The following is a 71,856-nucleotide window of genomic DNA, read 5'->3' on the forward strand; positions in this document are numbered from 1 at the left end:
TTTATTTTAAGTATATCTGTTAAAAATGTATGTTTGCCAGTTGGGGAAGGGGGCCTGTTTCTAAAAGTTATGAAATATATTCATAAAAGTATCAATCTAAAGAATGCCAATTGCTTACTTTCAGTCGTCACTAAAAATCAAAGTTTCTAAGAATTAAGAGTTTTAATTAAGTTGGAAAAAAAACTGTATGGTTTGGTAATAGAATAAAGTATGAAAACACTTGTTGAAGAAAAAAAGAAAACCATATGTTCTAAAGTTGGTTATTTCTGAATGAGTTAAGAAGAAGCAAACTAAAAGGGACTGTAAATTGCAGAAAGATTGTGTACCATCACACAAAGTCTTGTGCAAGTTGAACAAGGTTTATAAAGAGAATCTTAAGAGGAAATTATGTAGTTAAGCTGAATAATGAATTTAATTAGGTAAATGAATCTAAATATCAAAAGTGAGCTGTTACATAATTTGTTTGGTTTTTTTCAGTTTGTTAAAAGGGAAAACATTTTTCCTATACCTGCCTAGAAAGCAAAGATTCTATATTTTTAAAAAAGTTATGTTATATTGCATTGATCATGTACTTGATTACTTAAAACCCATATTCTTTATCATTAGAACTGAAGTTTTGCTAGCCTGTATTTATGTTTGATATCTTTATTGTCACTTTGGGTAAATAAGAAATTTAATATCGTTTCATAATGACACATGATCTTTTGGTCAGTTATGTTTGACAACCTTCCCAGAGCTTAAATTTTAACCCTTTGAGTGCCATGCTTAATTGCTAAAATTCGTGTGAGAAATGCCAGGCTATTTTGCTGAGAAATGCAGAGTTTATGAAAAATGTCTATAAAAACATTATTATTCATAATAATTTGCTGAAAATTTCATGACATATAGTAAATACACTCTTCTTTTGTAAGTGAAATGTCTTTTGACTCAATTTAGCGAAAAAATTATTACACTAAAATTATAATTATTGTAGAAAAAATAAATTCTTCAGTATGGCTTTTGAAGTATAATATATGGTATAATATAAAACCTATGATTATAATTTGAAAAACACATAGCAACATGGATAACAGGCAAGAAGTATGCCAAATATTGCATACATTTTTGAAAAAAAAGAAAACTTCATAACGTACAAAAAAATGAACACAAACGGCATTCACACTAGAGACATATATCAGTAGATATCAACAGTGAAAAACAGTTCATAAATGAAAATGAAATGCAAAAACAATACAATGATAGTAAAATGTTTATGTTAACATTTGTGGCTATTGATGCATCTTAGGTGCAGCCCTTTGTCACATCTCACACATACTGTTCTTGACCTGATTTTTCTTTCCAGTGTTGAGCATTCCTTACACAACCTTAGCTTTCTTTCTGGAAGCATCTTTAGCCATATACATGAGAGGGACCTGGTGGATTTTCTTCATTGCTGGATTTGTTAACAGTGTCTCTAACCTCATGCCATTCTCTGGCAAGCTGTTCTATTATGGAGGTGTTGAAGTTCCATCGAGACATTGGTTTGTTCCCACCTAAAAAACTTGTCTTATAAAGAATGTATCCATTCAGCAGCATTCTTGATAATACATTGAACACAACCTTCTTCCAATACTTTAGTGTTCTTCTTTCATCCAAATGCACATAAAGCATCATATCATACGTGTCTGTGCCTCCCATGTATCGGTAGTATTCCAGTATGATATCTGACTTGGAAATTGGTGTCATATTTCTTTTTGATGCTATGTTCGACACTGTCGGACCTGAATAAGAGCTAAGGAACAATACTTGCTTTCTTTGAGATTTATTTTCCCTAAGCCCACACAGTAACAGGAAGGCATTTCTAAAAAATCTTACCTCTCCCACATTGAACTTTTGTAGAATCTGGTGAGGGAGGAATTTTCGATTCCTACAAAGTGTTCCTGTAATGTATGTCCCTACTGAGTAGAGGTACCTAGCCAGGGGAATCAAACTAAAAAAAATTGTTGCAAAATATGTGGTAACCTTTATTCATATAATTTCCTATGGTAAGCAGTTCGGTTACTACAGTATAGGCCAAACCGTGTTTTTTCACATCATCTTTGTCTGATTACTTTTTGCTCCAGGGAAAGTATAGAATACAAGACAGTAATTTGAGACTGCATCACACATCATCCAAAATTTTACTCCCCAACGATGATGGTGTTTATTTGGCAAGTACTGCAAATATCTGCTATGACTTTTGGTACCAACCAAACTCTCATCAATGCTCAATTGCTGGTGGGGAGTATAGTAATGCTGAAAGATACAATTGGTGTGATCAACTATTGGCTGAAATTTAGCACATGGGTCATAAGATGGATCGTCAGGAGTGGGGATTTTGGAATTGTCTACAAGATGAAAAAACCTCAGCAATAACGGAAATCGGTTACGAGAGAACATGTGCTGGAACCAAGGAGTTGACAAAGATTTCTTTTTCGACCAGTAGCTGTACATGCTTGGTTTAGTAATTATGCCCATGTTCAGTATACAAGCTATAAAAGCTTTTATCTCTGCAACTGTCGTTGGTTTCCAAGAACTCACTCTAGAATTAGGGGATACATTTTTGTGTGACTGAAGGTACTGTTGTGCATATCTGTTGGTTTCGGTGACCATCAGCTTCAGCAAGCACTTCAGTGAAGAAGAGATGAAAATAAGCACTTGGCTTAGAATCTGTCCATGGGGCATGCTTCAAACCTAGAAGCTCTGCAAACTGATGTTGAAGTTGCGTTGTGTCCTGCCCATCTGCATCTCTCTCAACCCAACAGCTTCCACGGGCATCACTTTCAGAGGAAGATGGTTCAGTTTCGTCTTCACTTTCTTCGTCTTCAGATGCACTGCTTTCAAGATCACTTATCACAAAATCGCCGTCACTCGATTCATCGCTGATCAATTTAGAAATTTCTTATTCATGCAGTTTCCTTTCTCTTCGTTAGGGTACTCATCTTCAGTTTTTCTATAAATGTTTTTCCAATATAAGAAAGCACGGGCACAAAATGAATGAATACTGGCCGTAAGAATCGTTTAAGATCACTCCCTGGCTAAAGTTCCACTGAATCCTTTTCTTCATCTACAACTCTCGAAAGTAGTCTTGCTCTTGCAGCGCAAAAAAAATGATTCACTCTAGTATGGTAAGAATATCGCTTCACCCAGAGGATACCAACTTTTGATACTTTTTATTCAAAGCAGAAGAAAGCGTGTGTTTACCACAAACACAGTCGCACAGCGGTGACATCCGAATCTGCTCTGGTGCAGAGAGAGACTAACCTTCGTTGTGTTTACAGCCTACTAGAGGGATACCCTGAGAACCAATGCAGCACTTCACATTTCCGCAGTAAACAACATTCCTCTCATTCCGAAAGGCTGACTCATTGTCAGAGGATATCAGGTACTTATCTCTCCAGAAGAGGGGGGTCAAATGTTTCATGGATGCTCCGTGATTCCATCACTGGTGAAATGGATCTGAAATGCAGCACTTCGCATTTCCTCAGTAAACAGTGTCCCCTCATCAGAAGACTGACTCATTGTAAGATGGTATAAGGTACCCCACTCTATATCATACCCATATTCAGGTTCCTATCTCTCCATATGAAGTGGTCAAATGTCTCAAGGACTCTCTCTGTTTCCGTCGCAAGAGCAATAAACCTACTCTGCTGAGACACCTGAAAAAATGCTAATGCTGTAACAGGAAGCAATAAAAATGTCCATTAGCAAAAGCTTCCTTATCGTGCACACTGCATAGAATTTTGACGATTATTGCAAAGATAAGTGAAATTAAAAGGATCATTTAAAATGTAAGTAAAAATTATAACTATGTCAGTATTTGAACAAGCATAAAAATTGGAAATTTGTATCAACATGAGAAAAAGTTATATCAATATATAACCTGAGGTACAAAAAAAGAGAACATAAAATACGAATTATTCCATTGTTATTTACATTTATAGCCATCGAAAAAAGTCGCTGGGAGCGACGCTGGCACTTTTGGGAAAATTTGTCAGCGTCGCTCACAGTGATATTGGCACTCAAAGGATTAAGCGACTTTTTCTTGACCTAGAATTGGTTTTTGGTCATTCCAGTGAATTCCTGGAATGCCTCATGGATTTGTTCTTTCTCCTTATGAAGAAGAAATTTTGTACTAATTAAGCCTATTTGATATGCTTCAAGTACATGGGAAGCTTTGTCAAATAAGGAATAATAACTGTTCTATTTGTATACACTTATTTTTATTATTAAAGTGGATGTCCTAGAGATTGTATAAGTTTCCAAGAGTCTGTAATGAGGGGACAACCCTCCCCACCCCAGGAATGGGTGAGAGGTTTGAGCTGCATATGTGTGACTGGAGACTTGGCAGCCTGAAGAGGGGCAAAGGCAAATATGGCCAACACTGGCCCTCACTGGTTGGAAGGCTGGACTCTCCCACTGGTGTGCATGGGATTCTGGGAGAGGACTTTTGAAACTGAGCAGCTGGGAAGCAAAAACTCATTTGGTGCTTTCCCCTTCCCTGGGGGGCAGGGGTGTGTCAAGTGTTGCTAGCAGGCTTACCAGTGGTGGCCAGTGCAGGCCTGTGAGCAGACCCCTCGGGGCACAGAGTCTGAAAGATGCCTGAGGCTGGACAGTGACTGGAGACCAGCTCAGCCACCTGTGATACTTTGGGATGGGAAAAGAGGTTCCTGGTACAACCTTGAACTGAGCTGGCAGAGGGTGACAGGATGATTTTTCTTTGGGTGGCTTAGAGGGAACAGGTTTTGAGCAGAAGCTTGCCATTATTTTCAAAGACCTTGGTGATAATAGTCAGCCCTGTGAACAGATTTTTGTTCTTGTGTTATTTTCAGTTCTTGAACCTATGTAGTAGTTGTGATGAGACTATTTTTGATGTCATACTCTTGACTTTCTTTCCCCTTACTTTTGTTACCCAGATATTTTAGGCAGAAACTTGCCATTAAATAAAAGATTCCTTTCTTTTCCACCAAACTCTGTTCTTGGAAATTTGCCTGGTAGGCGGCGAGTGGTAGGACCTCCGCCCCACACTGGTTGCGTTCAGTACAAGTCTACAAAGTTCTGATATACTTTCATTTGTAATTCTAATTGTTGTCTTAAAATGCTGTTACAGGAAAGCAAATTCCTTTGTCAATTTCATTATAATCAGATCTATAACCACATCAATTTAAGGGTATTTTTGTCATTTAGAGACAGTCATTGTTTTACCCTGATGCATTTACAAATACATTACATCTTCAGAAAAATCCATGGAAAGGACTCTTATTTTAAATTACTAGAACTCTATGGAATAACTGGATTTATAGAAATACTGGCAAGTAATCAGCATAAACAAAAATTGATTATGAGACAGATGAAGTGAAAATGATTGTTGTGTTTGTAACTTTTTGTTGAAAATATTGCTAATTTTTAACCCTATTGTTTTTCAGACATAAGGAAACTTGTTTTTTTCTTAAGGCAGTTTTGTAAATTATACTTTCATAAGCAATATCGAGGCATTTATATTTTTCTCCCTATCTGATCCCTCTGGAATTTGGAAACTCTTAATGAGTAGTACTATTTTTATAGGAATATATTTGTTTGCATAAATTCAATAGGAATCTGATTTCTCCATAACAGGACACATAAAGCTAATTTCCAATTGTAGTTTTATTAAACAAGACTTTGACTGAAATATGTATAAGAGAGACATGCCTAGACTTTGGATGTCAGCAAAAGCTTTAAGGAATAAAGATTGACTTTGAAGCCATCTAAAGCCCCTTGGAGCAATGGCCTGGTCTCTTGCTTATTCATAAGGTTCATGGCAGTCTTTCCAGGTAAGGAGTTAAAGTTGCTTTCCTGGAATATTGCATGGAAGAACCTCAAGACATTATGGGGACCTCAAGACTTGAGGAACTCACCCAAAGTTATAGGGATGGCAGGCAAAACCTGATGGCAACTGGGTCGCTTGACTTCTCTGACCTCTGGGGCTAATTAAAGCTCAATCTGGAAATTCCATATAAGATTTCAGCAAAGCACATTTAAGAAAGCCTATATAATCATCTGCTATTCTTGTTGTGTTTATGCAAATAATCAGAATGAACTGAAACTGGACTTACTGCAGTAAATGAATTGGTCTTGATTTCGCTCTGATAAAAAATAAGGCTGGTTTTAGGAAGAGAAATTGTGTTTTAATAGACCGTAATACACAGTTATGGATATTAATCTCTAGTTCAGTTAATTGTCTTCAAAGTTTTATTTTTCACTTATGAACAGAACTGGACCCTGAATTTTTCTAGCTTTTGCCCCAATAATATTGAGAATTGTTATGTAATTTGTCTACCAGATTACAAGCCTTACTCCTACTCAGGGAATACCACCGCTAAGCACCATCGCCACCTTCTGTGCCCAGGCCTCATCACCCCCCTGACAGAGTGCAAGGATCTTTTGACTCTGAAGGAAAACGATGCCCCCTTTCAGCAGGAAGCAGTTACAGAAAAGATCCTGCACTCCTTTTTCCTGAAAGGATTCGGAGCCAAGATCCTTGAGAGAGAAATACAGTAGGCAGTTAGACAACATCAGAGCAACTATGATAGGCCAGGGACAGAAGGCTACCAAGGCAGAAAGCCTCAGGTGCCTAGCAACAGGCATAGGAAAACCAAAATGAATTTCTAAGACAACACATAGGCAGACGATGAAATAAAGTACTCAGATAATAAATGAGGCCCAGGGGCTCCTCTGGACACCTCCCAACCCATCATTATTTCCCCACAGGAGCCCCCAGTACTAACAACAGTGGGGAACAAGTTCATTAACTATTTAATGGACACCGAAGCCATGTACACTGTACTGACATCAAATTGACTAAAAACTCCACAACAGTCTTGGTCGCAGGGGTAACAGGACAAATAAAACAGCAAGACTTCCTCCAGCCTTTAGCTATTTTCATGGATACCACAGGGACTCAGGTCCATATTAGGAGGAATTTAATTTTAACTATTCTTTTTTTAATAATGCTTGCCTTGTTTTCAATCTCCTTATGACTTGTTTTTCCCATGCCAGAAAAATTGTATCTGCTCTAATATATATATATATATACTTTTAACTCACGAGATTTTGCTTTACAACAGGCTCAGGTTTTTCATTCCCCCAGAAGATTCAGAGAACATCAACAGCTACAAAGATATGGAGGAAGAATTGACAGTGGGGAATTGTAACGGGGAATAAAAACTTTATACTACTTTGACTTACCATGAAATAGAATTAGAATAAGATGTACTAACAAGCTGATAAAAGCACTCACATACTGATAGTTTCTTTGTAAGTATCTGGCAAGTGTCAGCAATTCCAGTTTCTACTTGTACAAGAAATGGCTTGACCGTGACTTTGGGTGACACAGGTTGCCCAACTGCAGGAAGTTGGCTGGCACTGACTAGGTCCAGGATGTTGACATTAAAGATTCATATTGGGACCACCAAGGACACGACAGCACTCAGCAGCCTCTTCCCCTGACCTCTTTGTTCTCCTTGTCCCACTCCCTCATTATAAAAACCCTTGCCTGCACTGAGTTGTTAAGGTGGGCTTTGAGATGAGAATCCCCCTTCTTCCAGGTTGCTGGCACCTGAATAAAACCTCTTTCCTTTTTTCATCAGCACCTGTCTCACGCGTTTGGCTTTTGCTGCAGCAGGCAGCCAGACCATGGTTGCAGTTACAGGAGGAGGTTACTGTAGCTTCCATGTAATCTGCTGCCATCTTGGATTGCCTAATATCATTTAAATCAAGGGACTTGGGTTCTTTTCCTGGGAGATACACTCTCCACAGACCCCAGCTGTGGGGCCCTGACATTAATAGTGAATTCAGCATGAAGTCTGTTTTTTGTTTTGTTTTCAAACATAAGGCAATGGTATCCGACAAAGGGCAGTGCCTGTGGGCATGGTTGGGCCCTACCTGCATGACCAACTCAGAGATTCTGGCTTGCAGAGAAAACTACTTAAAAAGGTAATTTCCTATATAATTTCTGAGTGGAGAGAAAGATAGAAAACTTGGAAAGCAGGAAGCATTAAAAAGTTTGGGCCCAGAGCATAATTATTTTTTCCTTGTAATTAAGGTGAAATTTTGATGGAAGATATGTCATTTTATCTACTTGTCTTAAACTTCTAAGTCCTTTTTATAAAAAACTGTAAATAATAGGATGTGATAGTGAATATAGTATTGAGCACCTACTCAGCAACAGAACTGTAAGATACAGCCCCTCAGCGAGCTGACAATGTAGTGGGGGAAAACTGACATGTCAGGGAGACACATTTGTTCAGAGAAACGATCAATGAGAGCTAGACTAGTGAGGGCCAAGCTTTGAGTCGGTGGTAGGACTGGAGCTGAACATGAGAGATGGACAGGACTGAGGTGAGGAGGTGATCCCAGGAGCCATGGACAACCTGAGTGATGGCCTGGGGGCTCATGTGGATCAGAGGGTTGGGAGGCTGAAGTGATTGGCAAAATAGGCACCGAGATGGGGTATGTAAGGTGGGCACTCATTATATGGGCACTTGAAAGCCAGGCAGAGAAATTGAGAAGAAGTCTCTTTATTTTTATTTCTTTACACACCATGTTAATGATCTGACTTAAATTGCCTTTCAGTAAAGCATGCATTAGGCAATAAATCCTACTTCAAAAACTGATAATTGTAAGCACCATTCCAAAATACCTTGAAGGTAAATTACTTTCCTGGAAGAAGGTGGCAAAGTTCTTGTACAGTTCGTACTAACATAGGAGGAAGTGCTTCTGTACAAGGGAGATTCTGCACAAGGGGGGCTGTGAAGCTGATGGCATGGTTCCCATCAGCGTCCATTACATGTAGGCGTTGTTTAATTTAGCAACCCTGCCTCTGAGGAGACTTGACTAAAACAGACCATAGAGCTATTAATTCTCCAGTTTGGGCTTCTTAAGGGGAAATAAACTTATGTGACAAGTTGTAAGGTAGGAGACATCTAATCTGTTCCCAACAGCCTAGAGTCCTTTTCAGAATCTGGACCCTCAGCTCCTTTATTCAAATGTCTATTCCCATGTCCAAGTGCTATGAAACCACTCTATGCCTTTACAAAAAATAATAGCTCTCAGCTGTAACTCACATGCCATAAAATTCACCTTTTTAGTGGCTTTATTGTATTCAAAATTATGTAACCATCACCACTAATTCCAGGACATTTTCATCACCCTGGAAAGAAACTCCATGATCCTGCAGAGATCTGACATGGTAAGAACATGTACCTATGCCAGCCGGTGTTGGGTGCTCCAAGATCTCATCAGCAGCCACTTGGGGAAGTACAGGGTTCCAGCCAGCGAGTCTGTCCTGCTCAGCACCAACTCAGGGAGGAAGAAAGTTTCCTCTGCCCTCAAGATTCAGCTGGTCTAATCAAGTAGACGTGGGATGGATTAGCAGGAGAGAATAACTAAATTTAATGTATGCATATGTATGGAAGCCCCTCATATATGGGAGAGTCAGAGGCTCCACATGCACAAGAGATTAGGAGAAGGAAAGGGAAAATGTATACAGAAGACACTGAGCTAGGGATGAGGTGAGTTACCATGCCTTTTAAACTGTAGTAGTTGAGCTCTTACACCAAAAATCAGTATGTCTGCTCTTCCAAGGCAGGAATACTCAAGTGTTCTTTTCATTTCTATTCCTCTGCTAATTTGATAACCTTTAAGCCTGGTTCCCAATTATGTACAAGACTGATGAACACACCAAGTCATCTTACCTCCATCACTCCCCTTATAACAGACCTTCAAAACATTTTTTAAGTATATTTTATTGATTATATTGTTACAATAGTTCCAATTTTTTCCCCTTTGCTCCCCTCCGCCCAGCACCCCCCTTCCCCAACAATCCCCTCCCCAAGTCCATGCCCATGGGTCGTACATACAAGCTCTCCTGCCTCACCCTTTCATATATTCTTCTTTTTAAAAAAATAATTAATTAGTTAAATATTTTAACAATAAAAAATAACAATCCCTCCCTCTCAAGTTCCTTATAGTTCTTCTGGAGTTCACTGTAGTTTTTCTGGAGTTCTTTGTAGTTTCCGCTGAGCTCATTGAGCTTCTCCATAATCCATGCTTTCAATTTCATATCTGATAGTTTGCTCCCCTCTTTTTCATTTAGCACTCTTTCTGGGGACTCTATCTTTCCTTTCAATGGGGGGTTGTTTCTCTGTCTCCCCATTTTTGTGACTCCTATTGTTTCTTGGTGCTTCTTAGAATGATCCTCAAAACATTTTTTAAAGACTCTATACAACAATGCAGTTGTCTTAGTTCCCTCCCTTTATCTTATAGAGCTAAGTTATCAGTTATTTGGCCTACTACACAGAAGCTCTCTAGTGCAATTATGTACTTAAGGAGCAAGTTTTACTGTAACGGGGTATATACAACCATTTGGATAGAATGAAAATGAAATCACAGCCACATCCTTGCAGGTGTGGAGAAACCAGTACTCTCAAATATTTTTAGTGAGACTATGAAAGAAAGGCAAGTAGCTATTTAATATGTATCAAAGTTTTTAAAATGTTCATAAACTTTGACTTAACAAGTTCACTTATTAGACATCATCCAGGAGGGAAAATGTCCAACAATAGGGAATGAGTTAAATAAATTATATCCATAGATGGGAATGTTGTATAACCACTTAAAATTGAATAGACCTGCCTTTATTGCCATAGGAAAACATTCATAATCTATTTTTAGTGAATAAAACAGACTACAAAATACTGCATATACTCTGTGGTCCTATTTTTGTAAAATAAAAATGTTTACACATGTGCATTTAGTCAAAAGGTCTGGAGGGCTAACATGTCAAAATTGGGGCTTTTAAAAATAATAAATTTCTGAATTTTATAATCAAAATACAGCTATATTTTGAAGAAAATATTTGCTCTCCAGGAAGAACCTCCCTGTTTATTGTTATATAAGAATGTTCCTTATTTATAAGTACAGTAACTTCCCTTTTCTACTGATGTATGTGTTTAATATTATGGACTGTTTAAAAAAATGTTTTTTGAATTACAGTTTATACTCAATATTATGTTGTATTAGCTTCAGGTGTACAGCAGTGGTTAGACAATCATAAACTTTACAAAGTGCCCTCCTGATATTTCTAGTACCCACCTGCTACCATACATAGTTATTACAATATTATTGACTATATTTCCAGTGCTATTCTTTAAATCCCATGACTATTTTGTAACTACCAATCTGTACTTCTCAATCCTTTCACCTTCTTCACTCAATCTCCCAAACACCCTCCCTTACGGCAACCATCAGTCTCTTCTCTGTATTTATGAGTCTATTTCTATTTTGTTTGTTCATTTATATTGCTCTTTAGATTTCACATGTAAGTGAAATCATATGGTACTTATTTTTCTCTGACTTATTTACTTAGCATAATACCCTCTAGGTCCACCCATCCTATCACAAATGGTAAGATTTTGTTCTTTTTTATGGCTGAGTATGTTCCACTGTATATACATGTATGTATCAACGCTTGTTCATCCACTTGTCTATTGATGGGCACTTGGATTGCTTCTATAGCTTGGCTGTGGTAAATAACACTGCAATGAACATTGGCGTACAGATGTTCTTTCAAAACAGTGTTTCAGGTTTCTTCAGACAATATACCCAGAAGTGGAATTGTTGGGTCATATGGCAGTTCTACTTTTAATTTTTTGAGGAGCCTCCATACAATTTTCCATGGTTCTTGCACCAGTCTACATTCTCACCAACAGTGCACAAGGGTTCCCTTTTCTCCACATCCTCACCAACAGACATATATAGATCAATGGAAGAGAATAGAGAGCCCAGAAATAAACTCATGCCTATATGGATAACATTTATCAAAGGCAGCAAAAACATACAATGGGGTAATAAATGGTGTTGGGGAAATCAGACAGATACATGCAGAAAATAAAAATAAACCACCTTCTTACACCATACACAAGAATAAACTCAAAATGGATTAAAGACTTGAAGTGATAAAACTAGAAGAAAACATGGGCAGTAAAATCTTGGACATTTCTCTTTGTAATTTTTTGTGATATATCTCATCAGGCAAAGGAAATTAATTAAATTCACTGATTTTTCAAATATAAAGTGTCTATGATGTGCCAAGAATATACTTTCATGTTCTCAGTAGCTTAAATTCTAGTACGGAAAGCAGACAAGCAATCACTATAACGTAACCCATTAAGAACAGACCAGGACTTTCTGAGTATAGAAAGCTCCTGACCATAAAATGGCTTTAGTTATACTCACAGTTGCCTAATTTCTTCTAAATTCATTTTGAGAATCTTAAAAGAAAAGCTGAGGGTACTGGATGCAACACCTGGAGGGCAGTTTTGTTTCTTTTGTATCCGTTACCCTACTTCAAATCCAAAATGCTCAAAACATAACAGGTGTTTGCTGCTCTCATCCTTCACCCAAAAGAACGGCTCCTCTCATCTGTTTCCTAGCTCAGTGTACTGCAGCACGCCCTGATTTGCAGGCACCCCTCCTCTCTTCTCACTCTCCTGCTTTCAAGTAGTAAGTGCTATCAGCTCTCCCTCCTTTATGCTCCTCATGCCTCCTGCTGGAGCCTCTCCCCCTCGCCATCCCTCGCCCCCCCCCGCCCCCCCGTCAGGCATCATTTCTTATTTGAGCCTTTGTAAGAAGCTAACATCCAATTTCGCAGCTTTTACCCCTTGTTCCTGATTTATTTTACGCTGATTTATTGTATACAAATCCCATCATGCCATTTCAAGTACTTTAAAAGTCATGCTCCTCTGTCTTTGAAGATGATAAAATTCAAAACCGTTAGCATGACTCAGAAATCTTTTTGGGCCCTGGATGGGTAACTCGGTTGGTTGGAGCATCATCCGATAAGGCAAGAAGAAATCGATGGTTCGATCCCTGGTCCAGGGCACACACAGAATGAGTGGAGCAAGTCGATGTTTCTCCCTCTCTCCCTTCCTCCATCCTTTTCTCTTTCTCTCCTTAAAATCAATCAATCAATAAAAAAATTTTAACAGAAGAAAATTTTTTTTTAATTTTTGCAAGGCGGCAAACACCTCTCCTGTCTCACATGCAACCTCTTCTCATTGGGTCTGTCTCACACCCCTGCACATTCCATTCCTTCTTCCTCCTATGATCCTGCCCTCTCTTCTAGGTTAATTGCTTACTTGTCGTCCCTCAGAGCACAATTTGAATGTCTACTCTCTTTTTAAAAACTTGCCTGAATCCCTAAGCCCCCTTCCTCTAGAAGTAATCACATTGTAAATCATTTGCTCACAGACCTGCCTCTCCCAGAAGGATGTGAACTCATTGGGGAGGGGACAGTGTCTTCCTCCACACCTACGGAATGCCTGACACGGAAAGTGGCCAATAGTTTAGTGAATGAGAGATTGAATAAATAGGCTCAGCGATGTTCTTAGGGGCAACTACAGAAGAGGCAGGAGGAGGCCTTCCCTGTCACCGAACACCATTCAGGTGCTGCGCCTATTCTCCCCCTCCCCTGCGCCCAGCACCATGTGCTTGTGTAGGAACGTGCCTTTTGAGCAAATACACAGCAAATAGGAGAGAGGGAGAGAGTCTCAGCTCTAATTTTGAGGGTGGATCCTCATTCACCTTTGGAATAGTTCCCATTGTCTGGCGTTAAATAAAACTATTTTAAGTACAGTATTCTCACTAATGGCTTGCTGAATGAAATTTGGGCTGGGGCCCTTGGGAAAGCCTCCAGACGGTTAGGGGGCAAATCATTTTATCGCAGTGCCAAATTTTTCACATTTAAACAGCAGAAGTTTGCCGGGCTGTGGGATCTAAGTATGTGTACATTGATTCAACTTATTCTCAAGGTATGAGACGCACTGATAAACACATGTAATGGGTTCTACCTACAGCTAGGGGATCCAGGCAACTTTACAGCCTCCCTGGAAGGCCCCATAGAGCGGCTCTTGAACACCCTCCTTGGCCCCTTCTCCTGGGACGTGGACGTTCACCAGTTGAACGCAAGCCCCGCCTCCCGGTGTCTGCCTGGGCTTCGGTGGGCGGGGCCCACCACGTGGAGCGAGGACCGGATTCTCAGACGGCGCCTACGCCGTTGCCGCGGGGCAGCTCCGGGTCAGTCCCTGAGCCCCACGTCAACAGCGCAGGCCCCGCGGCCTGGCTTTACTCCTACGCCGCTGACGTAACGTCATCTTGCGAGACGTGGACGGAAGACAAGGAGAGAGTAAGCCGGCGCCAGAATCGGCCCCGCGTGGACTGCGGGCTGGGCGGTGAGGCCAGGCGCGGCAGCGGTGAGTCAGGTACGCGATAGGCGCAGGGATGGCGAGACACCTGCGCCCCTACGAGGGTTGATGCGGAGCCGGGCCAAGGCGGGGGAAGGTGTGCGCGCCGGGCCGCGGGCGACCACAGTCGTGGCGAGAGCGCCGCACAAGCAGGAACCGGGTGGCCCCGGGCCACGAGTGGGCGTGGGAGCGCGCTGAGGGATAGTGGCGGGCTGTGCCGACCTGGGTGCGCAGCACGGCCCCGGCGCGTTCCTGATGGTCCTTATGGTGGAAGCTGTAGGGTTTGCGGGGGACCTAGGGGCACCCAAATAGAAGAACTAGTACAGATGGACGTATGGAGACGCGGCGGGCCCCTTCCCGGTCCAGTACACCTGCCTCGGTGTCGGTATTTTACCCTGGTTTGTAACTGGCCACAGACACTGACTCTGAGGGGCCTTTGTGTGCAGTTCCCCGCGGCCCGTCTGGCTCTCGAGATTCTCTCCTCAAAACCAGCACCCCACCCCGCCACCCCCCGCCTGTAGCCGGGGAATCCGCTCACGACCGCATTTTGCAGTATGACCTGCGGTCAGTGAATAGTTCTGGCACGTCAGCGAGCACTTGCCGACCCCATTATGCCTGGCTCTCTAAGGCTGTGAGATTTATCGTCGGGTCTTTGTCTTTAAGTGAACCGTATGCCGACCCTGTATTTCTGGATGATGTTTGTTAGAACTAAAGTTCAATTCTCCGTCCAAATCAGTAAGATAAGGACTTCCTGTTTAGAACTTACAGAGGTACTTGAGAAATGTCCTGAGTCAAAACATAGAAACTCTTTTCAGCTGATGACGTTGGGTCTAGACACACACAGACATACATACCATACCCTTTGCCCCCTGGAATCAGCTATCTGCTTTTTGAGGGCATAATAAAGTCTCGCAGGACGTACCATTCATTACAATGAGGAAGGGGTCGGTCAGCGGCAATGAGGTATAAGGGAGAGGCCAGGAGGCGTGGTTTCTAGGTCAGTCTTCATCCTAATAACTTAGTGATCTTAAACATTCAGAGCTTTCAATTACTTTTAGATAAGAGAGGGGTAAACAGTCGATAAGTATAATTTGTGAGTATATATCCATCAGAGAATATTTATTGAATTCTTTGTGACTGTTGCAGCTCCTTAAGGAAATAAAGAAATGGTTGCAAGATACCATTAGTGCCTCAAAGACAGAAGGAGGAAAACTGACATTTATTGACCATCTGTTGTACACAGGCATTCCATGCATTATCTCATTTAATTCTCATATTGGTTCTATGAGATCCTTACTGTTATTGTCCCTGATTTACAAATGAAGAAACCAAGGCTTAGGAAGATTAAGTAACCCTCCAAAAGGCACACAGCTAGCAAGTACAAAGCTTGAACCCAAATCTATCCCAACTTCAAAGCCCACGTTCCCAAACTGTTTACTATGCTGTCAGTAGGAAGTTTATAATCTAGTTGGGAAAAGCATGAACCAAGTAAACGGTAACCTGTAGGATTCTGCCCAACTTTGAATGCTAGAGTTGCTGGGGAAGGTTCATGAAGGAGATGAAATTTTGGTGTCACTGCTTGATTATTTTACTGTTTTGGCTCTCCTATGAGTACTTTGGAGAATTCATATGGAACTGTTTAGCAACAATAACTGAAGGAATTTACACAAGAAGCAAACAGACCATGGGCTCATATCATGCTTCAGTATTCTGAAAATAATTTTCTTTGGGATCTTCCAGACTGTCACAAACACAGAAGTCAACAAAGACAGCACTTAGCACTTTCTGTTGCCTATTAGATGTCATATCTTTTCCAACAGACGTATCCTGCCAATCTCTTCTCTCCCCTTTCTGTGCCTTTGCGCAGTATAAATTGGAGAGCAGTGCATGCCACTCCTTGTTTCTTTTCACTGTGGGGCTAAATGCTAGTCTTTGAGACACCTTTAAGAGGATTGGAATATCTCCACCAATCCATACAGCAAAAGTTAAAAGGAGGCCCTGGCAAGCAAAGAAATGCAGTATTTTTCTTATCTTGTGAAGGCAGCAATGTCCCAGATACAATAGTAAATGGCATCTTCTCTGTGTATCTATAGGAAGGAGCCCCCCACCTTTTTGTGAAATACATTATTTTTTGTCTAAAGCCTCAAGTTTGACCTAGGGTGGGAAAATACCCACACCCACCATGTTCCTAACTCTGAGGTTTCTAGCCATGGGCTCATCCTCCTTGGGATATGCCCAGTCATTAAAAATACCAGCCATCTGCAGACATTGCCACTCCTTCCCAGAGCTGTAAGAGTGTGCTTTAGATTCCTGTGGATGGCAAGAAGAAAGACAGGGCAGCAGCCACTGGCCTTTCCTCCCTCTTCTTGTGTCAGCAAGGGTCAAGCTGACATTTCAAATATGTGGGTTTCAGGGTTCTGTTGGGGGATAATAGCAGGAAGGTGGAGCTGGCTCTTGGATCTGCTTTTGGATCTTTTGGAGACTGATTCCCCAATGGTATGGGAATTGTAGTGAAGATTTAGTATCAATACATAAACGCTACACCTTAAAGATTTGTTTGTCACTCAAAATATTAATAATCCTTAATTGCCACTTGCTTACATAAAAACTAAGGCTGTCTAGGGAAGGAAGGGTTGACTTGGAGAGTGGGAAGGAACCATTTGCTTTTTCTCTTTTCTGCACTATACAGAGGAGGTAGGAGTTTCCCTAATACAGAGGAGTTTGGAGCAAGTGCGTCAAATTTTTACTCTGAGTGTGGGGAAGTAGAGGAAAAGGGAATGAGTTGTCTAGTATTTTCATTATTCAATTAAAAAAAATATATCCTGCAGGTACTTTGATCAGTGACCACATCACAACATGTTGAGTCAAGTCTACCGCTCCGGGTTCCAGCATTTCAACCAGCGTCTCCTGCCTTGGGTGCAATCCACAGCTTTATCCAGATCTCGTATGTACCATAGAAAACTTAGAAGTATGTGGGAAATTTGATCAGAGTATGTTTCAAACAAAGTTTTAAAAGAGGGGAAAAAATATAAAATGGCAGAATTGGACAAAGACAGTAAGCAAGGAAGCAGCTTACTGAAATGTTCTGTGTTTTTTATCAATAAAGTGAAACTTTTGGACATAATACATTGGTTTATGGCATAGAATCTGGTGCTAGTTTCACAGGTATAGTACGTACTTACCTTCAAACTCAACAAGTTATATACATTAATTTTTACAACTTTTTGTTTGTCAAATAAATAACTCAAAATTAAAACAACAATTTAAATAAAGTGTTACCTATATTCATTCCCCAAAATTTTTATAGGCTATTTTTGTTCATTACTTTTTTGTAGCTAAGTATTTTTAATTTTGAGATACTTACAGATTAACTTGCAGTTATAAGAATTAATACAGAGACATTCCTTATACCCTTTGCCCAATTCTCTCAATATCTCAGCCAGGATATTGACATTGATAGCGTCAAGATAAGAACATTTCCGTCACTACAGGATCCTTCAAGTTTCTCCTTCCTGGCCATCCCCCTCCTCCCTGTCTCTAACCATGGCCACCTCTATTCTGTTCTCCATTTTTATAATTTTGTCCTTTCAAAAATGTTATATAAACAGAATCATACAGTAAGTGACAGTGGGGATGGCGTTTTTTTTGTTTTGTTTTGTTTTAACTCAGCGTGATTCTCTGGGGACTCACCCAACTTGTTTGTATAAATTGGTTCCCTTTTCTTACTGAATAGTATTTAATGGTATGGCGGACCACAGTTCGTGTAGCCATTCACTCATGGAAGGGCATCTGGTTTCCATTGTTCGACTATTATAAGTAAGGCTGCTATGAACATTCATACACAGGATTTTGCATAAACATAGTTTTCATTTGTTTGGAATAAATGCCCAAAAGTTCAACTGCTGGGTCATATGGTAGATAGTTTTATAAGAAACTGTCAAATTTTTTTTTAGAGTGGCTGTACCTTTTTATATTCACACCAACAACATATGAGTGATCCACTTCTCTGCATCCTCACCAAAATGTGATGTTGTCAGTCCTTTTTGTTTTATACATTCTGATAGGTATGTAGTGACATTTCACTGTGGTTTTAACTTGCTTTTTTCTCTAATAGCTATTGACGTTAAACATCAATATCTGCTTATTTGCCATTTGTATATTCTCTTCAGTGAAATGTCATTTGCTCATTTTTAATTGGATTGTTTGGTTTTTTACTCTTAAGTTTTGAGAGTTCTTTGTTATTAGATACTAGTCCTTGATCAGATATGTGTTTTGAAAGTATTTTCTCCCAGTTTGTAGCTTGTCATTTTATTCTCTTAATAGGATCTTTCCTGAAGTTTTTTTGTTTGTTTGTTTTTATGAGATCCAGTTTATCAGATTTCCCTTTTATGGATTATACTTTTGGGGTCAAGTCCAAGATCTCTTTGTTTAGCCCTAGGTCCTGAGATTTTCTTTTTTTTTAAAGGTTTTGCAGTTTTACAGTTAAGTGTATGATCATTTTGAGTTAATTTTTGTATAAGATGTGAGGGTTAAATCAAGGTTTATTTTTTTGCCTGTGGATATCTAGTTGTTCCAGCACCATTTGTTGAGAGCCTATTTATTATATTTTGAGTTGGTGCTCTCCTTGATAACACCTAAATCTTCTCAACATTCCGTCTCCAAACCTTATTGCAAGAAGTCTTGCTTATCAACTAATTAAGCTTATTATCATAGGGAAAAATCTCTGTTTCCCATTCACGTAAAGAAGAGTGTAAAGGGTTCACTCATTCATGTAAAGAGGAGTTCAGGGACTGGAATCAGGCTCCCTGGGTTTGAAAACTAATTCTGCTCCTTACTCTGTAAGTAACTTAATGACAACAGCTGTGGATTTAGGTCATAATTTTATGGGTTGGCGTGTTGAACTGGGCTCAGCTGCACAGTAGTTCTGTGTCTGTATCAGTTTTCACATTGGCTTGGGGCTGGTTGTTGAGGGCGGGAGGCCTCATCTCTATTCCGCATGGTCTCTCATCCTCCAGCAGGCCATCCATGGCTTTTTTACATCATACTTGTAGTCAAAGCAAGTCATAGGGCCAGCACAGATTCAAGGGGTGGGAGAAGCTGGAAATATCATGGCCATTTTTGCATCTGGTAATGTTGATAAGTTACTGAAGTTCTCTGGGCCTCAGTTTCCTTATTTATGAAATGAGGGTAATAACTAACTCAAAATACCTAAGTCATGAGGATTAATTTATGAGAATTTAGTAAGATGACAATGATGATGATGATAATGATGACAATAGCTAACACTTTTTTATAATGCAGCTAATATTTGAGTGTTTACTTTTCACCAATTGCTGTTAGTGCATTAACTTTTTTATTCACTCACAACTTTATGAGATAGGTAAAGTTACAGCAAGTAAGTAGAAAGTTGGGATTCCAACCCAGGCAGCCTGCTCCAGAGTCTACACTTGACCTTTTGCAGTATATCTTCTGCCCTGTAATGGTGTATGAATGTTTGCACAGCTCTTAGTATATAGTAAGTATTCACTTCAATATTTTTATTCTTGATATCATCGTTTGTTCTCAGTAGCCTCATTCACAGAAGGAGGCACTTTTTGATCTTGTCCTTAGGTTAATTTTTCTATTTTGTATCCATATTTTTCCAGAGCCTGGGGCCCTGTGTTCACTGACCACAATAAGCAGAAGAGAAGAAAATAAATTTAAAAGGCAAAGTGAGAAAGCATAGAGATACAAACATGGGGGAAAGTGGAAAGCCAGGAAGGGAGAAAGAAGCCGTGTCAGAGCTCCTTCTTGTTCAGGCCTGAGGACTCCTGCCCTGGAGTATGATCCGTGACACTTTTGAGGAATATGGACAACCTTACTCCACCCCAGCCCCAACACATGTGCACACACATGCACCTCAGGAGCCCCTCAGATATACTAGGAGGAGATGGCTATTTGGGACTTAGAGTCTAAATGTTCCTTAGAAAATGGAAAGAGATTACCCATCCAGAAGCCTTGGATTTTTCCAAAGGAATCAAGGCCTCTCAGTCTTCGATATGGACCCTAAAAAGTATAATACACCACAGAACATTAAAAACTGCCCCCAGGAAAGGTAGGGTCACCTGGGAGAGTGAAAGCATTGTTGAACAGGAAGCCCAAAGAGCCCTGAGTCGCATAACTCTCCTTGGTGCTCTGGCCGACTGGACATGAAACCTGTTGTGGCCTCCTCTTGAACCTTGTCAGCTTTGGTCTGCTGTGACCTAGTTGCCAACAGCCAGAGTGACCTTGGCTGCCTGGCACTGAGCCGAGCCACCCTCTGCTGATAAAGACTGCGCATCAGATATCTCATTCATGCTAGCCTGACCTGATAGATTCTGATTGGTTTCTGTCATATGATCACCTGGACTGACATGCGTGCTACTACCTGTGTCCCTGAGGTGCCCTGGGGTATCAGCACACTTCCAGGACAGGACAAGCCCTTTAGTGGACAGGAGTGAAAAAGGGCCAGCAGTCCTCGTCCTGAGTGCTGTCAGTGGGAGGGTGGAGCTCTGAGCTCTGCAGCTACTGATGATGCCAAGTCCAAACCCTCGGGGAGTAAGTCTCTCCCTCTGCCACCTCTCTGTCAGGTCAGCAAGGCCAGAACTGTTATGTATACGTATAACTTTTAAGCTTAGACTTAGGTGTATATATTGCTTAGGATAATAACCTTGAAGACTAAGCCAGGGTGCCTATATTGATGAGCCTAATGAAGAAAGGGAGCTCTCCATGGAACTTAGCCCCAACAACAAACCAGTCCTTTAGTCTCTGCGACTCCCCCAGCAGGAAGAGACAATCCACCTGTGGGCCTAGCAAGGGGGCCAAGTGCCAGGTCTGTCCCAGATGATGGCCTTACGGGAGCAGCCTTCTGCCAGCAACTGGACTGCAAGCGTAGTCACTTTTAAAATGTTTCTTTAAGAGAGGGAAGTAAGGACTCTTTACTAATTCCCTAAAAATGTTCTGAGATTTATGTATGAAAGGAGGCAGAGGGAGGAGAACACAGTGATCTTCCAGTCCACAAGAATGAGATTCTGCCTGCTTTACCCACCATTGTTACAGTGTAGAGAAAGGGACAGGAGCTAGACTGTAGTTAGAGGAGTTAGTGGTTTGTAGTAAGGAGATAGTTGGTAGGTTTAGTGAAATTCTGAGAAATCTATCTGTAAATATAAATGGAGGTAATAGTGGGATTGATTCAAGTGGAGGAAGTTATTCTGTAATAGTAGTTATAGAAGAATGGTCCAAAAGGTAGCTTAGAATGATTACATTTAGTATCATGTATTAATGATATGTATTAATGATACATAGAGAACTCTTAGGGAGGGGGCAGGAATACCCCAAATTTAGTCCTGCTGAGAATCTGTGTTGCCCATGTTGTCTCACTTCTTACAGTTCAAGAGTCCCACCAGGCAAAGGTCCGTTTGCAGGGAGTGAGGCCATTTGTCAGCCGTTCCCATCACAGACAGCTTCTCTCCCCCTGTCTGGGCCCGGCCTACGCCTCTGCCTGTGCGCTGGTTCTCCTCTGTGTCAGTTCCAGTCAGGTCAGGGGCGCACATCAGAAAACCCGAGACAGAAATGGCTCACACAGACTAGAGATCTATTTCTCTGTCTTCCTCCTGGGAGAAGCCTGGGGTCCTAACAGAAGGGAGGCAGGCGAGGGCTTCCGGAGTAGTGTGTGAAATCATCTGGCTTCCACGCTCCGCTCCTCTGCTTCACAGTTTGTATTGAGTTGTCTGATCGTTGGAAGTGGATGTTTGCACTCCAGCCTTCATACCCATGTTCCAGCCAGCAGGATGGATGAAGGGAAGAAGGAAGCCCTTTTCCTCTTTTTTCTTTTACATTTTTTTGTTTACATTTAATGTAATTTTAGTCAAAAAGGCACCAATAAGTAACATAACATTGGGTATGAAAAAGAAGAGAGTCTAAGAGACAGAATGGTTCTATATATGGAGAGTAACTAGGGGGCTCTGAGCTGTTGAACCTTGGTTTATGTAGGAATAAATAATAGCCATGGACTGGCACAAATAGATGTAGCTAATGGCGGCTTGAAGCCAGGCAGCCGTGGGTTGAGGTCTCACCCTGGGAGCTCTTTTCTTTTTAAGGAAATTCCTAGAAGTCCCACATACATTTTCATGTGTTGCATTAACCAGAACTTAGGCACGTGGCCCTGCCTAGCTGAGCAGGAAGGTCTGGGCAGTGTAATCTTCTGACTGATGGCACTGTGCCCTGCCAGAACAGGAGTCTCGGACTGTGTGATGATAGAGGGAGTGGGCAATGAGTAAGTAGTGGGAAGAGTGGGACCCGTGAGCAGTGGTGAAGGGGTTCGGTGCCTGACCTTCAGTGCTTGGTGCTTTTGACTTCTGTAAGCATATTTTCAGCTTTTTAATGAGAAAATATATTGTTCTTTTCCTTCTTTCTTTCTTTCTCTCTTTTTTTTTTTTTTTTTTTGCATTTGACTTTTGGGGCTACAGATCATGTCCAGCCTTCAGCCATCAGAAATGTTCGTTCCTGGAGCAACATTCCCTTTATCACGGTGCCCCTCAGTCGCACACACGGCAAGTCTTTTGCCCACCGCAGTGAGCTGAAACATGCCAAGAGAATCGTGGTGAAACTCGGAAGTGCCGTGGTGACCCGAGGTGATGAGTGTGGCCTGGCACTGGGACGGCTGGCATCTATTGTTGAGCAGGTGATTGCCAAGCTGGAAACATCTACTGAACTAAATAAAATAGGGTTTTTAAGCTGCCCTTTCAGGTTTATCAACTTGTACAGATAATCTTGATTTGTGTGCAGTAGATTTAACCCAATTTGAAAACCCCCTTTCCCGCTGAAGGGGCCAGTGGGCGACAGCATCCTCGGGCAAGCAAAGGTGATGGCGAAGAGTAGAGCTGCTTCGTGTAGTTCATCCCTCAGGCTTCTTAGTAATAAGGAGCTGTATATGTCAGTGTTTCTTAATCCTGGCTGCACATTAAAATTGTCTCAGGACCTGAAGATGCCTGGGCTTTGTACTTAGTCATTTAATACGCATCTCTGGGGTGGGGCTCAAGCACCCATGTTTAAAGTTTCCCAGGTGACTCTAATGTATAGTTAGGGTTGAGAACTCAGATGGATGTGTGTAAGTGTTGAACTTCTCTTTTTTCTGTTTTGTTGAGCTTTTCTTTTTTAATTAGTCCAATAATCTTGAAATTAATATGAACCATCATTGCAAAGATTTTCCAAGTCCAGATATTTATAAGAACTCACCAGTCTCCATAGAGAAAACCCATGTAAGGCTTCCATTTAAAGGCAGAGGACATGCCCTGGCCTGTGTGGCTCGGTTGGTTGGAGTGTCATCCCATAACTGAAAGGTTGCAGGTTCAATTCCTGGTCAGGGTTTATACCTAGGTTGCGGGTTTGATCCCCAGTGTAGGCGCATATAATCTCTGGTCTAGACACGTATGGGAGGTAACCAATTGATGCTTCTCTCTTGCATCAATATTTCTCTCACTTCCTCTGTCCCTTCCTCTCTAAAAGCAATAAAAAAATGTCCTTGGGTGAGAATAAAATATATATATATATAAAGGATACAGGCAGCGAGAGAGAGAGTGCAGGCAAACATTGAGGGTTTGAGAGGCAGACAAACCACTATGCACAATCTTCCTAGGGTCCTTATGCAGAGACAGGGACCACACTTTTTTCCAGATTGAATCATAAAATATCTGTGTAAGGAATCTTGGCTTTGGAGGGGATCCAAGCAGAAGTTTCCAGTGGGGATTTAATGCTCTACTGGCCATGCAGTCAAGCCAGGCTGACTGCAGATTACCCGTAAAGAAACTGACCTTGCGGGTTGACAGCAAGAGTTTTGGACTTTAAACAGGTCACAAATCCCACTATCCTTACCTTTGCCAAGAGCAAGGATCAGCAAACTTTTTCTGGAAAGGTCAGATAGTAAGTGTTTTAGGTTTTGTAGGCCAAATAGTCAATATTTCAACTACTCAGTTCTGCCATTGTAGCACAAAAGCCACCTTAGATGATAAGTAAATGAATGAGTATGGCTGTGTTCCGATAAAAATTTGATTATAAAAACAGATGCAGGTCAGATGTGACCTGCAGGCCATGGTTTGCCAGCCAGCTCTTGACCAAGAGTCAAAAACCAGACATCCAGGCATCCTAGAGATAAAGGTAGAGTTTTTCCATTCTAGCTCTAACTCACCTCTGTCCTTTATAAACATGTTTTCAGTTTTTATAAAAACTTTACTGAGGAGTTGGAAACTGCTAGCCTAAAACTTGACGGCATTTTCTTGTATTTTGTACACTAAGCAATTATCAAATCTGCCTCCTAAACTGAGCCCATCAGATCAATGCAGTTTAACAAATATTTGTTTAAGGGCTACATTTTGAAGGACTTAACAGACCTCTGAAGATCCTATCTGCTGTTGGGTAGCTCTGACTGGGACTCCCAAAACAATCAGGTGATTGCTTAAGGCAGTAAGTATTCAAATGAGTGGGCGCAAATGGCAGTGACTGATGGGTCCAGGGATAGAAGAGGGCTTCTTAGGAGAGCTGGGACTCAGCCTGGGCCTTTACACCTGGTTGGGTTTGCACCAACAGAGGGGGACTGGTCCGTGCTGCTAGGTGCACAGTGTGAGTGGTGCCCCAGCCGCTGTGCAGGCCAGTGCTTCTGGGGAAGAAGAGGCTCCACAAGTGGATTCCAGACAGGGGACAAAAACAGGAATGAGGACGCCATGCTGCTGGGCCAGGGAAGAGGTGAGCCTGTAAGCAGTTAGTGATCTTCTCAGGGAGAGTGGGAAACAAAGCGGATCATTCTCTCAGGCAGGGCTTTGGCAAGGTAGAGCAACTGGGGTTCAGTATCAAAAGCAGTTTGGGGATTTTGAGCAAAGGAGAAAGTTGAGGAAAGCAGTGGGGAGAACCTGGTCATGATTTTAGGTCACCAGATTCCCTTCTAGAGACACCCATGGGCCTAATGGAAGGGCTTTCTAGATCAGGGTGGTGATAATATGTCTTGTCCAAGGCATCTGATCATGTTAGATGGACTCTGGAGGCAACTTAAAGTGGCGTCCACTGGCCAAAGATGGAAGATAATTACTGCAATGAGTTTAAACACATGAAATATATTTAAATCTACGAATTCATAATGACACTTGAAAATAACTCATTGGTCCTCTTTGGAGGATACTAGAGAACCTACTCATCATATTGAGAACTGGTAAATAAAGGGAAAGAGACACACATCTGTCCTGGCTTTCATAAACAAACTATACCTCAAGGTGATCAAATGGTTAATGAAGGAAAATGTCCTTTTATGGAAGTGTTTAGCCCTTGAATGAAGAAAGAATGAATGATTTCAAATATCAGCATTTTGCAGCCCTAATAATGAGTAGGTCTTTGTGATGGTCATAAACAGATGCTAACAGCACTAAAAGGAAGATAACCAGGCATTATGTATCCCCTTGATGGACACCACGACCTGTAAATTCTTGACAAAACAAGTCAAGCCTCAGTACCTAATAGCAGTTTACAGGCCTATAGAATACAGTGTTAAATTGCACCACAGGGACACAGGCAGGACAGTTGAGGCTGGGAAACCCTAAAGGACAAACAGCCTAGTTCCGTTAACAAAAATACCAAGGAAAAGATGCTGGAAGAGAAGCCTATGGATTAAAAAAGATGTAAGAGATGTTTCAGTTAATTGCAATGTATGAGTTTAATTTGCATCTCCATTGGAGCAACATGAAAAACTCTAGAAATGTAAATACTGACAGTATTTGATATTAAGGAATTATTTAAATGTTTTAAATGACATTTGTTTTATGGATACATGCATATGTATTTCCTGTCTTTTAGAAATTATTGCTGAAATATTTACAGATGAAATCATATGTCTTGGGCCTTGGAGCTTTATAAGAAATATTGGAAAATGAGAAAATGGCCATGAGAGATAGTTATTGAAGATGGGTGATGGGTATTATGGGAGTTCATAATACTGTTCTTCTGCTTTGGTTAAGTATGAGATTTTCTATGATAAAAAGTTATTTTTTAAGCCCTGGCCCTTGTGGCTTGCTTGGTTGGGTGTTGTCCCACAGACTGAAAGGTCACAGGTTTGATTCCCAGTCAGGGCACCTAGGTTGCGGGTTTGGTCCCCAGTTGGGGCGTGTACAAAGGCAACCAGTTGTTGTCTCTCTCGCACATCGATGTTTTTCTCCATCTTTTTCCCTCCCTTCCCCTCTCCCTAAAAAACTCTCCTTCCTCTCTCTCTAAAAGCAATGAAAAAATGTTCTTGGGTGAGGATTTTTTTTTTAAGTTATTTTTAAAAATAATGGTTGATCATGGCTATTTGTGGGTTCCTGGACCAGGTTATAGGGCTCAAGCATCAGAAGAGAGGACAGGTTAGGAATATTGACTCTATTTGCATCTTGAATCTTTGATTCTTTCCTGTGGATCTGTCCAAGTTAGGGAACAAAGTGCAGACAGAGCAGAACAGGGTGAGCTGTCCCTGGTCTAGACAAAGGTGACCTGTGGGTATCAGACATGCCCCAGAAACAGCCTTATCCCCCCAGTTCATGCCTTAGAATTTGAAAACCCAGCTGCTAAGTTTATGTTGCAATACCTAGCGTCTCACTTCTGCTCTGGTTTTGTTTTTTGTTTTTTGTTTTTCCTGTAACAACTAGACCTTCTGCAAATACCAAACTACAATAGATACCTTCAGGCCCTATAGATGCCAGACATGGCTGCATACTAGAATCCTCCATTGAAAACTTCTGATTCCTATCTGCCACCTGCTTACCAGATTTCAGTTAGCAAGTAGGAATCTACATTTTTACCAAGCAACCTGGGTGATTCTTCCCAGGGCCAGTCCACTACTGGCTCATAAACCAGCACTTGGGATCCACTCAGTTGTCCATCCCACCTGAGTTTCTTGGGAAGAGAGGAAAGAGATACACAACTGACTTGTGGTGCCTTTTTCTTCCTTAACGTCAGGTGTCAGTGCTACAGAATCAAGGCCGAGAGATGATGCTGGTAACCAGTGGAGCCGTGGCTTTTGGCAAGCAGCGTTTGCGCCATGAGATCCTTTTGTCTCAGAGCGTGCGGCAGGCCCTGCACTCAGGACAGAACCAGCTGAAAGAGATGGTGAGTGCTGCTTGTCCACGCTCTGTCCCAGGGATCCTCAGGCCTCCTTCCCTCCCTCCCACCCACGCCTTGTCTATTGGTGTGTTACAGGCAATTCCTGTCTTAGAAGCCCGAGCCTGTGCAGCCGCGGGACAGAGTGGACTGATGGCCCTGTATGAAGCCATGTTTACCCAGTACAGCATCTGTGCTGCCCAGGTGAGAGGCTGGCTTTTGCACAGGACTGCAGGTGATTCCCATGGAGCAAGAAGATTGTGAGCAGGGCTTTGGAGCCAGACCACCAGGAGACAGTCTCGGACTCACCGCTCGCTAGTTGGGAGATCTGGAAAAAGTCTTTAACCTTTTTGTGCCTGAGTCTCTTCATCTGAAAAATGAAGATAATATCAGCGCCTATGTCAGAAGGTTTTTCACAAGCTTAATGAGAAAATGTATGAAAAGCCCTTAAGACAGTGTCTGGTACACAGTACCCTCTCAATAAGCATTAGCTCTGATTGTTGTACAAATATTTCTTAGAGCTACTACAACTGTTAATACTCCTCCTAAAGATAGATATCTTTATTTCATTGGCATCTTTGACTTCAGGTGGCTTGCTTCACTTGGCATCTGGTTACCTTATATAATGTATATTGAGTAAGCATTGAGGTCGAAAGGAATGCTGCTGGTTGGTTGGTTTTTCATTCATTCAGCAAATATTTTTTGAGCACCTATGGAGTAACAAGAAACCTATTAAGCATTGGCGATATTGTGCTGAACAAATCAGTCATGGTTTCAGTCCTCATGGAACTCATAAATTTTTAGTGGTTACCACTGAATGTTCTAGAACCTTCTTTCGACATTATTTCTCTTTTACCTAACTTTCCAGAATTTTTTTCTATTGTATTTTTCACTAACCAAACAACTACACACTGAATAAATCTAGATATCACAAAACAACTGAACAGTCACTTCACAAAACGACTGAAAAAATCTTAACTCTCTACACTATTATTTTATTTTTTATTTTTTATCCCTCCACACTATTGTTTTTAAACTTCTTTGCTTCCTCTGATCCATTTGCCCAGGTGTTATTTTACACAGGTCATGTTAAATATGCATCCTTTCAGGTTTTGCTCTTCCACTTCCTATTGCTTTGTTTCCCTATCATTTTCACAGTTATTATTCAGTGGCGTTCGGGTGTTATACCAGAGTGTCCTTGAAAAAACTGAAACAGAAAGGTACGGACTTGTCCACCTGTTTCCTGTGGCTGGAGAGCCCACTCTCTGTCACCTTAGGGTTTTTTTGTTTGTTTTGTTTTTCTGTTAGCATAAATACAATGGAAATCTCAATATTTGTCTCCTTCCTGTCTCTTCTCTGTCACAATCCAATGACAATTTTAGTCTTTAATTTTTGAGAAGTGCATGGAACCAAGTGAGGAAACTTAGATTCAGGAACTATGTTTTTGTTTTGTTTTGCTTTTCCCCAGGTTTACTGTTTTCTTTTTGTTTGTTTGTTTGTTTTGAGATTTTATGGTTTGTTTGTTTGTTTTAATGAAAGTCACATTAAAAGCCAGTGCACATTAGCCATTGTTTCCATTACTATTGATGTGAATGAAAGAGCTCTGCCCTGTCCCCTTCCAGCAAGCATCCACCCAGGGGCCCCTTCTCCCCTACCTTGGCCTTCCCCAGCGATCTTATCTCCCAGGAATCTCTGCCCTTTGTACCTTATGCTGTAGTTTCTTGTTGTTTTTTTACTAATCCTGTTTTGAAGATCATTTTCATTGGCTTTTGGAAATCTCTAGTAAGTTGTTTGTCAGGTTAAAGACGTAAACAAGTACAGCAGCTTATTTTTTCTTCATAGAAATAAAATTATTTGCATGTTAATAGGTTGTCCTTCTCCGGGCACATAACTTTTCTCTCTTAGGGCTCTTGTCTCCTACCTCTTATTTGTTTAATTGCTGGAGCCCCAGGTATTTCCACAGGATCTTTATACCTCCTGCTGGCCTCTCCTGCACACACGTGTTTACTTTTATTGTTTGACCTTTTTACCACCAGGACTAGAATCTATATGTTATCCTTTGACCCAGTCCTATTTCCTACAGGACTAACCTCTTCTGAAAAGGAGTTTATGATCTAGCCTTACAAAAGTGTGCTCCATTCCATTTTCCCACAGCACCAACATTTTTATTCTCCATCCCAGCAGCTAGTACAGGGCCTGGCCTTTCAGATGTGCTCAATGTATTTTTAATCAAATGAGTGAGTGAATTATTTCCTGTAGACACGTTACCATTTTGTCTTCATCACCCACGTTTTATGTCATTCAGGCTGCTGCTGTCTTAGTCATCACAGCCAGACCCTAGTTCAGGGCGTAGCCTTTCCCACGATTTTAGTACCTTCCTTCCTGACCACCTGTTCCAGCCGCTCCTCCTTCAGCTGCCTTACACACGAGAACCCTCTTCCTTAAACACCAGAGGGTTTTTCGTGGAACATGGATTCATGAACTTCAGGGCTTGTTACCGTTTAGTTTCTTGCCCTCATCCCCATTTACCTTTCTCTCCTAAACCCTGCTGAGAACTTGGGTTCCAGCAGGGAAGCAGAGCTGACTGCCAGCCCCACACCCAGCTCTCCCGTCTCCCTCTGAGCCAAGTGCTGTGTAGTCTTCCGTTCAGTTTGTGCCTAAAGATTCACCTCCATAAACCTCTCAGGTTAATCCACGTGCTCAGACACAGCCTTTGTAACCGCAATGGTGGCCAGCTGCAGAGCGGGAACAGTGACAACACAACCCTGCTGCCTTTTATTTCGTACACTTCCCAGCGGGGGAAACCATTCATTCATTCACTCACCAGGTGTGCTGCAGCCAGACCCTGAGTCAGATGCTAAGATATAAAGATATTTTAGAAACTAATGGCAGTCACTGCTTTCCCCAGTATCCCTCTAAAGTAGGTATATTAATTTTCTTAATTTTGTAAGTGGATGAGATTTGTTAGCTCTCTGAGAATTAAAGTACTTTTGCAAGAAGTCCTGGACATCATCAGATCTCCCAGGTGATTCTGACTTTTCCCCATCTCTAGAAAAACTGGGTAAGCATCTGAAGATGTTTTCCGTTCCGATCTGCATTGGATCTCAGAAGCCTGGTTTAACTCCTCCAGGCTTAGCATCTTTTATATGCTATTCCTACTAGGAATTTCATCATTTGTCTCCCTCCTGTTTTCTTAATGTATTTAAAACTTTTAGATTTTGGTGACCAATTTGGATTTCCACGATGAACAGAAGCGCAGGAACCTCAATGGGACACTTCATGAGCTCCTCCGCATGAACATCGTCCCCATTGTCAATACAAATGACGCTGTTGTCCCCCCAGCTGAGCCCAATAGTGACCTCCAGGGGGTAAATGTGGGTAAAGTATTCCTCAGGGTCAAGCATGCTGGAGACACTAATGCTGCTGCGCTGTGCTGCATGTACTAACCCCGGAAGTTGGGCTCTAACAAGCTGGAGAAGCTGGGAGAGGAGTGGCATCGTGAGCAGTAGTGCATAAGCTCTTTTGGAGGCAGAGGGTTTCATTCAGCGGGATGAGCTATGAGAGCGATTTGAGACGGTGCTGTGAGTGTGGCTTGTGCATGTCAGACTAGAACAGTGCATGCTTGGAATGAGGGGCTGCCAATAAGCATGGTGTTTTGCAGACAGGGGCCCTACAAAAGCTGTCATCCATTTACTCACTCATTAATTTTGCCTGCCAGAGCCTGGCTGAGTACTTCTGTGAACTTCTTTTTGAACTGTATAGCTCATTCACTTACAACTTTTTACCTGCATTCCAGGTTATTAGTGTTAAAGATAATGATAGCCTGGCTGCCCGACTGGCGGTGGAAATGAAAACGGACCTCTTGATTGTTCTTTCAGATGTAGAAGGTATGGAACAATGCCTTTTCCTTTTATCCAGCCTTTGTTTTAAGTACTACATGTGGAGCACTTGAGTTTCCCTCTCTGTTTAAGTCCTTTTGATCTTTCTTTTACAACAAACTGTTATTTCCTGAGCTGTGCCAGCCGACAGAGGGTTTTTATGACTCAGAAGAAGGTGAAGAAGTCCAGGAGATACAGCTTAAATGCTGAAAGGTTGTCCTCTCCAGGCGCTTTAGATTCGTTTTTTATAACAGCTTTATGGAGGTATAACTCACATACCATGCCATACCATTCCCCTATTTAAAGTTTACGATCTTTAAAGTGCTTTTTAGTGTCTTCAGGAAGTTTTCCACCTTCATCACAATTTTAGGACACTATCACCACAGCAGGAGTCCTCATACCCGTTGGCAGCCCCCCTCACTTCCCCAGAAGCTCTCCTGCCCAGTGCAGCCTTCAGTGTGTGTTGTCTCTGTTGGTTTGCCTCTTCTGGACATTTTATATAAATGAAATCATACAGTAGTGCTGCTTTGACCTAGGAGCAGAATTACTGGATGAGATGGCATAACTCTGTGTTTAGCCTTTGAAAGAAATGCCAGACTGTTTTCCAAACCATGCCTGTCATTTGACCATGTAAACCACTTCCAAAATGGTATAAAATGCACCATTTTACAGTCCCACTCACATTTTACAGCCCCACTCACAGTGGATGAGGGCTCTTGCTTCTCCACATCTTTGCCGACACTTCCCTCTCGTTATCGGCCTTTTTGATTATAGCTGTCCTAGTAGGTATGAAGTCATACATCATCGTGTCAGTCACATTCAGTTTTTAATGCAATTCATGAGACAGATTATTTTAACTTGGAGCCACTGCAGAAAATCCAGGCTGGGTGGCCACCATGTCTTATGTGTTACTCTAGTTCTTCCTCCCTCCTCTTGGCTTCAATTTGACTCTCCATTCACTCTTCCCACTTTCCTAAGCTGTTCCCATTTATCATAAGGAATATGATAGCCGTGTCAAAAATAGGCCAAACCTGCAGGATCCCCAAAGTTCCTCATGACATCCCCAGGAGGCCAGAAAACCTGATTAGTTCCCAGCCCACACCCCAGGCAGGTTAACCTGGCTGGGGCTGTTCTCCAGTTTGCATTCCAGCTGTGTAAGGTCAGGGCAGACAGAGGTGGATCAGTCAGTTTCCTGCCCATGTGGGAGGTCAGAAATATCATACTTACATGTCAGCGTCTTTACCTGTAAGAAGTCTTGGTACCATGTTTACCCATTGTAAATTTGAAGTCTCAGGATAGGAACAGCTAATTTGGGGTAAGAGTAAGCCACCCTGGAGAATGCATTTTGGTTAAGAGTAAGCCACACTGGAGAAGAAGGCATTTTGGTTAATCAACAGATTTTTTAGAATTAAATTTCTACTGTGCTCAAATGCTGCACTAGTTACTTTATGAATGTCAGTTTATTCAATCCTTGTAACAACCTTGTAGAGTAGGTAGAGTAGCCCAATTATTCAGATGAAGAAATTAAAAATTAAGTTCATATCAGTTAAATGGTGTATCCAAAGTCACATAGCTGGTTCTTGGTAGAGGCCAGTTTCTAATCTTATTCTTTCCAATTAAAAAATCTTCCTTCTTCTCTCTGAAGGATGTGAATTTGAGAGATCAATGTATAAAATCCACTTTGAACTAGACTCTAGTGAACAATTTTAATGTAGCCCCATATACCAAAATTGGCCATACAGGTTTGTGCTCTTAACTATGATTGGTTGTCTACTGATTGTTGATTTTTAGAACAATATCAGAATTGTAAATATCCCCTTGATGGGTTTGAGCCAGCTGAGTATCAGAATACTAGGGACCTCTAGATGTCTCTGGAGGTTTGGCTTAAAATTATCCAACCTTGCTTATCCTATTTATTGTATGAAACCAAAACAGCCTCTTCCCAGCCTGTGACCTCAGTGCACAGTAGCTTCTGGGAAGAACTGACCCTAAATCCCAGGAGTTGTGATGTATTGGGCTGCGGTGGACAGAGGTTGTGAGAGGTGACTCTTCCTCTTGCTGCTGCAATGACTTGTTCCGTACGGACACCGATTTCCTCCGTCCTCTGACCCTGCTCCCTTAGAAGGGATGTGTGTAGCAGGGCTCTGGTAAAGATCTGGAATAGAGGAGCAGAGGGGTGTTTTTTAGCACAAAAATAAGCAATGAGTTAAAGCCAGAAGCATTTCTGCCCCAAATGGCCTTCAGCCAAGCCCCCACCAGGCACTGTTCCTCCCTGTCTGTGTCCTCCTTAGACCTAGATGTGACTCCATTTCCTCAGGCCCCTCTTTCCCCTTCCAAGGCTCCAACTTGCTCAGAGTGAGATTGTGAGGATCTTTAATCTTGGATTGTATGCATATTACATTTAATGTAATTCTTAAGTCACTCTGCTCAGTTATAAAAGGGACACAGGCATTGTGGTGATGAATCCAGACTGAATGCAGGAGTCATGCACTCTTCTGCTGACTCAGCCTAACCTTACCAACAGCTCACCCATGACGTGGGGTGTATGATTAGGGTGCTGTGAGAGTTAATGAGAACTGGTTTCACATTTCCTTCTGCTGGGAAATAGTCATGCTATACAGTATGTGGCTGCTGCACTGTTTCTGTGAAAGTCACTCATCTTTTTCAGTTCCACCCTTCGGTCCAGCATCGTAAGTAGCAATGGCAGAGATGAGGGCCGCTTCCTGGTAGATTGTGGGTGGAGCTAATAAATTTTGTGCCAAGGATGTGGCCATGCTCTGATGCTGGCAAGCATTCACTTATGAAGACTGGATAATAGAAGTATGTAAGGGGAGGCCTTTGGAGCTGTTTCTCAGTGTGGGTGGACACCACTGGTCCCTGGTTCTCTTTTCTGGGTGGTGATGTTGGAACAGCGGAGTCCGTCTGGATGAGTTAAGTACACAGTGGTTAGCAGTGCCTAGGAGGCCTTTCTTGGGGAACATTTGCTTCCATTAAAGTAGTGTTATTGACCTTTGTTTACTTTTTAGGCCTCTTTGACAGTCCCCCAGGGTCAGATGATGCAAAACTCATTGATATATTCTATCCTGGAGATCAACAGTCTGTGACGTTCGGAACCAAGTCGAGAGTGGGCATGGGTGGCATGGAAGCCAAGGTAAGGAGTGGTGCCTTCACTGCCCATAGCAGCTGTCAAACCAAAACACTACTTGATCCTTTTTACTTTGGAATTGTTTGCGGGCTAATGGTTCACATCCTAGACACATACACTCTTAACATACGCAGCTGTCCAGAAAGTATCCAACCGTGTAATGTGAAAAATAGGGACATTACTGAAGAGGATACAAGATAAAAGAGACATTGTACATAGAACAATGATGCCTCAGTCCCCTTCTATGTAGGCACCTTGGGACCTCACATAGTTCTTCCAACTGCCATCAGCTTCCCTGTTGTATTTTCCTGAATCTCATCGACAGTCTGAAATCTCTTCCCTTTCAAAAGTGATTTTAGTTTTGGGGAAAGTCAGAAGTCGCAGGGCACCAAATCTGGGCTATAGGGGGGTGATTTGATGTTTCGCCAAAAAACTCTGCTCGAGACATGATGCATGAGCAGGTGCGTTGTCATGATGAAGCTGCCAGTCACCAGTTGCTCACAGCTGCGGCCTTCTGAATCATTGAAATAACTTCTGTGGAGGAATGTTGGAAAGTTAACACAAAATTTGATGCAGATTCATTTTTCCACTCATTTGGTTATTTTGAATGCGACAGCCACACAGTACACATTCTCTCTCACTCAATGGCATGTACTGCCGCCACTGAGTAGTACAGTGAAGTCATCATTGTTCACGCATGCACATTCTAGTCCACTCTCCTTGGCTGCCAGGTTACATTGATGTTGTGCAAACCATTCTTGTTATATTAACAATGGTTAGACTTTTTCTGTGCAGACCTCATATCTCCTATATTTATTCATGTCTGTATATGTAGTCTTTTCATTAACATTATATAAAGAATGTGTTCATATTGTAAACTCCTTAAGGGCAAGGTCTGTGTATTTTTCATAATTCATACATCCTCTGATGTTATCAGCTCAAATATTTCTTGATGAAATCTTGCAAAAATTCTTCTCTTTCGTCAATTATTCTAAGAAGGTATACCCTTAAGATACAGCATCACATAGCAATGGCAGAGATGAGGTCACAAGCCCCTTTTACAAAGCTAAAAGTACTCAGCTTCAGACTCTGGTCAAACACCAGACTGGGCACTAAGTTGAGGCACAGCACGTCAGATGTGGAAGTCGTGAGTCCTCAGTACAATCTTGGAGAGAGAACATGCTGAGCGCGAAGGGTAGACTGCTTCATCTTTAGGCAGCACATGCCACAGCTGGGCTGGGAAGAGGGCATGGGCTAGGTGTGTTTACAGAGCCTCTGAAACATTCCTTTGTATACTTAAATTGCTCAGTATCACATTGTATTTTTTATCATTGTTCAAATTTAAAGTGTGGGTAACTAGACCCTGCAAAGGTGTGAATCTCATCTTCGGATATAACCTCTCCTATTAGGTGAAAGCGGCCCTCTGGGCTTTGCAAGGTGGCACTTCTGTGGTTATTGCCAATGGAACTCACCCAAAAGTGTCTGGGCATGTCATCACAGACATTGTAGAAGGAAAGAAAGTTGGCACCTTCTTTTCTGAAGTAAAGCCTGCTGGTAAGTAGTTCTTCATGGAGTGAATGATAGCTAATGATGCTACAGTTTAGATGGAACTGAAGACTGAACTCTCAGTCTATGAACAGAGATCACAAAATTGATGTGCTGATATGTTGAAATGTGGTGTTGTTTTGAACACTATTTGCAAGACTGGATTTTCTTTGCTTTTGTAAAATTTATCTCACCTGCCTAACTAGGCCTCCTACTTCTCTCTAAAATCACTACATTAAAGGATATAAACTGCCCTGACTGGTATGGCTCAGTTGGTTGGGTGTTGTCCCTCAAAGTGAAGGGTCACTGGTTCAATTTCCAGTCAGGACAAATGCCTGGGTTCCGGGTCAGACCCCGGCTGGGGCATGTGTGAGAGGCAACCAGTTGATGTTTCTCTCACACATTGATGTTTCTCCCTCTCTTCATCTCTCCTTTCCCCTCTCTCTAAGATTAAATAAATAACGTCTTTTCAAAAAAAGAAAAGAATATAAGCCACCGTTTTATCAGGAAACATCACGCTAGGTCCACACTGGATGCCATATACTAGTAAACACTAGAGATGCATAAGATAGGGCATGTGCTCTCAGGTATTCACAAAGATAGACTTGTATTATAATCTTCATTCAGAAATACAAACACCTTAGAAAAGGTAAGCCAAAGTGAAGGTGAAAAGAACTCCAGAAGACATGCATTATACTGCCTGCCCCAGAAACACAAACAAGTTTCCTGTGTTTATGCCTGAGTTAATGTGCAATACCCTTTCCCCATTTTATTGGTCAGAGTGATCTCTTATGTGCAACAAGCAGAACAAGGCACCAAGTGCACGATGTGTTCGTGTGATGAACCTGTGTACGTGCTGAGATAGTCACAGGGAACCAGGCTGACCATGATCTGATATTTGCAAATGTGCTTGCAGGCCCTACTGTGGAGCAGCAGGGAGAAATGGCTCGCTCAGGAGGAAGGATGTTGGCCACTTTGGAACCAGAGCAGGTGGTAACCCTAGCTGACAGTTTTGTGCGTTTTCAGAGTGAGTCATGCTGTGAGGTTTAGTACACAGTCAAGCCTGCTGTCTCCCCCTTTACTCCTCCTGTCCCCCAGAGTTATCTGAGTTTCCAGTCTGATTCAGATTTGCTCTGCCTTTTGTCTTTTTCTAAATTTTACTTTCCCTTTTGTCTTTTGTAAGCTGAGGCCTAAGGTAGCTTTTCATTACTCTGATGTTTTGATTTAAAAAAAAAAAACATGAAAATCATGAGACCAGGGAGGCTTCCTAATCCTGCCTACTTTAAATGTGGGAAGATTACTCATCCAGTCCATCCAAATCATCTAACTGACCTATAAGGCAGAAGCTCAAGAGCCTGCTCCATAATTACAGCCCTGCCTTGTCTGTAGTGAATCAGTCAGTTGAAGTAGGAGACATGATGAGGCTGGAAATGCGGGGAGGTCAGGTGGAAGCTGGGAGCTGGCTCCCCAAGTATAGTGTTGTTAAGGATGGATTTGAGAGTGATGTATATAGGTTTCTTCTGAGGAGTACTTTGACCTGAGAAAGGAAAAGAGAATTGAAAATAACTACAAATAGAGAAAGGAAAGCAAAGGAAGAGCCTAGCTTAGCTTAAACCACTTCTACTCCTTCGGTAATCGCCACACTGACTTCCCACATTTCCTAATCTGTGTGGGGAAGAGTGGGGTTTCCTCAAGCATCTGGGACTGGATTTTTCCCCCCTTTGACTGAATTCATTCAAGAAATAATTAAAAAAAAAAAAAACTAGATGCAAAAGCTTAACTGGGAAATGAACTATATAGCTAGTGATACTAAATGTGTGGAGATGTGTGTATCACGCTGGTACAGAGGGCTGGCCCTGTGTCATGGCTAAATTGTATAATTAATCATGCCCTCTCCCTTGGGCCAAGGAGTGGTAAAGAGGAAGAGGTATAAGAAGAAATAGGGGGAGATTAATAGTGAGAGAGAAAGGAAAAAAGGAGAGGAGCTCTGATGGGAAATGAGTGATAGGAAGTAGAAAGATTTCAGTCACTGGCCACCTTGGATTCAGGAGCAAGGCCTGGCATACTTAGAAGAGTAGATTTAAAGGAGCAGGTGTGTGTACTTCTTGGATTAACATGTTTGCTGATTTAATGTTTTACTTTTCTTCCTAGAGAGCAGAGATTATCCATCATCTGGCTGATCTTTTGACGGACCAGCGCGATGAGATCCTATTAGCCAACAAAAAAGACTTGGAGGAGGCAGAGGGTAAATATCAGGCAATGTGAAGTCAGTGTTAAGGAGGGTTTTGTTTAATTCTTATGTCATAGTCTACCTAAAGTCAAGATTGTTACAGAAGAAATTATATATTATGCATCCTATTTATTGAGGGTTGGTTAGTGTTCACTGGGCTCTTTCAAACAATGCAAGCTACTTCCACTCCCTTTCCCAGATATTCTAGTACAACCCCACTAAAGGGCTTTTTCTATTCCCCATATGATTGTTAGGACAATTTGCAGACAAAAAAGAAGACTGAGGACCTCATTGTTTTAGACATTCAGCTAACAGCAGCTAACATTTCTTGAGGTTTTTCTATATTGCCAGGCACAGCTACCTATGAGGTAGCTGCTATTTATCATCCTGATTTTACAGAGGAGAAAACCAAAGCACAGAGAAGTTGTCACATGCCTAAAACCATATGGCCAGTGACAGATCTGGGATTCAAACCTAGATGGACTGTGCCTGTAAAATAGTTGTGGAATAGTTTATGCAGCCTGTGAGGAAAGACAGCTTATCTCCTAGTGAACTAACCAGTGAACTGCCCAGAGTCAGCAGCAGGTGCCAGCCAGAAACGCCCTCGAGGAGTGTATGCTGTAGTGTGTGAGGTGGCTGAACTGTCTTTGCAGACAACTAAATATGTAGAGTCAGGCAGGTCCTCACTCTTCCTCTCCCTGTTCCTAATTCTGCCTTTGGCACTCTAAAATAATGGGGGTTGATTTTATGGGGTTTTTAATTTTCTTTTCTCCTGGATAAATGTGCCTTAAATATACACGTTAATATTGTTCCCTTCAAAGAAATCTTGCAAGGCTCATCAACATCATTTTCATCTCTTAAAACATGTTTGAGCCATTGCTTTAGCACTTCCTTTAGAGTTTACTTCTGGTCTTTGAAAATTTTTGCAGCATTGGAAAGTCATAAAACAAACTCTTGAAAATGGAAGAAATATTTGATGAGATCTTACCCAATTCTTTATCATTTAAAGTGAAAGAACTAAGACCCACAGAGGTTAAAGCTGCTTTTCAAGGCCACGCTACTAGTGGTTGGCAGAACTCTGACTTCTGGTCCCATTATCTCTGTCTGGAAATTCACGAGGACACAACGGCTTAGGAACAAAGTCCTGGGGCTCCATGAACATGCTAATCCCCTTTGACTCAGTAAGCCCGTTTCAGGAAATTTATCCTAAGAAAATATTTCAGGAGGAGAAAACAGCTCTACCTGTTTAGAGCAGGATTATTTATCACACTGAAAACTGGAAACAACTTGAGTGTCTCATAACATAAGTGTGGTTATGTGCATTAACCTGTATCAACTCAATGAAATATTTACTAGTAATTAAATAATTTTTGCCACATGGAAAATGTACATGCATTGTAAGGTGAAAAACTAGAGTGTAACATTTAACATGCATTATAATTAAAACTTAATTTTTAGCTCATGGGGAAATGTGAAGAAAATTAATTGATATAGTTAACTGATACCGATATTGTTTGGTAGAGTGAAGGCTTAATATTATTTCTTAATATAAGGTTGGTTCCTCCCCTCCAAAATAGAAATCTTTTTATTATCCAGGTGGGTGTGGCTATAAAACAGAAAGGAGAAATTTTCATAATCTCATCTCAACATTAGCCACAATCATGATTTGTAATGTGTGATTGCATATGGTTTTCTGATATATAAGTGTACATATATATATGTGCATATATTTGAATATATGTAAGTATAGAGAATCACTCCGTGCATATTGTTGTAATTAAATTAAATTAAATTTTATATATGAACTTATAATTCTATTTAAGTTTTTATTTGAAAAGAAAACATTTTTATTGCTTCTGATTATGAAAATCATTCATTATAAAAGGTTAAAATAATTCAGAAATATAGACAGTGATCATCACTTTTCTTGATGCCTTCCAGACACGGATACATAAAATGTTTGATAAATAGGATCCAGTTATACATGCTATTCTGTAGTTTTCCTTTTTCACAAACTATATTCTGAACAGCTTAGTAACTGCATTGTAGCTCATTGTCTGAATTTACAGGTAGAGTCCAGTTTCCCTCTATTATAAAAATGGTGTGATAAGTATCCTCATTACATGCAAATATAAGTTTCTGGAACTGAACTTGCTTGCATAAAGGGTATGGTTTACATACCTTTATATGATAATTTTACTGCCAAACTAGAAAAGCTGTCTGAAGGGCATGTCCCTGTCTTCCCGAGCCCCCTTCAGTTCCGTGCCTGCTCCTGACACAACGCTTGCAGCCTGCCCTCATCTCCTGCTTCATCCTGTGTTCCTCACACCTCCGCAGGGAGACTTGCAGCTCCTCTGCTGAAACGTTTGAGCCTCTCCACGTCTAAACTGAACAGCCTGGCCATTGGTCTGCGGCAGATTGCAGCCTCCTCACAGGACAGCGTGGGGCGTGTTTTGCGCCGGACCCGAATTGCCAAAGACTTGGAACTAGAACAAGTGACTGTCCCAATTGGAGTTCTGCTGGTCATCTTTGAGTCTCGCCCTGACTGTCTACCCCAGGTATGTGACTAATGCCAAGGTGACTCTCCCAAAGAGTCTTTTTTTTGTTTTAAGTGAGAAAGTTTTATCTTTTTTTTTTCCCCCCCAGAGATAATTTTTGAGGCTTTATTCTCAGGTTGTTCTTAAGGTAACTTATATTGCTGATTCTTCCAGTAATTCTAAAGTAGGTATTTATATGTCCATTTCACAGTCGGAGAAACGAAGTTTATAGAAGTTAATATTACTGTGGAACTTATAAATGTGGGTCTGGGCCTGAATGCTGACGAACCTCCCATACCATGGCATGGGAGCGCAGTACCCACTACCTTAGCTCAGTGGGCACTTTGTTCCCTGACCAGAGTCCCTGCTAGCCTCCTGCACGGGGGCTCATCTCAGCTGGTTTTGCCCATGGGAAAAAGGCCCCTTATTACCAGTGTCACAAAGGGCTTTCTGTGGGTACATGTCTTGGGAAAAGGACGTCTAGTAGTAATACACACTAGAATATAATCCTCGTTAAGGAACCTGGCATATCACAGGCTAATGTTGACAAACCACGTATTAAAGGGTTTGCCAAGCAGCCATGCTCTTGTGGCCCTAAACTTTCTCCCAGAAAGCTGGGACCATCCCCCCAGACTATCCAGTAGGGTGACACCAGCTCTTCTGTGCACTAGCCACAAAGTCTGAAAGAGAGTCTATTCGAAAAACAACCTGCACTCTTTACTCTAGGGCCTAAGTGACCATGGAAGTCCAGGGTACTCCGTGAAGGGTACTCCCCGACAACCTAAAACCAGCCTGTTGTCCACGGGGCCCCTGTACGCTCTGCCCTTCTGACCTGTCTCTCAGGGATGCCCCCGCGAGCACTGCAGAGCCCCCTCTGCTGGTAAAAATGGGTCCTAAGTCTCTGCAGGCCGAGTCCATGGAGTTTCTCTGCTACCTTTTGTCCATACTGGCTGGCACTGCACAAAGTAAAAGGTTTTCTTTCTAGCCGACTAAAGCTGAGGTTCCTCACCTGGGGTCTTAACCTCCGAGATCATCACAGAATCCTTGAATCCTAAAAGTTGTAGGCAGAAGTCAGTGTGCTTTTTCGTTTATCTGGAAAAGTTTACATAACTTTTATAAGGGGTTTACGAGCAGCAACAACAAAAAAGATTAAGAGCCACTAATCTGGAGATTAACATATTCAGGCAAGGTTTTTTAGTAAAGAAAGCCTCTTTCATCACTACTTAACCAAAACGGGAAGATTTTCATTTACCCCAAGAGCATTCAGAAAGTCTAGCTTTAGGCCTTGGATGATCAGGTCAGTGAGATGAGTTCATGCTCCAGTAAGGTGACTGGTCTTCCTCCTGGATGGCCTGCTTCTCTCCCACTGGCCTCTGCCCTAGCTGGCCCAGGCTGGCAGGAGCACTGGGCTCCTCTGGGTTCTCAGCACCAGGCGCTTAGAGCCCTCAGAACAATCACAGGGCCAGAGGGAGATGTGGCCAGAAATACCACCTCTGCTCAAGGCAGATAGAGCAAGCACTGAGTCACAGGCAGCTGAGCCCGATCTTCCACCAGGGCCACAGCAGGGAGGGGGCTTTGTGACCCTGGCCACCTGACTCAGGTTACGTTGCTGATGGACTTAGAGTTTAGTTCCTAAGGTCTGGGTGGTTTGGCCCCAGTCAGGGCTCCCAGCCCTGCCACTTAGAAGCTACGTGACCTTGCAAAGTCCCCAGCCTGTCTGGACTTCAGTGTCCTTATCTGCAAAGCAGGAGATAAGACAGGTATTTAATTCACTGGAATGTTGTGAAGATTAAACAGACTAAGCCTTATAAAGTGATGAACACAGTGCTTGGCACAGAACAAGAGCTCAGTCAGTGCTAACCATGCTGTTGCTATTATTGCTTTTCCCTTTGGTTCACTGCTCTCCCCTTCGGTCTCCAGGTGGCAGCCTTGGCTATTGCAAGTGGTAATGGCTTGTTGCTTAAAGGAGGGAAGGAGGCTGCGCACAGCAATCGGATTCTTCACCTGCTGACCCAGGAGGCCCTCTCGATCCATGGAGTCAAGGAGGCTGTACAGTTGGTAGGTCCCTGAAAATGACTCAAGTCAGACCCAGAGGGGCCAGGTCAAGTCCTGGGGTATTTGAAGCAAAGCTTAGGCCATGTAAGTAAGTCCAGGCCATGTCTATGGGCAGGCTTGATTGATGTGGCGGCAGGTCCTGTGTGTCTGCCGACATTGGACCATGCCAGGGCCTTCCTTGATCCAGGTGGGTCTTCAGTGGCTTAGGAAGGCCACTCTCATGCAGCTGTGTCCTGGCACTGTTGATTTATAAGAATGCCTATTAGCCCCTCATTCTTGAGGTCAGAGGGCAACAGGAGTACCAGACCAAGGGTGTGAGGCTTGGGTTCTGCTCACTGGCAGGTGATTTAGGCCAAGTCAGATGAGATAAATTTTATGAAAGTTTGTCATAAAACATCATGGATCATGTAAGTATTAGGTCATGCTGTATCATTATCATTATTTTTATTATTATAGTCAATTATTTTAACCATCGTCTTATACTCCTCAACTGCCAAGTGGGGTTTCTGAACCAGATAGTAAGAGTTACAATTTATTGAACATATACTATGGCAAGGCACTTTTCTTCCATATCTCACTTAACCCTCTCAACAGCCCTATGAGAAAATATCAGCAGTTCCCACCTAGTTTATAGATGGAACAAAGTAGGATCAGAGCTGAGTAACTCACCCCAAATCCCACAGTCTGTAGTAGTTTAGATACGAATTTAGGCTGCTCCAGATCCTCCTCTTCTTCCATTAAGGCCCACTTGCTCCACATTCCAGGATCCTTTTGGCTGCTGGGAGAAGGTCTACAAACATACTGCATTTCATGCTCGCTGATAAGAACCTGGGTTTTTCTTACAGCAGGATAGTGGGTGGAAAAGCACAGATTTTAGGGATTCAAATCCCAGCTCTACCACATCCTAGCTTAATTCAACATACTTCCACCATCCCCTTCTTCCTATTGATGTACAACATACATAGAGTAAGTACACAGGTCTTATGTGATTTTGTCCATCTGTATATACACATGTATGTAACCATCAGCCATAACAAGATACAGAACATTTCCAGCACCCCAGAGGCTCCCGTGTGCCCTCTCCAGTCAATGTGCCCCATCACCACCACCAGGTGGCCACTGTTTCACTTCTTTCACATTCAGTTAGTTTTGCCTGTTCTTGAACTTCACATAAATGGATTCATACAAAATGCACTTTTATGTTGTATTTCTTTTGTTCATTATTATGTCCATGAGATTCATCCATGTTGTTGCACCTACCAGTAGTTTGCTGTTCCACCGCCGCGTAGTATTTTATTTACATGCATATACTGCAGTTTATCCTTTCTTCTGTTGACGAGCATCTGGGTTGTTTCCAGTTTTGGACTATGCAGATTAAAGATGCTAGGAACGTTTTTGTACATGTGTATTTGTATTTCTATTGTAAGTAACATGGCCACACAGGGGAAAAATAAAAATCAAGAAGACAAAAAAATGCCCATAACTTCAGTGTCCTAACACAAGCACCTCAGTCCAGGCAGCATCCCAGGGTCGAGGTTTGTCAGTGGAAGCTGGGAGGAACCATGATTCCCTAGCAAGACACAACCTGTCATCAAGGCTGTGGCTGGAGAACCACCAGAGCAGCCACTTCCTCCTGTGATCCTCATCCCTTGCGTAATCTGTACGTCCTGTAACTTCCAGAGATAGCACTTTGTAATACCTCTCCTGGCATTTTAAAAATTATCTGCCTGGCGTATAGCTAGTTGTGTGCTAGCCCCATCTTTCCTACTTGATTCTGAGCTGCTGTAGGGCAGGAGCCGGATTCTGCATGTTTTGTATGCAAAGCACAGCACCCTAATGTGCAGTGTTTGGTAAGCACATGCTGGACAACATCAATTCCCGTGTGATCCAGGACTTAATCTTGTTTTGGAATAAGTTTTCACAGTATCTGATTTAGTTATCAGGAGGTGCAGACATTTGTCTGTAAAGGGGATGTTGCTACTTCTAGATCTCATGGGATTAGAAGATACCCTCTTTATCTTTTCATTCTCTGCTTCTTCAGGTGAATACCAGAGAAGAAGTGGAGGATCTTTGCCGCCTAGACAAAATCATAGATCTAATCATTCCACGTGGCTCTTCGCAGCTGGTCAGAGACATCCAGAAAGCTGCTAAGGGGATCCCAGTGATGGGGCACAGTGAAGGCATCTGCCACATGTATGTGGATTCAGAGGCCAGTGTCGATAAAGCCTCTAGACTAGGTGAGCTGTATGGGGTCCCCTGTTTACAGGCAAAATATTTGTCAAATCCATGGTGGCTCTGGATCATGTTCTTTGTCCTTCTTCTTTAGTCAGAGACTCTAAATGCGAATATCCAGCTGCCTGTAACGCTTTGGAGACTCTTTTAATCCACCGAGACCTGCTGAGAACACCCCTGTTTGACCAGATCATTGACATGCTGAGAGTGGAGCAGGTAAGACAAGTCCACGGGATTCATACATCACTTCCTGCCCTCTGTGCGGAGATTGAGAAGCCTGTGGAATTAGACCAGGAGCATCTGCCGTACCATGTAAGGCAATTCAAGAAGCAATATTTTTAAACATCTGCTGTGTACAAAGTTCTGTGCTAAGTACACAGAGATGAGTAAGACATGAAGACATGGCCTCTGCCTTCTGACAGTCCAGTAGATGGAGGAAACCCACACACAGACAGCTTTGTTATAAAGTGGAATGTGTTAAGTGCTAAGAGGGTTCAAAGACAGGACCGATCACATGGCAGCCTTTTATTCAGGCAGCATAGTTCAAATCATATCCAAACAGAAACACACATTCCTGTCTGGATTTGACCTCAAAAGATTGTGTCAAGTGTTCTCAAACCAAAAATTGATTATATCTACCCCTCCACAAATATCTTCAATTACCAATATTAAGGTACTTTATACAGTGAAATTTGGGAGTCAACAATTTCTATGATATCCTCTTTTTTGAGATTATTTTCTCACCATGTCATTAAGGTTCTAAACCAATGCCAGTAAGTTTCCAGCATAGATGTATGCTTCATCTTAAATTCCTAACTACAACAAAATAGATGCTTTCCAGACCAACAAGGGCAATTTTAAGTTTTGTGTCAGAATGTATTTTAAGCCTTAATATCTGATGTCCTGGCGCCCTTTCAGAATTCTGTGAGCCAGCCCAGCAGTAGAAAAAGTGACTGCTGGCCTTGGTCACTCTGTGTCTCTTCCCTTCCGTCCCTTTCCTAGAAAGGAAGGCTCCAGTCAGCTTATAAATGTGGCCTGGACCCAGTGAGGACCTGAAGGGATTGCTTTGAAAATGAAAAGGCACCCCACAAGTTCAAAGGGAGCTAGCATTCGTGCTCACCTGTGTTTGGGCCTTACTTGATGCTAGTGGCCTATTGGATCAGGTACCTGTGTGTGCCAGGCACCAGACTGGACTGGACTGGACTAGACAGGAGGAAAGCCCTCCTTAGCCAGGAGTAAAAGCCCCAGGTCTGGCTCAGACAGACCCGCAATACCCTCAGTCGTCGTTGGGACCGTCTTGAAATGCTTCAGATCACCATGAGTCGTGTGTGTACTTCATGCAGCACCTTCACTGCTGTGGCAAGTAAGCCGGCAGGGTCACTCTCACAGAGCTGGGGCTCAGGGGCGGTGTCTCAGTCCCTGAGGAACGTGGCTGGACTCCAGGCCCGGAGGAAGTGGGTCCCAGAGAGGAAACCGCATGGGGCCTCAGGAGCAATGAGGATGGGACAGACACTGCTGCTTATAACTTGAGCCAGGCAAGAGCTTGGTCCCAGAGAATCAAGGCATAAACACCACCGGGACGGTCTCTGTGGATGAGGCTTAAGCGGAATCGGACCTCTGAGTGGGGTCCTCGATAACCAGCCTCAGAACACTTTAATTCCTCCAGGCAAGAGCAGAAGTAGCCCTTGTGGCTGGAGCTGAGCTGAACCTGAAGGTGGGGCTGACTGACAAAGTTGGAACTCTGACAAGTAGCCACAGTCTGATGTGGTTGCCAACTGAGTCTCCTATTCCTCCGAAGTGCCCCTGGGACTTCTCCGGGTGCAGGGAACAGAAGTGTGCACATGGCATCTCCCCTTCCATGAGTCCAGTGTCCAGGTCCCATATGCAGGGAATGGGGTTTTTATAGTCAGGAGTTCGTGTTAATAAAATGCCAGCAGTCAGGGGCTTATGTGGATAACCATTAAATGCCTTGCACATTCTATCTTTCTTTTTTTAAATCTTCACCCAAGGATATATTTATTGATTCTAGAAAGTGAGGAAGGGAGAGAGAGAGAAACATTGATTGGTTGCCTCCCATACGTACCCTGATCAAGGGTGAACCCGCAACCCAGGCATGTGCCCTGACCAGGAATAAAACCCATGACCTTTCGGTTTAGGGGACGATGTTCCAGCCAACCAAGCCATACTGGCCAGGGCTCCGTTGCACATTCTTAATGTTCAGAGACTTCCTGCTTGGATCCCTGCTCCAGTTTTGCCAAAGGTCCATTGCTCGCCAGTGGTCAGTCAGCATTTTCAAAAGCAGGCTGCCTTTATTTATTTATTAAAATTTTTAAAAATTATTATTTATTTATTTGGGGGGGCGACCCCCACTCTGTAACAGTCCCCCCCCCCTCAGATTTAAGACCCTTTATAATCTTATACAGGACAATGGCAAAGGTCTCGTGCTCCTCTAGCTGCTTCAAGCTGGACATGGTCGTCGTCCTACCTACCCTTGGGTCCCAAAATCCCTAATAAGAGTGGGGGTGTGGAGGGGAGGGTGGCCTTCCCACATGGGGAAGGATTGTGCAGACTCCAGGTCAGCTGGCTGTCCCCAGGCAATGGCATGCTCGGTTTTACAAGCTGGCATCCTTATTGTATTCTGGGGGCAACAGATTTGGCAACAGGGTTAAAGGCATCATAAGAACCATAACCTCTAGATGACAAAAGGCAGGGATTAATTTTTCAATGTCCCACCTTAGGAAAAATAAAAGGCTTCTTTGGAGGAAGGTGTGCAAGGCATGTCACACCTGTCCAAAGCCCTTTTGCTCACTATAGTTAGTTTGGTCTGCGGGGAATATTTTAGATTTCTCCCCTCTCAGACCTCTGGGCCCTTTCTGTCCAAGCGATTAGGACAGAAAAGAGAAACCAGTTTTAAAGTGAAGCCCACAGACCACCCCATACTTCACCAACCCAAACACTTAGTTCAACCAAACCTCTGAGTTTCAGGTGGCGATGCAGACAGGATTAAGTGAGGCCTGGACATACAGACAATCACTCAGGTAATGAGATCATAGGCTTTGCCCTATGAAAACAGAACACACATGCTAATTTATGCAACACAACCCACAAACCAGTCTCTAAATCTGCGAGACTGTCTTATTGGGAAGACATACAGTTGCAAGGCATTTGACATTCTTCTTGCTTGTAAATTAAGCATCTTTGATGATGTCACAGACTTAGTTTAACTTTCAAATGAAAACAAACTTTAAATGAAAATAAACTTTAAAGACAGCGGCACTAGTTTATAGTCTATCCCTGAGCATTGTGATTTTCATTGAATCGCAATTTTTCTCCTTAAGATTACCCTCGTCATTAAAGGGGCTGCATTAAGTCTAGTTTTAATTTATCTTGTTCATTTGCATAAACACAACAAGAGCAGCAAATGATCCATATGATATTTAAGTCTGCTTTGCTGGAACTTACACAGGGAACCTTCAGGTTGATCTTCAGTCTGCGCTTCAGGGCACAGAAGCTGAGCCACATACCTGGCATTCAGCCTTGCCTGTAAACACCTATCTTTCCCAAGTCCGTCGGGTTTTCCATTGTGCCTTAAGGTCCCTTTCAGCCATCTTTCAGAAAAGCAACCTTCGTTTCTTCCCTGGAAAGATTGCCATGAACTGCACAACCAACCAAGGTACCAGGCCTTTTTTCTTGTGGGCTTTTATTACCTTTGAAAGTCAATCCCAGTTCCTCAGGACTTTTTGATAACAACCAAAGCCCAGGCATGCCTCCTTTAGGCATGACATTCCAGTCAAAGTCTTAGTTAACAAAACCTCTATTAACAGATGGTCTTATTAATTTTATGCAAAGAACCTTATGTCATTACTTACTTCTTCAGAATGCCAAACTCTGAAGGGGTCAGGTAGGGAGAAAAATATACAGTGTGAAGGAAAATCCTTGTCCTTCTAATATTCACTAAAATTGCATTTCCATGAAAAGCAGGCTGCCTTTAAAAGGAAAGCAGAGACCTAGCTGTACAGGCCACAGGAGCCTCAGGCTTATCATCTGCAGGCTCATCCCGCTGCATGATCCTCAAGGAAGAGGTGTGAGCTTGCTTTCTTGTGTTGTGTTTCTGTTGCTGCCCGTGAACTTCCTCTGTTCCAGGTGAAAATTCATGCAGGCCCCAAGTTCGCCTCCTACCTGACCTTCAGCCCCTCTGAAGTGAAGTCCCTCCGAACTGAGTATGGGGACCTAGAATTGTGCATTGAAGTGGTGGACAGCGTCCAGGATGCCATTGACCACATCCACAAGTACGGCAGCTCCCACACGGATGTCATCGTCACAGAGAATGGTCAGTGTGCAGATGCTTCAAGCATATGGCGTCTGCTGCTTCTGCCTCGACCTCGAGATGGTTCCGCTGCAGGAAAACATAATCCAAACAGGCTAATGATGACACCTGGTGGTGGTTGCATTTGCTGGCTTGCCAAATGCTTTCACATCTGTTACCTCATTATATTGTGACAGTGGTCCCATGGGGGAGGCAAGGCAGAGATGATTAGCTCCACTTTAACCATAACCCCTGCGTTACAGGTGTTACAGTCTTTCCAGGTTATTGGAATAAACCCATTTTACAGCTGAGGGAGCTAAGGTTCAGGAAGTAAAGGGCAGAACCAACTTCACAGTCATCCATTCCCTCTACAGATAACATCTGCATTGTAAGGCACACCTGGGTGTCAGGCACTGAGGCCCACTGAGACCGGAAGCCAGTATGGCCTCCTCAAGGCATTCACCATCAGTTTATCAGGGAATCACATCAGCACTGATAATAATAGCTAACACTCATGGAGCACTTTACTGTACTGAGTGTGCCATGGACGTCAGTCCACTTTATCCTCTCCACAGCCCCGTGAGCTAGGTCCTGTCTCTCCCCAACTTTACTGAGGCACAAAAGGTCCAGAAACCTGCCCATGGTCACCGAGCTAGTGGGTGTGAACTTGGAGTTCAAACTTAAGCATTCTGGCCCCAGAGCCTGTAAATGAACAGTGTAGACAGGTCACTGCAGCACCGAGGGGACATCCGCAGTGGGAGGTCTGGGTTCCAACCTGGGCAGCTGCTCTTTGCACAGCAGTGACTGATGGCGCTCATTCTCCTTCCTCTTTAGATTTTTCACAAACCTGGGTAGTTAGCATGTGGGGAAGCTCCACAGGGGCCTGGACCCTATGCCGCTCAGTCACTGGTGAGCAACTGGAAGCAGGGTGTTCTTTGTGGGTCACCCTAACTCTATTTCTTCTCTGTGCTGCAGAGAAAACGGCAGAGTTCTTCCTCCAGCACGTAGACAGTGCCTGTGTGTTCTGGAATGCCAGCACGCGCTTCTCTGATGGCTACCGCTTCGGACTGGGTAAGAGAGACTCTGGTGGTGGGAGAAAGCAGTCCCTGTGGTCCACGGAGCGTGGGGAGCAGGGAGGAGACACCTCTTCTTTATAGTCACCTGCTTGATCAAGGTGGTAGGGACAGACTTGTGGGAGGGTGGGTACAGGAGAGGAAATAAGAGCTGGTAGAAGTCCTGTGCTCTGAGCATTTCACATACTAAGAAGATAGGTACGTGTATTTTCTTTTCCATAGATGAGGAAGATGAGATTCAGACAAGTGAAATAGCTTATACCAAGTCACGCAGCCCAAAGCCTGGGTCCCTCCCACCACAGCCTGGCTCCATACACAGGCTGTGACAGTTACATGCCGGGGTCCTTTGAGAGCACTGTGACTGCAGACATATTTCTTTAAAAGGACACAGCCAGGTTGCATCAGAGCTAAGAATTCCCTATGCGGACAGGACAGGAGAGGGTGTTAGTGCCGCTGCTGGCCTAAGTGTCAGCATCAAACACAAACAGGTAAGCCCGGAGGTGCAAGTTCTAAAGCAGACTGAAATAAAAAGCTTTGGAAAGACAACCTTCTCCCCCTTCCATCCTGAATAATAAAATCTCTATCGCCAGTAGTACAGGGATTCTTCATACCCTCTCTGGTTTTAAGGGGCACCATCATACAAAGCTCCAATAAGGCATTTATGACATACCTGCGAAGTATTTCAACCACTGGAAACATTTTAATGCCTCTGAACTTCTGAGTAGATGATCTGCCTGGAGAAATAGTTCTCATTGCATTATTAAAGGTTATTAAAGGGAATTTTACTCAGTAATTTTTGGTCATTAGACACTTTATTTTTAGTTCCCTGTTCCCATTTTGTTGAGATTTTGATTTCCTTATTACATCACTTGCACTGATCTTGGTATTCCATGATCTTGCAGAAGAAATATCAGCATAAGGGCTGAGGTGTCCAGCTTTCAAGTGAAAGTCAAGATGGGGGAAAAACAAGAGACCAACTCACTCCACTGTCTTTCCATCCCCAGCTCCAAGCACAAACTCAAACTCTGGCTGAGTCAAATGCATGAATAACAGTGACATAAAATATTTATTGAGCATTTACTATATTCCCAGCATGTGCGTTAAGTGCATCATATGCAGTATCTGACTTATTTCTACAGAATGAATTCTATTACTTTTCTCATTTTTTTAAATGGAAAATACTGAAGCACAGAGTCATGTGGTCTCTGCGTTATTAAACCAGAGTTTGAATCTGGTGGTCACACACTTTACCAACCACTACTCCACGCTCATCCCCATTCCAGCCTCTGCATCCTTGCTCCTCTCTGCCTGAAGCTCCTTCCACCTGCCTCTCCCCTGGCTGGCTTCTTATTGTTCAGGTTTCAGTGGAAAGGCACCTCCTGAGGGAGGCACTCCCGGACCACCTTATCTGGTGTCACCCACCCTACCCATGCAGTCTGTCACAGCACTCTTCACTCCATCACTACAAGCATATAAGCTCCAGAAAAGCAGGACCTGTATCAATGATTCCCCACTTTATTCCCAGGGCCTCGTGCGTAGTGCATGCTCAGTACGGTTGTGATGAGCAGGAGAACCCTGCCTCCACCCTGTATGGTGCAGAACGCTGAGCCAGATCCAGGAAAACATCTAAGCCTGGAGGGCTGGGAAATGAGCAAAACCCTTCCGTGGATTCAGTAACTGCCTAATGAGTGCCCAAGTGCTAAGAATTCTGGGGGATACTGAGAAATGTCCCTTACTTTCTAGGCTTTGAAGAATGTTTAGGGAGATCAGAACCCCCTACTAAACATCATTATACACCTCAAAAAAATTCCCAAATGTCAAATTACGATACACAATCCAGACCCTAAACAGACAAAGAGACAGCAGTTCTGGTGAAGTACCGAAGAGAGGCCCACACGCTGTTTCATTAGAAGACCAGTGCCCCGGGGGCGGGGGGGGGGACGGGGGACTGCGGTCCTTGGGAGGCTGGGGGAGGGGTAGGCACAGGGAGAGAACGCCAGGTGAGGAGAGGGAGGGCTGGTGGGCAGACAGGAAGCAGAGACTGGGGAAGGCCACACCCTCACCCGTGCTTTCTTGCAGGAGCTGAGGTGGGAATCAGCACCTCACGGATCCACGCTCGCGGGCCTGTAGGACTCGAGGGGCTGCTGACCACCAAGTGGCTGCTGCGAGGACAGGACCACGTGGTCTCCGATTTCTCAGAGCATGGAAGTTTAAAATACCTTCACGAGAACCTCCCTGTTCCTCAGAGAAACACCAACTGAAAGCACACAGAGAAGAGCCGGAATGTTCCGAGAGACATCTTCTCAAACTTGTCTTAAGAATCTCAGGGGATGAGCCAGATCTTGTTTCCCACATCCTGGAAGGGTCTTCCTGTTGCAAAGTGCACCTGGGCCCCTGGATTCAGTTCAGCAACATCAGTCTTGATAATGACTTGCAGTCCAGCTCACTGTTTTCTTTTTTCCTTTTCATTTTTTAAGTTAGGAAGTAATTGTTATGTGTAGGGCCTTAGCTTAATTGCTCCAGATAGGGACTTTGCTTTGCACAGTCCAGTTTTCTGCAGTGATAGAAACAGAGGGGTATGGTTTCCCCATGTAAGAGGCAATGGAAAAATCATGGCCGCTTCTCACCTTTTTATCACCTCAATGAGGTGCCGTCTCCCTTGGCATTTGCTTGGCTCTAGAGCAGGCCGTACCTAAGAAGTCTTTCACATTTCATTTCTTCCACGCTCGTAGTCATCTTTGAAAAGGAAAGGTTTGGAACTTGGAAGAGCGGCAGCTCTTTTAGCATTCTCATTAAAAACAATCACCAAAATGGACCAAATCAGTTCCTCTGGGATGGCTAATCTTCTTTATTAGTGGAGAACTAAATATAAATAAGCATTTAGATGCTTGCAGCCTCTCCAAATCCAGGAAATTTCCCATGATGCATTGGAACCCAGAGCTGCAGACAGGAGGTTCTCATTCCAGGGTGAAGTATCTACAACAATTATGCTTGAAATTTTTATATGAATTATTATGTCATTCTATCCTTTCCCTCTAAAGTAAAATTAGAAGATTATTTTAATACTTCAGATTCTTCCTTCATTTTGAGAAATAAAGTTCTTATGAAAAGCCTGTGTGCCATTGGCCATTACCCTGTCCTCCTGTTCTCTCCCTGGCGACCCTCACAGCCCTGCCTTTACTCAACTTGTCTTCTAGAAGCCAGTTGCAGGACAGCCAGGTCCTCTGCCTCCGCCGTGCCAGCAGAAGCAGCCCAGGCAAGTGCCTGGGGGAGGGGTACGGGCTGGGAGTGAGGGGATGAGGCCCTGAGTTGAGTGCGGTTTGAAGTAAGGGGAGCACATGACTCGAGCATGTGACCATTGTGCCAGGTCCACAGTGTCTACTAGGACGGCCCCATTGCCTCAGGGTCACCTGTGTCACCGGCAGCTCTCACCCCTCTCTGTCCAGCGCCTGTTCCTGCAGTCCCGGTTGCCTGACAGTCTGCAGTTGGAAGATTTCCTGTCTCGGGGCCCTCCCAACAAAATAAGCGCTCGCTGACACGCTGCTGCTTACCCTCTCAGGATGTTTTATGAGTGCAAGAAATATGGTGTCATGTGGAGCATGTTCCCAGGCTGGTTCCAAACCCGACCTCTCGTCCAGACCCTTACATGGTCTGGCCCGTTACCCTGCCTGCCCTGTCCTCTGAAGGGGAATTCTGGCATAGCTTGCCTGAAAAGGCAATCAAGTCCCGCCTGAAACTTTATGGTAAATGACCACACTCAGCTCCCAAGCAGACAACAGATGGCCCTGGAGTCTAAAATAGAAAGTGCCCGGAGAAGGCTGGGGCCCATGGGGAAGACTCCACTGATGAGGCAGGCCTGGATCTGGGCCCTGAACGAGACACAGGAGTAAGGAAGGAGTGCACCGAGCACTCAGGCAGGGCACTGGTGCAAGCAAGCGTCCAGATGGGGGGGGGGGGGAACACGAGGCTGGGGGGCAGTGCATATACCAGTTTGGGGCTAAAGCTCCTGTGGGTAAATGGGAAGATATGACAGCCAAATAGCTGATGGGATAACCTCACCTGGAGGCACTCCTGGGACAAGAGATGGAGGTGGGGGTTTGGTCTGGAAAACAGGTGAAAGTTATTCATTAGGACTATTTCCCTTAGGCAGCAACCTCAGCTTCAGTCCTTTCTACAGACTGTGGGCCTCAGCATTCTCCTTGTTTTTCACCGAAAGTGAAGAGATCCTCCATAAAGGGCCAGAAGGCAGCCATAACTCACCAATACCCCGACTCAGGCAGTCTTCCACTACTTAGTGGCTTGGCTAGCTCTAGGAGGGGGCTTTTTCTTGTGAAATCTCCTGTGGTCCGGCCCTGCTTCCTTTCTCCTGGTCACTAACTCCTGACAATACAGGCCACTGAAACAACCAGTCCCCAAAGTTCCCGCCTCCCCCACCCAGGAGGAAAGGAAACCTCCAGGATAATACATAAGATAGCAAATGTTATTTATCAAGCCAGGCTTACCTGGATTTAGGTTTTCTGTTACTTAAAGTAAAATTGTCTCAATGATACAGTATCATACATGATAGGGGCATTTACAAAATTATTCTTATGGAATGGGCAACTAAGGGCTAGATTATAATAGGTGGTATTTGTCTGCTCTATATCCCTTATTTTATTGAAACTTCTTTCCATTTTGCAGTAATTCTGCTCGGTCTGTGTGATTCAGAGGAAGGATCCTGATATCTCAGTACCTCACTATTTTTAGTGGTAGTCTTGGGTCTTGGGTCTGATAAGTCTGTTCCCCTGCTTACAGTGATTGCTTCAGGGCTGGGCATGTGATTTAAACTTGTTCACACAGCATACCGGTGGAATTAAATTTTTACTGCAGTTATTAGAAAAAACTCTTTCTCTGGAGTTAACTCTAACTCTCAAGGACTAAGGCTGATAATATCCATCCTTCGACTAGCGAGATTGTGTAAGAAGTATCTAGTACAGAGGACAGACTTTGCCCACCTAGTTCCATCTGTGCCTGAAATCCACCCCTGGACTCAATTCAATAATTTCCCTTTTTTGCTTAAGCTAGTTTGAGTTGGATTTTTATCCCTTTCATCTTAGGAGAATTTGGATAATAGAGCTGGGTTCAAATGTCTGCTCTGCCACTTAAACAGTGACTTTGGATAAGTTACTTGACTTTGGTGAGTCTCAGTTTCCTTGTAGGAATATTGACACCTCTTACATCAGAGGTGGCAATCTAAATATTGGGCAGAGCATGGGCACATAGCAAGAACTCAATAAATGGGAGAAGGTCACTTGCTGTGGTTTTCAGGTGCCCAACGCTGTGCTTGACTCTTCACTTTACAAGAAACCAGAAGTTTCTTCTGTTCCTCACAAGGCAGTTTTCAGGAGCCAGATGGTCACATGCCAGCTTCATCTGGTCACCAAAGACCAGCCTGGGCCTCCACATGGGCAGGGAGGAACAGAGCGCCAAGTTTCAGTAAACATTTAAGCACCTAGAGTATGTGGGCAGCTGCTACTGAGAAGGACAGGAACAATAGAAACCCTATTTTGGGTCTGGGAAAGAGAAGGGGGAGCTTAGGTGAATGTCATCTGGTGAGGGCACCAGGTCTACAGGGGTAAGCAGTGAGTAACAACAAAGCGAAAGACTCTGGGTACCCAGATACTTGTCTGTGAGCCCTGCAGTACAGTATTAAATGCCTGCAGTGTGTGCTCTTCTGAATTAGAAATTCTTTTTTTTTAATATGCTTTATTGTTTATGCTATTACAGTTGTCCCAATTTCTTTTCCCGTTGTTCCCCTCCACCCAGTGACCCCCCTCCCTCCAGTTGTCCCCCCACTTAGTCCATGCCCATTGGTTGTGCATATAGTTCTTCTCAACATCTTCCTGTCTACTCCACTCCCTCCTACTACGCTTCTTAATTCCTGTGCCATCTCCCTCCCTTTCCCCCTTCCCCTTCCCAGCTGACCTCCCCCCATAATGTTCCCCATACCTATAATTCTTTTCCCACTCTCATTGCCTACTTAGTTTGCCTTTGTTTCAGTTCCCTAGCTTCTGTTGTTGGTTGTTGTGTTACAGTTTTCATTTTAATGTTCATAGTTTTGATCCTTCTCCTAAACAAGTTCCTTTAACATTTCATATAATAGGGGTTTGGATCTGATGAACTCCTTCAGTTTTACTTTGTCCTGGAAGCACTTTCTCTGCCCTTCTATTCTGAATGACAGCTTTGTTGGATAGAGGAATTGTGGTTGTAGGTTTTTACTTTTCATTACTTTGAATATTTCTTGCCAGTCCCTTCTTGCCTGCAGAGTTTCTTTTGAGAAATCAGCTGATAGTCTTATTGGGACCCTTTTGTACGTAATTCTCTTCTTCTCTCTTGCTGCTTTTAAGATTCTCTCTTTATCCTTAATTTTTGACATTTTGATTCTAATGTGTCTTGGTGTGGTTCTCCCTGGGTCCAGTTTTTTTTGAATTCTCTGTGCTTCCTGGGCCTATAAGTCTATTTCCTTCCCCAAGTTAGGAAAGTTCTGCTTCATTATTTTTTCACATAATTTTTCAACTTCTAGTTCTTCTTCACCTTCTGGCAGCCCTATGATTCGGATGTCGGCCCCTTTATAGCTGTCTGATAAGTTTCTGCACCTCTCCTCATTTTCCTCACTTTTCGTTTCCTCTTTCTGCACTGGTTGACTGTTCGTTCCTTCCTTATGTTCCAATTTGTTGATTTGATCCCTGGTTTCCTTTCCCTTACCACTAGTTTCATATGTGTTTTTATTCATTTCATCAGGACTAGCCTTCATTCCTTCCCCATCTTGTTTAAGATCTGCTGTTAGGTCTGTCAGCATTTATATAACCAAAACTCTGACTGAGCCTCAGAAAGATTTCCTTTCTGCTGCTTTGTTAGATTAGGTATTTGCTGTCTGGTCAGCTGTGTCACCGGGATCTCTATCATGGTCTGTGCCATCCTGACAGTTTTGTGTTTACCTTTGCTTCCTGGGTGGAGCTGTCACACCTCCTACGCTATAGGGGGCAGAGCCCTGAGCGTTCGTCACAACCGGGCAACCCATCTCACCAGCTGTGGTGTTTTCTGCGAGGCTGGGGGTCCAATATGGATTCCTGCAGTTTACTCTCCGCTGAGAGACTGAGAGCCTCCTCCTCCATCCCCACCCCCTCCGAGCCTCACAATCCAAGGCAATGGGGATCTGCCTTCCCCGGCTTTGGAATCGCAAGCTGACGAGTCTGGTCTGCAGCTGGAGGTACTCCCCAGGCGCTTCTTGCCTCCCCCTAAATACGGGTGTCTGTGCCTACTGCTGTCCTGCCTCCATCGCTGCTGCTGCCGCCACGGGCAGCACAGCTTGAACTCTCCATCCCGGCTTCGCCCCTGCTACCTGTCTGGACGAGCACCACTTCTTTATAATTTCATACATTGGACTTCCATTTATTTTCTGGAACTTCTGATTATTTCCGGTTTTGCAGTAGTTGTATTCCTTCTTAGTTGTGAAGGGAGACGGAGTGTGTCAGTCTAGGCCTCCATCTTGTTCAGAAGTCTCCTGTGTTTGTTTGCTTCCATGTCCCAGGTAGAGCTGTCGCTCCTGTTATGTTTAAGGGGTGAAGCCTTAGGTATTTGTCAGTAATGGGTGACCTATTTCACCACGTTGTGGCGCTGTATGTGGGGGAGAGGTCTGAGAAGGAACAATGCCACTTTCCCAGCACTCGCCCCTTTTCCAGGCACTTCTCCCACTTCCACACCAGACTGGCACCCTCTAGTTGCTGCCCTGGCTGTCATTCCCAGAGTGGGTGGGTCTGCGGATGTTCTAGGACCGTGGGGGCCCTTTAAACAAGCGGACTCTGCTGAGAGACTGGCAGTTTCTGCCTCCATCTCAACCCCCACTGGTCTGCACAGTCAAAAGCAATGAGCTTGATTTTTCCCGGTGCTGGGACAGTGAGCTGCTCTGGTGAGGAGCTGGGAACACTCCCCAGGTGTCCCTCCTGACTTTTTAAAATGTGTAACTGTGCTTTCCGCCCACCTGCTGCTGTTGCTGCTGCTGCCACCACCACACCATGTCCTCTCTGCCCCGGTTCCGCCCCTCCTACCTGTCTGGATGAGTATTTCTTCTTTATATCTTTGTTTGCTGTAGAAATTCATTTTTAAATCTCCAAGCAAACACAAATATCTTGAGTATTTAGACAAATCCTCTGGACATCTTGCAGGTTAAGACTTTAAATCTGCTGATCAAGTCTCTTTTCTGACACAAGGGTAGGTGGTGTTGACACCATTACTACGGATATCTGCTACTCCAATGTACGTGGAACAAAATGTTTTGGGGTAGCATTTTGTGCCCTGTATGGATAGTGTCCCTCCCTAAAGCAGCAAAAGTGAAAGTGTTTTCAGGTACAAGTAACAGAAACCCCAAACAGTTTTTAACAAAAAGAAAGTGTATTTATTTGCTTACATAACTGAGGAAGTCCAGAGGTATAGTCCAGGTATGATTTGATCAGAGCTCTGGTTCTCTCTGTAGATCTCTGTAAATCAGTGGTTTTCAAACTTTGGAATCTCAGAATCACCTGCAGCATGTATTGAAACAGATCACTGGCTTATTAGGTCTGGGATAGAGCCTGAACATTTGCATTTCTAATGAATTTCCAGCTATTGTTGCAGTTGCCACCATAAATCCAGGAACCACACTTGGAGAACCACAGATCTAGATAGCTGTCTGCCAGCAGCAACCTGTCCACACTGTGGGTTGTGTGCTGAAGTGGAATTAAAAAAATTTTATTATCCTCCAGTAAGCAGAAGTCCTACGCATAACTCTTATTAAATTGTCCTGAACCCATCACTGTAGTAAGTGTAGAAGCTGAGTTGCATGTCACAGAAAGTCTGAACAGTTAGGGTAGGAACATAATAGAAGTTCATTTTTGTCTCTTGTAAAAAGAGGTCTGGAGGTTGGTAACCCAGGTAGACTGAGAGGTTGGCTCCATGACTTCATCAGGCATTCGGGCTCCTCTTGGTTCCTGCTCTTCCATCCTAGGCTGAGGCCCTCCTCTGCGTGATAGTGGTATCCCAACCATTGGGACTGCAGTCTAGACAGCAGGAAGGAGAAAAGACCCTGGGAAGAAAAGTATGTGCCAGCTGCCCCTTCTAAGTGACTTTCTAGGAAAGCCCAACCAATGGCTTGGCCAGAATTGACTTGTGGCCTCTCCTGTTTATAAGGGACCCGGGCACATTGCAGCTCCAAGAAGTAGGAGTCAACTGGCAAGGAAGGAGGGAAATTGGGTAGAAAAAAAATTATCCTAATTGATTCATGGAACTGAAAGTGAGATCTATTAACCTAAACACGGCTGTTAGGGAAGGAACTGTTTGATGTGGCCGCTCTAGCTGCAAGGGAGGCTGGGAAGTTTAGCTTTGTAACTGTGCACATTCTTGCCCAAACAAAAACCAGGATCCCCTTTACGAGGAAGCAAAGAGGGTAAATATTGGGTAAGCTGCTGGCACTATTTGCCACAATAACCCTAAGGCCTTCTGGATTTTTCTTGGAAGCTTCTTTTGTTTCCTTGAGCTCATTGATGGGTTTTGTAATTCAGATTTTGTGGTAGGATGGGGGGAAACTAAATTCTCTGTAAGAGATGGAGAAAAGACAAAATTCCAGGGCAGTTTTGGAGAGGAGAGAGTGGCAAAGGGTACAGACCAAGGATCAGCAGGAAATTAGGGTGGAGAAAGCTAAACAACCAAAGTGCAAGAAAAGCCATTCATTTTTAAACTGATGGCTCAGTGGCAGTAATTCTCTTGGAAGTATGTACTTGGATTTTAGAAAAGGAATCTTATTGTTCCAAAGAATTAGCCAGAGTGACATAATGGAAAGAGCACTTCATTTGGGAGTCATACTGACCTGCAATGCCAACTGTAAATTGTGTGAACTTAGCAGAGTTCCCTTTACTGAAATGAGCCTCGATTTCCTTGTTGGGAAAAAGTAGAGGATTAACACCTACCTATCAGGAGAGGACCAGGCAATGGATTAGACACCTAGCACACGAAAGAAGCTCCATCAGTGTTAACCACAGTCAGCAGTAGGGACCCACTTGGTGTATCTGTCTTTATATCCCCCACCAAGCGCAGCTAGGAGAAATGCATATAGGTGCTAAGTCATCAACAATTTTTTATTGAGGTTTAATTGACATACAACAGTATGTTAGTTTCAGATGTGCAACAGAATGATTTGATATTTGTATATATTGTGAAATGAAAGCACAATAAGTCTAGTTAATATCTGTCACCATTCATAGTTATAATTCTTTTTCTTGTGATGAAAACTTTTAAGATCTACCCTTAGCAACTTTCAAATATGCAATACGGAATTATTACATATAGCTACCATGCTGTACATTATCTTTTCTGCTAGTGTAGTGCTTCTGGAAAAAGTCAATGGATAATTTTATAACCACTCTTATGGCAGAACTCCCTTTAGTGAAAATGAGATTTAAAACTTCATTCTGTATTCAGTGAGCCCTTATTAAGTGCTACGTGCTGGAAATAAGAGACATTCCCCCTACCCAATGGTTCAAAGCTTAACCTGTCTGAGAATTGCTGCTCTACCCCCCAGATAGTTCTCCTTAACTTCCAGTCTTTACCACCCATTTACCCTTATTCCAGGAGAAACGCTTTGAACAATAGGAAGGCACCAAACCAGACAGATCTGCTACAGGCTGGAAAGGAGGAGAGTTCACTACAACCTCAGAAGAAAAGCAACTCACTATTCCATCTTGCTCTAAGAGCCTCCAACACTAGGGGGCAGTCTGGCCCCATAGACTTAAGAAGGTCCGCCCATCCTCAAGTCCTGGTGCCTACACCCCAACATGGCCCTCAGATTGCTCACCTGGATGCAGTGCTGGCACAGAAAAGTAACTTCCCGAGACACGTTCACCTAGAGGTAAGAAATGCCACCACCCCCCCTTTTTTTAGAGACCTTGATTCCACCACCTACTGGTTGTTTGACCTGGGGAAAGTCTCAAGTTCTCTGAACTTCAATAACACTTACCCATAAATGGGTTTTGTGAAATTTTAGGTAAAGCACTCAGCGCGATATCCAGCATACGATAAACCCAATAACTGTTAGCTGCTATTATTTAGTCTGTTCTAAGGAACAGCTTTCTCTTAGTTCTGGATATTGCTCTTCTATTTAAAGTCCAAACATCTATTCCTAGAAAATCAGGCAGGGACACTCTTAAGAGATATCTCCTATCTGCCAGGCACTAAAATCTGAGGGCATTGTTACCCTGTTTTACAGGTGCACAAAGTGAGGATCAGAGAGGTCAAGTAAATTGCCTAAGGCCACACAGTTGAAAGCGTGGAACTTGAATTAGAACCCAAACAGTTGTGTGTCAACACTCTTAACCACTGGTAGCAGTAGTATTTTCCCAGAAGCTTCTTATACCTTCTTAGTCCAAGGCAAGTTGTAAGTAAGGCTGAAGAAGGAGGTTGTCATAGCTACTAACTGGACCCCTTTTCAAGTAATCAGATCCTCAGTCTGCTCCAGTTTTGCAAGAGGAGATGCTTGTCTGGAAACTCTCCCCAACACCTGCCCCTGGAGGGAGCCAACCGCACCTGAATTATTTAGAGAGTCTCTAGACACTTGATATAATGAGCAGGTGTGGATGCTTCTCCAACTTTCTCCGACATGCCTTTACTTACCCCTTTTCCCCTCCCCCTAGTTGCCTATGAGGAAAAGGGAGGCATCGATCAGCTGTCTCCATTGTGTGTCTACTTCATCCTTCATTCCCCATCTTGAAAAGTATTTGCTGGGAATGAACTGTTTTTTTTTTCCCCCTGCAAATTTCAAATCATGTTGATTTGAGTTTAAATTGCTGATATAAACAGGACCCTAACTAGTAAATGGATAAATTGTCTTTTTCTATTGATACACAGTTCCTTTTCCTCTATCTAAACTTATACATATCAAACCTAAAGACCAAATTTGTACAAATGACAAAAACAACAGTTAATGAAAATATTCATAATTTAGATTTCAACTATGTAGAAGGTAAAAATATACTTAGAGAAATGGAAGGAAATGTGAATATAAAGGTGGCATGTGGCCTATCGTTTTTAGGCTGTGATGGCATATGGAATAGCATAGTAGCAGTTATAAGCAAGTCCCGTGATGAGGGTTATGAGTTCTCTAGGATCTGCTCCCCACTCACACACCCTCACCTGAATGCTTACATACCCCCTTGCCTTGACCATCCATCCATCCATCCATCCACACGGCTGTCCCTTTCTCTCACTTCCTGTGTGTGGACCAGTAGTGTGGACTCACTGTGCAGTAGGAAATGTCCTGGTAAGGAAGAATTGCTTCCAGGTCTGTTCCTCATCCTCTCTATCTGGTCTGTGACTGCATTGTTATCAGCATCCTTCATGGTATCCTGATTAGATTTTAATGTGAAATCGAACTGAATCCACTGAATCTCAATTAATAATATTTGAATTATGTATCTCTTTACAGTGAACTATTTGAAGACAATTAGCCATTAAAAATCTTGTTTTAAAAGAATATTGATATGAGGTAGAGGCTCCCTGTAAAACATTGAGTAGAAAAAAACTAGACTATAAAAGAAGTATAATTGATATTTCCCAATAATATTATATATACACGGTTAGAAAAAAGACTAGAAGAAAATATATTAAAACATCATGAGTGATTCTTAATGAGAAGTGAGACTACTAGTGAGTTTTATTTGTTATATTCTTTTAAGTTTTCCAAAGTTTCTATTTTACTGCTTGAATTATTTTTAGACTATTTTTCTTGTTTTCAGAGCTACTAATCTTTATTCCTATGGGAAATTCTTGGTACAATGGTGAAAATAAAATTTGTGATAACAATCTTTTAAGTCAAAAGGGAGGCTTATTTTTCCACCCCACCCCCCTTTGCAGCCTGCCTTTTGCAGATGAGAAATCGAGGCTTAGGGGGTAAGTCCAGACAGGAACCCAGGCCCCTGCCTGTGTGGGGCGCGTGGCCTCAGGGGAGAGACTGGACTGGTGGTGCCAGGAAGAGCCTGCAGCCTGCGGCTGTGTCTGTGGCTGCACCCGCTTCGCCCACTTTGCTGGAGAACTTCAGAAAGCCGTGAGGCGTTCATGCTCCCGGTGCTTCTCCAAACCCGTTTTCCTTCTCTAACTCGCAAATAAGGCTACATAACTGACTGCGTCTCCAGATTCTGTTTCGATGAAGACAATTACATGGTAAATAATTCAAGAGAACGGAAACTGGCAAAGTGGTGTGTGATGTCCAAATAGCTATCTTGTTTACCCTCTGGTGTAAACTGCAGGCTCATCTGCAAGTTGGGGAGCCCCAGGAGTGGGTAAAATGCGCAAACACAGGAATTTCCTTGTCTCCATTCCCCCCACCTATAACTATCGTCCGTCTGGAGTAAGGACGCAGGTTCCCAGCTGGATTCAAGTGAAACAGCAGGGCTCTGGCAGACAGACTTCTTAGGCAAGCCTGAAGGTCCTCCCATCGTGGGCCGAGTGTCCAGAATCCTGAAACATACACCTCTCTTTGAGGTGAGGACTCATGATCCAAAGCTGAGATCTCAGCAACACCACCATCCTTCTGTGCAACAAGGGCGATACCTCTCACCAGGCCCTTCTAAACCTGCCCATCATTAAAGCAGCAGTCTTATTTAAAACTCTTTGAGTTACCATAACATAAACCACCTCCACTTGCTTAAGAAGGAAAGGATGATGTATTATATGGATACAGAGTGTCTCAGAAAGCCCAAGGTCTATATATATTGAGAGAGAGAGAGAGAGAGAGGGAGAGAGCGCTCAGCCTCTTAGGAGGCTGAAACTAGCTCAGAAAAAAAAAAGAAAAAAAAAGCAAGCTGTGACTCACCACAGTAAGCGGGAATGACAGGAATCAGGGACTCCAACATCCATCGCCCGGACGCTCCTGCACCCTTTTTTTCTGTGTGCGGGCCTCATTCCCTCCCACTGGAGCCTGGCTTCCTGCATGAGGATGGGACTTAACCAGTGGATGCTCCAGATTTACTCTCAGCTTTGTCCTACCTCCCACCCACTGCAAATACAAAAGGGCTCCTGGCTCCCCACTCCAGTGCAGAAGAACTCTGGGTGGTCTCCTTGGGCCACCTGCCCTCACTGTAGTGACATATAGAGGAGGGCTGTGGCATAATTGGGTTCATTCAGCCATGTATCATGCTGAATAATCTGACATTAAGGTCATACATGCATGACCATACTGTGGTTACATTTTGAAATAATTTTGTAGGACATCTTCTAGATAAGATGTGGTACATAGCAACAACTCACTGTTTCTGCTGAAATAACTGGAAAATCTGGGTAAGTTATAAAATCATATCTTTAAAGACATTGGATTGCTGTGGTAGCAATGAGAACCGATGAACTAAAGTTCTGGAAAGGAGAGAGTCCTTTATAAATGAGCTGATAATCTCTGATCATTTTCTTTCCTGGGGGTGTTTGCCAAATCTGGGTGCAGGCCTAGGAGAGAAGTTGGCCTGGACATAAGATTTTTCTTTTTAATAAAGATTTTATTTATTTATTTTTAGAGAGACGGGAAGAGAGAAAGGAAGAGAGAGAAAGAAAAATCAATGTGAGAGAAACACATTAATCAGTTGCCTCTTGTATGCTCCCAACCAGGACCAAACCCACAACCCTGGCATGTGCCCTGACTGGTAATTGAACCTGTGACCTTTCACTTTGCAGGATGACGCCCAACCAACTGAGCCACACTGGTCAGGGCTGGGCATAAGGTCATTACGGTGGGGGTGGGGGTGGAGAGACTAGTAGAGCTTTGATGATCAATGGGATCTGGAGAAGTGTGACATTGGAATCTAGAGGTGCTCCAAACACATGGCATTTTCCCCATGGGACATTTGCTGAATTCTGGGGCAGAGCCGGAGAGGCAGGGCGAGACGTGTCTAACAGCAGAGGGAAATTTCCTACAGGCTTGGAAACATAGGAAACAAAATTCTGTTGGAGGGAGGAGGACTGCATCAAACATACATGGGGATCCCCCTCAAGATATTTACTACATTTTGAAACTGTGTGAGGCAAGAGACCAATGAGCCTTAGCTCCTAAGAACAGAACTGAATCTTCCACCAGCTTTCACGGTTGAGAAGACCTGGCAGGCTGTCACTCAAGAGCTTGAGTGGGCTCCCCTCAAGGGACAAGATGACTCACAGTTGGACTGGGACTAATAAAACTGCAATCCCGCCCCAACACGAATCCCTGACTAGATGGAGGTGATCAGTCCCTCGCTCCTTCTGTTAACAGAAGCAAAAGGGAATCATCATCACTTGAGAAAAATAACATCATCTAAATGCCTATGGTTGTTTTACAGAATTGTAAGACACTGCAAAGAACAGGAAAATAGGACTAATAATTTAAAAAAAAAGCAGATAATGGGAGCTGAGCCACAAATGTTTCTGATATTTAGTAGATGAGGACTTTGTAATAAATATTATAAACATGTTAAAGAACATAGAGGAAAAGAACACAAATATGAAAAGATTAAAAATTTCAATAAAGAACTGGAATCTATAAAAAAGAATCAAGTAGAATTTCTAGAGCTGATAAATGCAACATCTAAAGTTAAGAACTCACAAACTGAAATATTTCCATACTGGTTGGTAAACACCTATGGGCCCAAACCTCCTGAGTTCCCTATCCTCCGCCTCCACGGCCACCTGGCCCTTCCTGGGGCACTTCCTCATGACCCACCAGCTGAAGTTGCTTGCGCTGCTGGTCCCGCCAGGGGCCTCTTCCTCCTGCTTTGCCACCGCTGTAAGTGGCCCTTCTAACTGGGTGGTGTCTGTGCTTTCCCATTTGTCCACCATTTAGATGTCACCTCTTGGCATTGTCACTGAAGGTTCCCACCAGATCCAAATGACTGAAGTTGGGGAGAAGGAATTCTCCGAAGCAGACAATAAGAGAATGAGAAGAAAATTGGAAGAACACAGAAAGGGATGTTTTTTTCACTTGCGTTGCTCACCTAGAAAGCCAGAGATCTGGGAGTGAAGTCTGTTGTTTGCTGAGTTTACATTGTTCTAAATTCCCTCTAAATGGAGTAAAGAGATTCCCCAAGGGGGAAGAAATTGAATAAGGTTTCCTTTGTTGCTTGGTCTCTTCAATCTGGTGGCTGGCAGCTCCCATACCAGTTCTTCTCATGAAACACCCAGGATAGCCTTAGTGACTTGAGTTCCTCAAAGGCAAAAGGATCTAGTGAGGACTAACTGCTTCCCAGAGTATAGGTTAAGAAAGCAGGTTTTAGAGATGGACAGTTCTGGGTTCAGATCCCTCACCTGCCATTAACTAGTTGTTTTTCCCTTGGACAGGTCACTTCCCCTCTCCTGTATATCACACAAGATCTGTAGCAGGTGCTGTTGATTAACAGCCTAACAGTTTTCTCCCTTCTTTGCCGGAAAAGACCTCATTTTTTTTTTTTTTTCAGGTTTACCTTTTCCCCTCTCAACTCAGTGAATCACTCTCGGCAGTAATCCTGCTCCCTGCTCAATGGTTGGATTAGGCATGAGGGTATGACCCAGTCCTGGCCACAGAGATGGGACGGGGGAACAGTTGGAGGCTTCTAGGAAAGCTTTTCTTGTACTTAAAAAAAGAAGTACAAGGAAGAGATCATCCCTCCACTAAACAGCATCATGTTCAATTGGATGCCTGGAAGCTGAGCCCCAACTGAGCAAAAAGAGGGAGTGAACCTGGGTCCCTGATGACATCACCAAGCCTCTAATTTAACCAACCCTGAAGTTTCCTTGCTAAGAACTTCTTGGTACATAAAAAATAACTAACTTCCTTATGTTTAAGCTATTTTGAGTTTAGGATTTCTCTGTGTAGAGTCAAAAGCATCCCAACAAACTCAGGGTTGTTTTTGAGTATTAGATTTGATAAAATGATTTATGTAAAGCCCCTCACACCATTCCTGGTATACAAAGTGCTAAAAGGAATGGTAGGTATTATTATCATTATTTTTATTTCATTTTACTGCTTCAGCTCTGGTTATAGCCAGATATTAATAAACCCAGGATTTAAAGATGTGATGATAGGGATTGAGGTGTCAGAGGGAAAGGGGTGAACCCAGGTGCTTTGGCTCCTCGCAATGGTTTTAGTTAAGGTTGTGTGTGTGTGTGTGTGTGTGTGTGTGTGTGTGTGTACATGCGCCCACATGCCCACATGCCCACATGCATGAATGTAATAGAACCTAACTTAGGATAGCTCAGACTAATAAAAAGTAGTTTTTGAAGGCTATTGAGTATATCACCTAATTGAATGAAGAGATCCACAAAGAAGATTTAGGCAAGGAAGGACTTAGGGCAGCTGCAGACACCGCGGCAGCCAGCATCTGTGGACCTCGGAGGCGACTTTTGCAGAAACGCTCAGCCTGTGCATCTCTGTTTGGAGTTCTCAGATGAGAGCGTTTGGGCGAGGTGTCTGTGCCATGATTTATCAGCTTTAACCAAGTGGTTAGTGCCCCCCTTGGTTGTCAGGATCCTTTGAGGTTTGTCTCAAGCTCCCACCATGCTCCCTGCAAACTGCAGCTTTCCACCAACTTTAAATGAAAAGCAGCAGCCCCAAGACAAATTCTAAGTGTGCTCAGAACTCAGCAATGCCAATGGCGGGCGGTCTGCTTTCTGTGATGAGTGGGGAAGGAAGAGGAAAAACTGGGGCAAGGGACTACACTGAACTGCGAAGTCTGTATCTTTTTACTTCAAGCACTGACTTGGAATGTCTGAGCCAGAGGGACCGCACTGCACTAGCATTTACAATGCCAGTATTACCCCGTGTACGATATGGCTAAATGTTTAAAACTATGCATGAAGCTATGTTCACCTCTGCCCCATGCGCCCAACCAAGCCTTTCTCTTCCCCAATCATCTGCTTTTTTGAGACTTGCAAGCCAGGTTCTCCCTGGGTCATTCTGCCATCTGGACACCGGAGTCATATGTACCAGGGATATGCTGGAGCCAGGCAGGGCAGAGGCTGGCCCCAGGCCCAGGACTCCTGGGTGGTGACAGGATGCACCCAAAGCCAAGATAGGGACTAACCCAGTTAAGCTCCCTTAGAGCTAGGGTGGCAGGTTACTCTCTCCACACCTTACTTTTCACTTCTAGGCGCCTCCCGAAACTACAGCACCCCAGCTGAGGAGTGGGGAGTGCGGGTGGGAATGTGCAGGAAGGTAGTTATCAGGAAATCAGTTCTGTCTAGACACCCCTTTGGGGTGATTTGAAGGGCCAACTTTAAGCTGAAGCAGGCACCCTCTTCCTGCTTTCCCAGGGCAGAAGCTGTGGAATAAGTTTCTGAGCTGTATAGTAAGCACAGCATGGTGACTACAATTCCTAATACTGTTATATATTTGAAAGATGCTAAGACTGTGACTCTTAAAAGTTTTCATCACAAGAAAAAAATCTGTAATTTGTAACTATGTGAGGCAATGGATGTTAGCTAAAACTTATCGTGGTAATTACTTTGCAATATATACATCTATTAAATCATTGCATCACACCCCTTAAACTAATGCAATGGTATATGTCAATTATATCTGAATAAAACTGAAAAGAAAAAAAGAGAAGTAAAAACCTCAGATACCACTTGAGCTGGGCCAAAAGGTCCTTACAATTCCAGTGACCAGTGATGGGATAACCAATAAGGATTCTAACCTCATTGAACTCAGGCTCCTTGTATGTATTTAAACCCATGAGTTTGCAATAGCACTTAAAAAAAAACCCATTTGTCACCTTTTGAAGGATGCTGCGGTGCAGCCTATTATTTTAAAACTGGTAAAGAAAGGGAGAGAATGGCATTAACTCTGCCGTCCTTTTCTAACTGGGTCAGGGTAACCACGTAGTTGATGAGGGGAAGCTTTTCCTTCTAGACATGTGCCAGCTGATAAGCGAAGAGATTGAGCTAAGAAATGAAGTAAGCATCTTGAAATTTTTGCAGATTGTAATGAAACACTGGATCTAGGCAATGATCATCAATGGTTACTAACGTCAAAAAAAAAAAAAAAAAAAAAAAGGAAGAAAGTTAAAAGGATACGCCTTCTGATGTAAATACAACAGATGACCTGTGAAGCCTTCTTAACAACAACAACAAACTAGAAACTGAACCTAAGTCTTTTGATCTAACTACCATTTTGTAGGAAATACAAAGCACATGTTAAGTGAGGCAACTGTCAATATCCCAGTTGTGGGAAACTCAAGGACAAGAGACCAAGTTCTTGCAATAAGCAGATCCCAAGGGGTGTGTGGGTGTACGTGTGCATATGTGTGTGTGTGTGGAGGGGGGTGATTCTTAATTAAACAAAACATTTTTAGGATACAATCAGAGAAATATGAACACTGAATTGACAGATGATATTTAAGAAAGTGTTCATTTTTGGTGTGATGCTACTGTACATACAAACTACTTATCTTTCAGAGTGACACATTTTAATACTACTGGGTGAATTTTCATGATGTCTGGGACTTGCTTCAAAATAATCTGAGAGGAGGTTTAGGGGTCAGCTGGGTGGGAGCGTAGATCGGCCATGAGGGATGATGCTTGGAGCTGGTGATGGGTACCTGAGAGTTGATGCTGTGTTCTCTGCGCATTTGTGTACGTTTGATACTCACTGGGCACTTGAGGAGGGGCCGTCTTGGTGCTAAGGTCTCTAGGATGGAGCAGGCCCCGGCCCTCCTTCAGAGTGTCCTACATACAGACTGCTTCCCAAAGTCTTCTCATGGAGCACCTCTTTTATTATTCTTTTTCCTAGCAAGTCCCATGTTTGAACAATTCTGCTCACTAAATAAGTGCATTTATTATGTAATAATTTACAAGTACTATACTTTTGGAATGGTTTGAAACGCTTCTTTGGTGAGCCTCACAGGATGTCTTGCCTGGGAATCCCGAAGTCGTCCAACTTTCTAAGTCTAAGGGGCTGGAAACTGAGGTAGTCAGGGAGACTGCCAGTGTCACCTGTTGACAGAGGTGGGACTGGAGCATTGTTCTCCTCAGCTAAGCCCATGGCTTTTTCCCACTACACCGCCATCAGCTGACATGGAAGGTGTTTTGGAGTGTGCATATAATCTAATTTTCTGTACTAGAAACAATCACTGTGTAAGCCTGTCATCTCCTCTTTTTAAGGCTGAGCTATGCCAGTTCCTTCAATGTTTCTTTCTAATTTTATTTACTTGCCACCTCTGAGACTATTCCAAAGCTGTCTGACACACTACCAGTTTGCTTAGCACTTATTTTTCTCACCCCTTTAAGAGTGAAACTAAGTAAAGAAATGAAGCACAGCCCTGACTGGTGTGGCTCAGTTGGTTGGGCGTCACCCTGTCTACCGAGAGGTCACTGGTTCGATTGCAGGTCAGGGCACATGCCTGGGTTGCAGGCCAGGTCCCCAGCTGGGGGTGTGTGAGAGGCACCCAATCAATGTTTCTCTCACACATCAATGTTCTTCTCCCCCTCTTTCTCAATTCCTCCCCCTTTCTCTAAAAATAAATACATAAAATCTAAAAAAAAAAAAAAAAAAAAAAAGACATGAAACACAGTCCACTCTTGGTTTTCCAGGGGCAGGTGGGCCAATTTTCCATCAATCATGGTGAAAACAAACACCCCAAAGACACCAAGTAATAGGGGTAGAATAGCAATCAATAGATGCCACACTGGGTGATTTTGATGTCAGAATGTCCCTTCTTCTCACAGTGTGAGCAGAGTGGTTTAATGAGAAATATATACATGAGTGTTTAGTACTTTATTTTGCATGCTTGTCACAAACACTTTCACAGAAATTTTCCAGTGTTAAGGTGCACCTCAGCAATGTTTCCACTGCGACTTCTTCTCTATCAAAAAAGACCTTCCTGTCAAAATGGCAGACCCCATCTTCTCCCAAGCATTCTGTTGAGCTGACAGTGGAGAGTGAGTAACCAACGGCGGCTGCCAATGTTCTCACATGCAAGATTGAAATCTTTAAAAGCCCTTTTGGATGGTACTGTGGTCAACTCTTGTCTCTGCTGGGAATTATTTGGTTTCCTTCCTGAATTTCCATCAGGGAGAAAAAGAGGCTCGATCTGCCCACAGCAAGAACAAGTGGCTTTCACAGTGGCTGAGTGGAATGGAAAACCAGGATCAGATCCACGTCCCCAAAGCCTTCGCGTGAAAAGGGATGAAGTTTCAGTTATCTGCTCCAATTAAGGAAGCTTCTTGAAAATCCAGAATTGTTTATTTAAATTAATAAAAGAAGGAAAATAACTGTAACTAGAGCAAAGTTTTGCATGACTACCCTCAAGGGAGTCTTTGAGTCTCAAGAGCAAAGTTTGGGGAGTAACTGTCCGTACCACGTCTGTCTCTCCAGACAGGAAGCTCCATAATCCCCATCCTGCTCCCTTGGCCTCAATTACTTCTTCTGATA

General features: G+C 43.1%; 1 protein-coding gene across 4 annotated transcripts; it reads left to right on the forward strand.

The window, feature by feature from the left end:
* Positions 1-14,192: 14,192 nt before the first annotated feature.
* On the forward strand, positions 14,193-53,545 carry ALDH18A1 (aldehyde dehydrogenase 18 family member A1). 4 transcript variants are annotated; one of them, XM_090277929.1, is made up of 18 exons: positions 14,193-14,318; positions 17,129-17,244; positions 22,787-23,001; positions 27,291-27,440; positions 27,531-27,635; positions 30,647-30,799; positions 31,228-31,318; positions 34,336-34,460; positions 35,864-36,008; positions 36,916-36,989; positions 38,151-38,244; positions 40,567-40,787; positions 42,687-42,824; positions 44,863-45,058; positions 45,148-45,269; positions 49,197-49,383; positions 50,335-50,430; positions 52,512-53,440. In XM_090277929.1, exons 2-18 carry the CDS (start codon positions 17,157-17,159, stop codon positions 52,691-52,693), a joined length of 2,382 nt encoding a protein of 793 aa, XP_090134055.1. In that variant the 5' UTR covers positions 14,193-14,318; positions 17,129-17,156; the 3' UTR covers positions 52,694-53,440. The 4 variants fall into 4 exon arrangements, with proteins under 4 accessions (XP_090134055.1, XP_090134052.1, XP_090134053.1 ...); XM_090277926.1 differs by lacking the exons at positions 14,193-14,318; positions 17,129-17,244 and having other exon boundaries at positions 22,793-23,001; positions 30,647-30,805; positions 52,512-53,545; XM_090277927.1 differs by lacking the exons at positions 14,193-14,318; positions 17,129-17,244 and having other exon boundaries at positions 22,793-23,001; positions 52,512-53,545.
* The last annotated feature ends 18,311 nt before the right edge of the window (positions 53,546-71,856 follow it).

The sequence above is a fragment of the Furipterus horrens genome, unplaced genomic scaffold, assembly GCF_987537825.1.
Source record: "Furipterus horrens unplaced genomic scaffold, mFurHor1.1.pri manual_scaffold_5, whole genome shotgun sequence".
Taxonomy (NCBI): Eukaryota; Metazoa; Chordata; class Mammalia; order Chiroptera; family Furipteridae; genus Furipterus; species Furipterus horrens.

Bases quoted from the DNA above. Each gene is read 5' to 3' on its own strand.
- ALDH18A1 (XM_090277929.1), top strand. From the start codon at position 17,157: ATGTTGAGTCAAGTCTACCGCTCCGGGTTCCAGCATTTCAACCAGCGT. The intron at 27,441-27,530 runs GTGAGTGCTGCT...GGTGTGTTACAG, and splicing joins AGAACCAGCTGAAAGAGATG to GCAATTCCTGTCTTAGAAGC. The intron at 34,461-35,863 runs GTAAGGAGTGGT...CTCTCCTATTAG, and splicing joins TGGGTGGCATGGAAGCCAAG to GTGAAAGCGGCCCTCTGGGC.